Source organism: Lygodium microphyllum, chromosome 21 (genome assembly GCF_053477565.2).
Source record: "Lygodium microphyllum isolate KBCC chromosome 21, Lygodium_microphyllum_v1.1.10, whole genome shotgun sequence".
Lineage (NCBI taxonomy): Eukaryota > Viridiplantae > Streptophyta > Polypodiopsida > Schizaeales > Lygodiaceae > Lygodium > Lygodium microphyllum.
Genome location: NC_141155.1, coordinates 122,817,922 through 122,890,010, shown reverse-complemented (window position 1 = coordinate 122,890,010; position 72,089 = coordinate 122,817,922). Strand labels below are relative to the sequence as shown.

Genomic DNA, 72,089 nt, shown 5'->3' with positions numbered 1-72,089 from the left:
TGTGTTCAATAGCTGTACGTAATAGCATTGATTCCCAACAGCTGGAGATATTGTATTTTCATGCCCTCTGTTTGCCTAGCAGATACTTGGTCCTGTTGGAAAGGATGTGCTGTCTCCAATTTTTCCAAAATCCTCCTAAAAACTTTGTAGATGAATCCTTATCTATGGATCGCTTCCGACAACATCAATCTTTTAAGAGGGATCATCTTCATTGATGCCTTTCCAATGTATGGTGGAAGCTTTTAATGAACAACTCTCTTTTTTAAGAAGTCATTCAGATGGTTGTGTTGTGTATTAGTGTTTGTGTTGTGAGTTCATTTATGTCAAACGAACGTGGTGGTTTTCTATTGGATTTCGTGTACGAGCTATGTTTTGGAGATTTGTAGAGATGGGGTCGTGGATGGAGAGTTGAAGCTGATGCTGATGAAGAAGAAGCAAACTCTTATATCCTTTACAAATTTGTGGTGATTTTTAGTTTGATCAGAGGTGTTAATGTATAAAGAGTTTTCCTTTCTTTATATTTTTATATCCGAAACAGGTTATAAGTTGGGGTCGTGGTGGATGGATTCTTTTTGAGGAGATATTGAAGATCAAAGTAGAGCTTTTTCCTGAACTAGTTATAAGTTGGGGTCGTGGTGGATGGATTCTTGAAGATCAAAGTTGAGCTTTTCCCTGAACTTGTATTCCCTTTTTCCTGGGTCGCGAGGACGCTTCCTTATTAAGTGTGGGGATATGTTGAGTGTTGAAATGACTTGTTTTTTGGCTGATTTTTGTTGTTTTGGAGACCTGAATGGTTGATTTTATGAGATGATTGATTGATTTGGAGGTGGTTTGAGAGTGTTTTAGATGATAATGATTGTGTTTTGGAAGTTCATGATGTTTGTTGATGGTTCTATGATGTTCTGATAGGTTCTGATTGGTTCTGTATACCTTCTGTTTTGTTCTGTAAGGAGGGAAGGAGTATTGATTGATGAAGATTGAGAGCTTGAGAAAGCTTATTGAATGGTTTGTGAGAGTTTGAAATGGTTTGAGAGTGAGTTATGTGGTTTTGATAACCTTCTGTAACCTTCTGTAGATCTTCTGTAGAGCTTCTGCTTCTGTTCTGTTTCTGTTCTGTTCTGTACTGTAGCTGTTCTGGTACTGTTCTGTAGACTGTTCTGTATGCTTCTGTAAGTGTTCTGTGGAATGTATGTGTGACTTTGGGAAAGTTTTCTAGCCTTGGAAAGAGGTGAATACAAGTGCAAAAGAGCTGAAAGAAGTGGAAGAAGTAGCTGCTGAAGACTCAAGTGAAGACTAGAGTGAAGTGACAGTAGTGAGCTGTGAAGAGACACTGTAGTGGCTCTGGTGACTCTTCATATCAGACATACCTCTTGGGAGGGGTATCCACGACCTAAGAGTGATTATTGAGAGTAATTTTTGAGAGATTGTAGTGAGGATATGATGTATTATTGATGGAGTGAGAGAGAGAGAGTCAGAGATAGCCAATTCTACTCAAACAGAGTGATTGTATATGAGAGATTGAGAGAAAAGACTATGAAGATATTGAAGATGAATACTATGTGATGTATTTCCATTCCAAGATGGTGTATTCCTTTGCTTTCTTTGTTCTATTGATGGATTTTATGAAGATATTGAAGAATATGGTTGATTCTATTAAAAATCGTGGGAGATCTACATGATGCTGCATGAAGATTTGTTGTGCATGGTGTTCTTTTCTTCATTGTGATCATATGAAACATGATAAACAAGCTTGTTGATGTTAAAATATAGATTTTCTTGCAAGAGAATTCCCTTTTTCTTGGTGTTCCTCTTGGGGCTCCAATTCAAGAACCATCCTGTAGAGGAAGCACAATTGATGCACGCTAGAGACTTAAATGCTTTCCCCACTCTGTTAGCTCCACATTGAGCTAATAGCAATTGAGGTCAATTGCTATCCCATCCCGGGGGTATGATGCCAGGAGGCATATTCCACGGTGGATTTCGTGAGGTTTTACGGTGGATTCCGTAAACTTAGATGACCGGGGCTCATACACAAAGAGGATTCTTTGTGCGAGAAGTTGATGGGGACGCCTGTCCTTTTCGGGCGTTTCATTAATTTAGTGTGTACATGGGTGATTCCATAGCGGGTGATTCCGTAAAATGCATATTAAATTAATAAACATTTATGAGTTTAGAGTGCGCACTCGTAATAAATTAAGGTTAGGATTTATTTCTAACCAATTGATTTATTTATGTAGCTGAAGACTGCTAGGTATTCACTTTTGTTAGTTTAATTGTATTATTTTACTAACGATTGTGAATGCTTCAGTTGATGTGTAGAGATAGCAGCAGTGGCGGAGGAAAGCATTGGAGTCTAGCGAGTATTCGACCTTTGGATTATATTTTGATAGGCGCCACGCCTATATTTTGTTATGTCTATTGAGACATTGATTATTGATTATTATTTTGTATGCGCCTATGCGCACGGATATGTTATTTCTATTTTGGACATTGAGATTGGGCGTGCCAGACTCTATGGGCACCGTCCATTAGCTTTATTTCCTATTTTTGTAGAAAGCAAACTCAAAAGCTAAAAGCTTGTCATATTTTTGTAAATTGGGCTATTATTGAGCATGAAGATGGAAATATACATAAAATACATGCTTTGTGAAGCGCTCACACAAGGCATGGGGGGAGATTGAACCCAATTGGTCTCTTGCTTCTTGTCGTTCATGCTTTTACATTGTTTTTTGTGCAAAAAGGTAGAGTTCATTGTTCTTGGGGACCTTCCGGGATTCACTACGTGAGTATACTGCGACCGATCTGCGCACCAAAGAGAGAAAGACTGAAATCAGAATTCTTCATAGAGGCCACCATTTCTCAGACGAGAGGCGGCGATAGAGTCCACAGACAGAGGGGAATGAAGCCCCATAATCCATTGGGGGGGTTGTTTGCAGCAGCCATGATGCCTCTCATCCATTTATGGCGCATTTTTCAGGCGCCATCTTCTTTCACGTTTTTTCATCCCTCTTTATTCTCTCTCCACGTTTTTTGCTTCATAAGGTGCATAAAATTTTGGGGGGGGGGGGTCCAAACTCAAAAGGCATGCTCAAATTTGGCCTCCCAAGTGTCCACCTTTTCATATCTTGACCATTTTGTGGCCATTTCCCCGTCCGGGCTCGGAATTGAGCTCTGAAAAATCCTGGGCGTCCGACTTGGCATCCCGCATTGGCCAGTAGCTTGTGTCAACCCGCACGACTGTCTGAAAAATTATGAAAAATCAACAAGTGTCGCTCGGGCACCTTTAAAGCACTTTGGTGCTTAAAATCGTCCTAGATCGAGCCGCCGCCTTTGACATTGAATATTTTTTCCTTGATATTCATAATTTTTAGCTATTTTTAAGCAATTCTCGGCACCAAAATTCCGCTCTCATTGGCGACCACGGGATAGGGCGACTCAGCCCGTCGAATCCACGAACATATCTGCACATAAGCAACCAAAGAAGCATCAAGCTGATACAAAACAAATATATAATAAAACTCAGCACAAGGCTCCCCCTTCCCCTGGACAGAACCAAGGCATGACATCCACAAGGAGTAAGCCTAGCATCATCTAATATAAGATCCAAAGCGAGTCACTAACCAACTGCTCCAACACAGCCAAACTGAAAAACCTATCAAAGAGGTTGCCCTAAGTGGTAGTCTGAACTACCTACCAACTAAAGACAACACAACTAGGAGCTCCTACAAGGCGAGGACTCCTATAGCCTGATCAATAAGTATTTTCTTTTATTACATTGCTTCTTTTAGGGTTTTTATTTTATTAACATACTTGGGCATGTAAAAAGGAGGGAGCTGAGCGTAGTGACCTAAGGAGAACAGGGCATCAGCCTCAGGACCTGTCTCGGCACCCAAGAACCTACCAAGCCATCGCAAGGCGACACTTAATCCTTTTCTAATGCTCACTTTTATTTTCGCTCCAACCTTCCTTGTTTTGTTATTCATTTTTCAGCAAGAAGCCACCCCTAGGAAGACAAGGTATCGGCCCCGGGTCTGACTCGTCCCCAGTGACCTACCAGGCCTTCGCAAGGCGATGATCAACTGCCTACACATTTTCATTTCTTTTCTTTTCTTTGATAGGGGTTAGAACCCCTTTTTACACACCTTCATATTTATATTCATCTTTTGGGATGTTTAGGGTTTCTTGGCATCATTATTATTGTCTTCTGGCAGGCTTCTCTAACTGCCTCACTACTAACAAGAACTCCTAGAACGGTTGCCTAGCAAGCTAGCAGAACAGGGCCACTAGACTTCGTTCTAAAACAGGTCTTTCGATGCCTGACAATGTCTTTATAGGAGGCAATGACTACTCTGACCTCCCTCAAACATACTTAGCCTAAACCTGGGACTTCATGCCTTGGTCGCCGGTCCCCAACACAAATGTATCCCCTCGACAAGTACAAATACACATATAACAGGAAAGAAAGGTACTCGTAAAGGAGAGATATCACCTGGATTGGCCACAGGAAGCTTCCATCGCAGCAAAGGCTCTTCCGGGCTCCACCAAATTCCACGAATCACAAACCTGTCCAGCACAACACTTAAAACAAAACCCCGATTAAACGCACCCGCACTAGACAGGGAAATGGCCCTCTTGGCCTAATGAAATGAAACACTTCACTACAAAACTGAATTGGCCCTTTTGGCCTAATGAAATAAAACATAACTACACATAGCATCCTCCTGGAAATAACTATGATAGACATCAAAGCATACCATTCCCAGGGGAACAAGGCTCGTAGCCCTAAACTAGGTGCATTAAATTATGACCCATCCCTCCTGCATATATCCCAAGAGGTGTTCGCATCACATGTCGTCTAATCAGTCTATGGGTCCAAGATAATAAAGGCAGATGAGTCTCGCTTACCCTCTGCATCACCCAGATCAACCATCGTCTGCCAAAGAGGGCATGTTCAGAAAGCATACCCCACAAATGACCAGGTTCTGTCTCACCATCAATAGATATATCGGGACAAGGGCCACAATTAAAGAAGAGATCTTCTTCATACGCAAAATTAGCCAATGAATCGGCAAACTGATTCCAATTTCGTGGAATCAGCTGAAAAGACACTCTATCAAATTTGTCTAGCAGGGCTATGGCAGTATGATGGTACATGCAAAGGATGGGGTTTCGCACCATGTACGTCCCATTGAGTTGATTTAAAAACAATTGAGAGTCCCCTTTCACCAATAACTGGCGGATACCACCCTTCTTTGCAATGTTCAAACCCATAATCACGGCTTTGTATTCTGCCATATTATTGGTAAAATTCACCCCGAGATAAGCAGCTAACTTCATGACAATGCGTCGTCGGGGGTCTCGGATGACAACTCCTACACTTCCTTTTTTGCATGCACCCCTGGACGCCCCATCAAAGTACAAGGTGTACGTCCATAAAGGGTTTACATACCCCGCCATCTGGAACTCTACTCGTAATTATGGTAATCGAAATTCAGCATACTCAACGGGTGGACTGTAGACTAGGCTCCATCCCTCCATCATCATTGAATTCAACAGGGATGCTCGTCAAAATTTGTAGGCAGTGATGGCAGAAGACCTTGATCTCCCAAATAAATGTCCCGCCTTCTTGCTCAGTCACCTTATATCCTTTGCTCCATCAAATGAGCTTTCCCTGATGATACCTTTGTTCTAAATATGGGTGTTCTAAATAAGGGATCAGACGACCCATCAACCTCTACCACGATTTCCTAGCAGATGTTTGATCGATCTCACCTAGACCTGCAAGGCAGTCATAGTATTAGTGCAATCAGAAATAATAAGGTTTAATCTTATTAAGATTAACCTTATTTTTAAATTCTATCCCCTCAAGGTCAGCTAACAAAACTGTGGATTTATTCTTTCCTATTCTAATGATCCTATAGGGCCCATCCCATTTGGGCTCTAGCTTGCCTGGAAATAATTCACGTCGTGCGTCATAATATAGAACAAGCTGTCCTTTCTTGAAGGTGTATTTCTTGGCTTTGAGGTCGTGTAACTGCTTCATTCGGCGCTTCGCCACTTCTTGGTGCAATAAGCTCTGCAGCTTAAGCTCATCTAAATGTGCCAGTGTCGTCAAGCGCTCAAAAAGTGCGTCTTCATCACTCAAAGAATGATTGATGGCAAATCGAATAGTCGGCAGCTCAATCTCTAAAGGCAAGACACACTCCTCCCCATATACTAACTTGAACAGGGTATGGCGAGTGGCTCGTTTGAAGGTCGTATTATAGGCCCACACTGCCACGTATAACTTTTTATCCCAATCCCGTTTCTTTTCCGACACAATTTTGGACAGGATGCCCACAAGCTGCTTGTTGGTGCTTTCAACTTGCCCATTGGCTTGCGGGTTATATGGGGTTGTCTTGTTATGCTTGATTTGCCACATCTCTGTCAAACCTTTAATCACCTTATTCAGGAAATGGGTTCCGCGGTCCGACATTAATTCTTTCGGCGGACCAAAACGACATATTATCTACTCTAAAAGGAAACTAGCAGTTTCTTTAGCATCATCCTTCCTTGTTGCACGTGCTTTTGACCACTTTGTGAAGTAGTCAATTGCTACAATGATGTACCTCTTTTGCGTAGTCGACGCCGGAGTAATAGGACCCACAAAGTCTATTCCCCACTTCTCAAATGGAAGTATCGCCATAATAGGGGTGAGTGGTCGTTTCCTATTCTCTCAACTATCATGTCGTTGACAAATATCGCATCTCTTAACATATGCAAACGCATCCTGGAAGATGGCAGGCCACCAATAACCTGCTCTTAAAGCCTTTTGTGCTGTAAGCCGTCCAGCAAAATGGCCACCGCAAGCAGAATCATGGCACTCTTCCAAAATGAATGGCACCTCGTCAGGCATCACACATCGGCGATAGATGTCATCAACCCCTTGCCGATATAATGTACCTGCGATCAAAGCAAACTTTAACGCTTGCTGCTTAATTTTCCTTCTCTCAGCTTTAGATAATTCGGATCCTGCCTCTCCTGTCGATAAATAATGCGTTATTGCAGCATACCAGGAGGGAATAGATGCCGTATTTATTTTAAATAACAACTCCATGTCACTACCTTCAACCACAGATTCTTTCGGCTCCCCAAAGTCCACAAGACATTCCACAATGCCTTGCAACCTTGGTGGCTTACTCCTGATTTCATAATCAAATTCCTGCAAAGTGATCAACCACTTCGCTAGACGATCAGGTGGCTGTAACTTATTCATCAATAATCGAAGTCCCTCCGCCTTCGTATAAAGCACGACTTTCTCATAGAGAATATAATGCCTGAATTTCTTGGTCCCAAAGACCATCGCTAGACACAACTTCTCCATGTAGGTATAATTGATATCTGAAATGCCTAATTTCCGACTAGCAAAGGCTATCGGATGATACCACTTCTCTTCCCAAATTTGGGCTAAACAGCAGATGATCCTATACATGGTGGCTGCTGAAAATATATAAAACACCTCACCTCTTTTAGGTGCTTTTAAAACGGGCGCTCTTGCTAGCTCTTGTTTCACATCCTCGAATGCTACCTTACAAGGGTCACCCCATACAAACGAACAGCTAAAGGACAATAAATTTGTAAGCGGCAACGTTCTTTCTGCCAAGGCTTTGATGAATCTACGGTAGTAACCAACCGAAGACAGAAAGCTATGAACTTCCTTCGGAGTGCGTGGTGGACCCATGGCAACTATAACTTTGACTTTCTCGGGGTCTGTCGTAATTCCAACCGAACTGACCACATGACCCAGCAATAACCCATAAGGTACTCCAAAAACACACTTCCGTGGGTTTAGGGAGATGCAAAATTGTCTACAACGCTCAAAGCATTTTCTTAAAATGATCAACTGCCTTTCTCTCACGGTGGCGGCCCCTAAGTCATCAATAAACACCTTCAACTCTTCAGGGGATATGTCACCGAATGTCTTATCTGCTGTTCGTTGCCACGAACCAAGCGCATTGCATAAACCAAAGGTCATCACATGGTACGCAAAAGTACCAAATACAGTAATAAAAGTTGTTTTCAACTTGTCCTCTTCTGCAATTGCCATCTGGTTATATCCTGCAAAGCAATCCATAAACGAATATATCTCCCTACCCACTAACTGATCCAAAATCTTGTCAATAAATGGCAACGGGTAGTAGTCCTTAACTGTCTGCTTATTCAGCTCCCTAAAGTCTACACATAATCGAATTTGATTATTTTTCTTTTTTCTGATCACAACCGGCGAACACCATTCCGTGTGTTGCACAGAAAAAATCAAACCCGCTTTCCAAAGCTTCTGTAACTCTTCAAACAGCCCGTCCCTCAGTTCGAAAGGCATACGCCTTACTTTCTGTCGTACAGGATGACTGCCCTCTTTCAACGGGATTGTATGAACAGCAAGACTAGGAGGAATGCCTCTCAACTCATCATAACTCCAGGCAAAGATATCACGGAATTCCTGGATCAGGGCCACATAGTCCTCCCTTTCTGTTGTGCTGAGCATAGAACCTAATTTGATTGGCCGCGAATCATCAGGCGTACCAAGGTCTAGCTCGATAACATCTGCATCTCTTATACGATCTTGGCCCTCTATCAGCTCGTTCAAAGTAATCTGATAGATGTCTTCCATGGTGGATCCCTCTTTGGACTCATCACTCGATGATGTCTCACTGGCAGATAAATCTTCTAATGTCTCCAATTCTATAGAAGATAGAGGAGCTCTCTCACTCTGCGGGGACTCAGGATAAGCATCAACCACCACACGCTGGGCACCTCTGCCGAATATTAGTCGACCGACGGGTATATCTACTTGGCAGTCCGCTTGCAAGATCCAAGGTCGTCCGAGTAATACTTGGTAACTTGGATGCCCTGCAAAACGAATCACCCTAAAGTCCAACAGGCATTCTACATTTGCAACAGTGACATGGACCTTAGTAATGCAGCCTTCCGGCTGTCTCAAACTATCATCTGCCATTCTGAGAATTGTGGAGGTATCTTTCTGGATCGCAAGACCTAACCTTTCCATCAGTTCCGAACTCATAATATTAACAGATGATCCCGTGTCGACAATGGCATAATCTACTAATATCCCATCGACATAGGCTGCAACCCTTTAGCAATGCTTCTCAGCATGCTCGAACCAGTCATCACCAACTCACGCAATACCCAAAGGTTCTACGATATACCCGGTACACAGGATCTTTCTAAATTCCTTGCGTACTCCTGGGGAAAGCTTAATAAGCTGTAAGAGATTCACATCCGGCTTGACTTCACAAAGAGAGCTCGCCAAATCGAATTCACGATAGTTTGATAGAGCTCGCTTTTCACGCCAAACCATCTGCTCTTTAGGTCGCTGAACCGGTTTTATTGCCTCTTTCTTAACTTTCACCTTCTTCTTTGGTGGTTCGTTATCGGCTTTACTTTCCACGGGCTTCAAAGGTCCCCCTTCCATGGCAGGATCCAAAACTTGCGTTCCTTTGTCGCCTTGTTTAGGGTTTCCGTCGACAGGCTTATCCTTGTCGGCTTCTCTACCCTTTTGACCTCTTGTAAGAACAGCTCGCAGATGAGAGGTTTCAGCGTCATTAACGCGTACAGCCACAATCAAACTAACCCCACTACCACTGGGTAGCTCCTCCACTGTAGTCTTTGGTCATTGAAGTATTTGTTTAGGCCCATCTTCTCGCTGGGAATCATTTCCTTGCACACGATGATTAACAGGCCCTGGTTGCCGACTACCTCGCTGGAGGGAACTGATCTTACTCCAGCAAGTAGCTGCTAAATGGCCGGATTTTCCACAGATGTCGCACTTAACATTTGGGCAATTTCTTGGATAGTGTTGCCTACCACACCATTTGCAACTAAACCTCGAAGGTGCACCCTCCTCTGGGTATCTACTTCCTATCAAATTTTGTTGTTTTTTAAGGAAGTTGACATCAACGGCTATTTGCCGATACTGCTCCGTAATCATGTCGGTATAATGCTTCATCATGTCCTTAACCTCGCCAAGAACATTGCAAGCACTCGACTCATAGCCTTGGTCATTACCATGTTGTTCCATCGGCCTAACAATTTGATTAGGCACTAGTTGTTGGGTCACATGCATGGTGTTAGAATTGACTGCCTGGCCTCCACCATTCGGAGCCATTTGACTGCCTGTAGGCATCGACATGCTAGGGGAAGCTGGTAATAAAGGGACATTCTGCATCATGTTCCCTCTCCCATTAGGGTTAGCCATCGCTATTCCTTGGCCACTATTGCCATTGGCCATCGCCATATTCTTTCCCAATACTAAACCCATATTCGAATTGCCTCGAGAAGCATAGGCTGCTTGTAGTCGGGATTCCACCTCTTGTGCTCGTGTAATGGCAATATCTATATCCCCCAAGGGGACACTACTCAACTGCAATTGGATATTAAAGTCCAAACCATGTAGAAAATATTGCAATTGGGCAACTGCGGGGATGGGAATAGAGGTGTCCAACTTACGGAAAACCTCTTTTATCTTCTTCGCATAAGCCCGAATATCCTCGTGTGGTTCTTGGCGGGTCACGTTGAGTACATGCAACCAATATTTCCCACCCCTTTCAGGGGCAAACTCCCTTCGAAAAGCTCCATAAAATGAATCAATGTTCAATATGGTTCCGGCTTCTAAACCATGATACCAGATAGCAGCTCTTCCTTTGAGAGCCATATTGAAGAACATCATTAAATGTCCTTCTTGGATGCGACAATTAAATATCAGCTTTTGAAACTCCCTAATGTGGAGTTCCATATCTTCCTCAACTAGCCCATTAAAAATGGGTAGTGGGTAACCTAGAGCCGGCAAATCCGTCGTTCCTGCAAGAATTGCAATAGGCTGTGCCATGACGAGAATTGGATTTGCACTAGGAATAGGGGATGGTGGGGTTACACCTCCCGCACTTGATATAGGCTGACTTATGGAAGAAAGGGAAGCACTAGAGCTTCCACCTTCTCCTAACTTACTGCTTGTGGCCCCAAGACCACTAGATCCACTCCCTCGTAAAGGTTCAGTACCGCTACGCTTAGATGAATATCTCCTAAAAATTTCAACACGTCGCCTAGCTCTTTTGTCTCTCTCTTGCTTTTGGATTTCTGCTAGACGATGCTTATCGATAAATAACGGATCAATCTCAGTATCCTTTGGCATAAACTACTAATTGCTCCCCAGACAACCAAGATTCGAGGACCGCCACTTCTAAGCGGCTCCCGGCAGACGCACCACTGATGGAACCTAGAACGGGCCGGCACTGGCTCGTGCACTAGCCGGACCTCTATCACACGTGCTCAACAACCCCACGGCCTCGCGGCCAGGAGCGTTGATGACACATACATTGCCTTCCTAAACATCTTGCGTTTGTATTACGTCGTTTGTAGTCCACTTTTCTCTCACCCACTACTCCTCAAAGGGAGTCCCTTACACATTGCCTAATGGTACGAAGCACAGACATAGGGGGTCCTCCAACGGCTGAGTGCCGCCACCCCTCTGCGACTCTCCTACACCTTGGGGATTGGCCCCTCGATGCGTCGCTCAACATATAAACATTTCACACAAAATCCACTCAAGGTACCATTTAATCGTATACATGAATGTACCATTGTCCTTACTTCTCTTTCCCTTAGACCCCACGACTAGCCTATGGCTTAGGGTGTCCTGTCTCTCACTCAACGTGGGTCAAGGTCCTAATGAAAGCAATTGCTGTGCATCCAGGATTTCTGATACCTTTTAACATTTCCATGATTTATGCATATTGTGGATGCTAAGTGCTCAAAAAGTCATGAAATCAATATTGTGCACATGTAGAAAACATCCTTTCAATGATTTTCAACTACCGTGCTTATGCGGCGTTGCACGAACCTAGCACCAAGGAAACCCTCGTACTACTAGGCCCTTATTTTATAATTATTCACCGATCTATATGGCATGCAAACAAAAACAGCAATCTTTTCATCATTTTACTCCACATTTAGACACATTTTAACCACTCTACCCTCCCATCAGTCAAATGTTGCATTGTGGTATAGATTTATAGGGCATTTTGCCATCATTTTATGTGTAAAAAGCGGAAAAAGACGCACTAGAACAAGAAGGTGGAGTTGAACTAAGGCAAATCCTCATGCTTCAGTCCCCACAACCATTCACAAACATTGTTCTTAATTTTCATTAATTTTCCGCACCCAAAATGCATTTTTCCCCTATTTTTTGTGATTTTTCTCTATTTTCCTTGTATTTTCCCCTATTTTCTGCATTATTTAATTACTGAAAATTCAAAATAGGTTATGGGCTGTGGCCCTTAGTTCCTTCTTGTAGCAAAAATGAAAATTTAGTTGGTGTTCCTATTCATTTTCCCGTTTTTATGCTCAAAACCATCATTTTCCCTTGATTTTCCATATTTTACGTGTTTTAGTGTATTATTTTGACCCACAAGATGCATATTTTTCTGATTTTCTGATTATGATCAACAAGTACTCATGGAAAACAGCAACATAAACAATTTTTATCCCACATGAACAACATTTTATCAATCAAAAGCCATGAAATCTCAAATTTCCTTTGAAAAAATTGAATTACCGCTTATTTGCGTGTTTCGAGTTTCATGTCCATGGCTGCAAATCTGAAAATCAGCAGCACTTCATGTCCATGACGATCACAAATCACCATTTCCAGCCCATGGAGCAATCCGATCCATGCCGGACAAGCCTCCACCATTCTTTCTTCTTCCTTCTTCTTCCCACATGAACTTGCCTTTAGAGGAGAGAGAGGAAGAAGAGAGAAAGACTGAAATCAGAATTCTTCATAGAGACCACCATTTCTCGGGCGAGAGGCGGCGATAGAGTCCACAGACAGAGGGGAATGAAGCCCCATAATCCATTGGGGGGGTTGTTTGCAGCAGCCATGATGCCTCTCATCCATTCATGGCGCATTTTTCGGGCGCCATCTTCTTCCACGTTTTTTCATCCCTCTTTATTCTCTCTCCACGTTTTTTGCTTCATAAGGTGCATAAAATTTGGGGGGGGGGGGGGGTCCAAACTCAAAAGGCATGCTCAAATTTGGCCTCCCAAGTGTCCACATTTTCATATCTTGACCATTTTGTGGCTATTTCCCCGTCCAAACTCGGAATTGAGCTTTGAAAAATCTTGGGCGTGCGGCTTGGCATCCCGCATTGGCCACTAGCTCGTGTCAACCCGCACGACTGTCTGAAAATTTATGAAAAATCAACAAGTGTCGCTCGGGCACCTTTAAAGCACTTTGGTGCTTAAAATCGTCCTAGATCGAGCCGCCGCCTTTGACATTGAATATTTTTCCCTTGATATTCAAATTTTTAGCTATTTTTAAGCAATTCTCGGCACCAAAATTCCGCTCTCAGGGGGTGGAGTGTATAAAATGTGTTTAAATGCTGAATGAAATGATGAAAAGCTTGCTAGTTTTTATGCATACCATTTAGGTTGGTCGATAATTAAAGATTAAGAACCTAGTAGTACGAGGGTTTCTCGGTGCTAGGTTCATGCAACGCCGCATACGAGCGATAGTCAAAATCATTGAAAGAATGGTTTTGCACTAAGCACAATGCTAATTTTTCTTTATTTGAGCACATGGACATTCACAATTTGCATAAATCATAAAGAAATGATAAAAGGTATCAGACAATACCTCCTGGATGCATGGCATTTGCTTTCTAGAGGAACATGACCAACATTGAGTGAGAGACAGGATATCCTAAACTGTAGGCTAGGCATTGGATCTGAGGGGAAAGAAAGTGAGGAAAATGGTACATTCCTGGATACGATCAGTTGGAACCTTGAGAGAACTATGTGCGATGTTGTGTTATATATATTTAGCGAAGCATCAAGGGGCCAATCCCCAAGGTGTAGGAGAGTTGCAGTGAGGTAGCGGCAGTCAGCTGTGGGAGGACCTCCTATGTTTGTACTTCGTGCTATTTGGCAATGTGCTAGGGACTCCCTCTGAGGAGTGTTAATTGGGTTAGATTTGGACTAGGAGACGTGATACAAACGTAAGATGTTTAGGAAGATGATGTATGTGTCATCCACGCTCCTGGTCCACGAGGCCGTGGGGTTGTTGAGCGCATGATAGAGGTTCGGCTAGTGCATGAGCCAGTGCCGGCCCGTTTTAGGTCCCATCAGTGGTGCGTCTGCCAGGAGCTGCCAATAAGTGGCGGTCTTCGAATCTTGGTCTCATAAGGGACCTGTTAGTTTTATTCTATTGGTCGATAGCCGCCTTGAAGCGGTGGATATCAAGTTAGTCTGATAAAAACCTTGGTCATCAGTATGACGGTCAATCCAAGAAATCCCCAACACCCAAAGGATACTTTGTCTATCTTGAATAGTCTAGTGGGATCTTTGACACGTCGGGTGATTGACTATTTTACCCTTTGCCCTAAAAGTGATACCATGCTTGAGTTTGGGTCACTATGGGAAAACACCCATGAAGCTACCTCTAAGATTAATAGCCCATGGAGATTAGAGAAAAGGGAAAGTGAAAGTAGTGCTACGATGACACAGTAATCTATGATCATTCATGATGATAATGTCATAGAAAAGACTGTGACAACGATGGTTAATATGCACATAGGAGGACATGATGATTATGATCTAAAGATACATCCGATGCTAGTGCCCGACGTAGTTGGGTACCGTAGTGTGATTGCTAAGATCCATAAAGCATTGGATGATGTCCATGTGTGTGGAAAACCATTGTTAGTAAGGAAGACTTCATTAGGACCTATCCTAAGTTCTAGCAAAGTGGTGGCAGATGAGAATAGGCTTACTAGAACACCACTAGCGGATGATGGGATAGATTTCCTATTGCATAGTGTTGGACTCCCTAAACCACTTTGTGAGTTGGCGGAAAGGGAAGTTCATGGAATTAGTGACTCTTCCACACCAGTAAAGGTGGAAATGGAAGAGATTAAAGACCCTAACACACTGGTATTAGGTCAAGAGGAATACGAATATTTTAATGACCCAGTCTTGATCCCAAAAGGGAGGACTAAATGTCCTCCTCTTTATAGGGATCTCCCAGTGTTTTATGGGTTGCCAAATGAGGATCCGATGATTCATTTAAGAGAATATGACCTAACTTGCATTGCAAGTGGGTTCGACAATATACATCGAATGCTCGTATTCCCAAGTACCCTAAAGGGAGAGGCAAGGAAATGGTACTGGAGCCTCCCAAGAGGGTCGATCAAATCATTTGAGGAGTCTTGTGATAGATTTCTAGATGAGTATGAAAAGGAGCTCCCTATGATTCAGGTTTCAGGGTAGCTTATGCAATTTAGACAGGAGTCTTATCCTTTTGTTAAAGAGTATGCTAGAGCCTTTGATAGTATTCTTAGGCTATGGCCAAGAAGAGCCAGTGCACTACCAGATGATGTGCTATGTGAGCTCTTTCTGAATGGCTTAGATATTAATACGCAAATCCAAGTGGAACTGCGAAATCCTAAGTCGTAAGGGAAGCAAAAATGCATGCCATTGATTATGAGGGTCATATTCAGAGATGTTGCGAAAACTTTTGGAGTTTTCCCCGCTCAGTACAAGTGCATCCTAGCTTCCAATCATTTCTGCAAGAAGACAGCTCACTTGTTGATACCAAGACGTCCTATGAAGGGAACCTTGGTGGCCAAAATCTCAAAGCAGAAAATGGCCATCCTATGAGTAGTAATGACATGCCTCTCAGTGAACATGTGCCAAGCCATGTAAGTCCCATTAGGGCTTGCAACACTTCCATGAGAGGTAGTTGTGATGGCAACATGGATAGAACCAATGGGCCTGTGAGTGTTGATAAGCATTCTGTGTGTGGTTCTAATTTTGTTGCTAGTAAGGCTCTTGAGAGACCTTTGGTATTGGAATCATGCTTCCGGGTGGATGTTGTTCCCTTCAGTGAAAGCATGGTTCTTATGGAAGAAAATTTGCAGTATGGACGTAAACAAGTAAAGACATATTTTGTAAAGAGGATGCAAAATGCTAAAAGTCCACCTGTGCTTCACAAAGGTCATAAGGATGTGAGGCCATTTGGCCATAGGGATAAGTTTGCATTGAGTTCGTTAGACCAGTGAAGCAAATTGAGGGAATGCAAGAATATTAAGGGAAATGTGAGATGGGTTTGGAGACCCAAAATCTCCAAAAGTATGGCAGGAGTGTCGGATGCAAGGCCAAGGATCCCATCTGGATATATTTTGTAGAACCCCCAAGAGGATAAGATTGGATATACATCTGACCATATACACTGCCTTGGGATATACCCATGTGATGTGCCTAGGCTTGAAGCTCTACCTAGTTTGGGTCGCAGCACTGATTTATGTGAAAACCCAAATAGGGGAGGTTCGAATGAGTACAAAGCTATGATTATTTCTCCCAAAGGAGCCACTCAGCCGCTTGAACGACCAGTTTATTCAGATTACAATAAATGTGGGGCATACAAGCCCACTAAGGCTGTTCATTCAGCTCATAGTGCCCAAGAAGGGATCGGTCTTATTGATGAGTTATTTGTGGAAAGGCTTGGACTTATAGCTCTACAAAACGCGGATATTTTTTAAATTAAAAAAAAACCGTACAAGATCAAGCTTTTAGCTAACTCGCATGAGTAGCATGGGGCTAGTTGACCTACGATATGCTATCTTTGGCACCTTGGGTAGTCTGAGAGGGTGTGATGTATATGCCAAGGACATCAGTATTACATGGACTAAAATGACCTATCTAGTTTTAAGCTAGGAAGGCTAGCTGCTTTGGATATTACATCCAGATTTCATTAGGCCAAGAGGGCCAGTTGTCTGTTTAGTACATGTGCGGTTAATGGTTTCTTGTTTGAGTTTTGTGCTAGACAGATTCGAAAGAAGAGCTTGGAAGGAGCCTTTTGTTGCGCGAAAGCTTCTTGTGGCCTTATCCAGGTGATATCTCTCCTTTACGAGTACCGTGTTTTTATGCTATATGTGTCTGTGTACTTGTAGGGGATTTTCTTTTCTTGTTGGGGACCGGCAACCAAGGCCTGAAGTCCCAGGTTTAGGTTCAGTATGTTTGAGGGAGGCCTTAGTCCTTGCCTCCTGTAAAGACATTGTCAGGCATCAAAAGACCTGTTTTAGAGGGGACTTCTAGTGACCCTGTTCTGCTAGCTTGCTAGGCAGCCGTTCTAGGAGTCCTTGTTAGTTGTGAGGCAGTTAGAGAAGCCTGTCAGAAGAAAATAAAGATGATAAAGAGGAAAAAAACCTTGAATATCTTAAAGATAATAAAAATATACAGAGGTGTGTAAAAAGGGGTTCTAACCCCTATCGAAGAAAAGACAAGAAAAGAAAATCTATAAGCAGTTGATCATCGCCTTGCGAAGGCCTGGCAGGTTCCTGGGGACAAGTCAGACCTGGGGCCGATGCCTTGTCTTCCTAGGGGTGGCGTCTTGCTGGGAAAAAAAAAATTAAGGAAGGTTGGAGCGAAAATAAAAGTGAGCGTTAGAAAAGGCTTAAGTGTTGCCTTGCAAGGGCTTGGTAGGTTCTTGGGTACCGAGACAGGACATGAGGCCGATGCTCTGTTCTCCTTGGGTCACTACGCTCAGCTCCCTCCTTTTTACATGCTCGAGTATGGGAGTCCTCGCCTAGTAGAAGCTCCTAGTTGTGTTGTCCTTAGTTAGGTAGGTAGTTCAGACCACCACTTAGGGCAACCTCTTTGACAGTTCCTTTTAGTTTGGCCATGTTGGAGCAGTTGGTTAGTGACTAGCTTCAGACCTTTTATCAGATTATGCTAGGCCTATTCCTTGTGGATGTCATGCCTTGGTTCTGTCAGGGGGTAGGGTGAGCGTTGTGCTGTGTGTTTTAATATGTATCTATTTTGTATCAGCTTGAAGCTTCCTTTGGTTGTTTTGTGCAAATCTGGTGTGGGATTCGACGGGCTGAGTCGCCCTTTCCCGTGGTCGCCAATGAGAGTGGAATTTTGATGCCGAGAAGTGCTTAAAAATAGCCAAAAATTACGAATATCAAGGAAAAAATATTCAACGTCGAAGGCGGCGGCTCCAGCTAGGACGATTTTAAGCATCAAGTGAAATACGACTCTTAAAAGGCGCCCGAGCGACACTTGTTAATTTTTGATAATTTTTCAGATTGACGTGTAGGTTGTCAAGAGTTACCGGCCAATGTGGGATATCAAGCCGGACACACAGGATTTTTCAGAGCTCGAATCGGAGCCAAGACAGGGAAATGGCCACAAAATGGGCATGATATGAAAAGGTGGACACTTGGGAGGTCAAAATTGGGCATGCCTTTTGAGTTTGGACCCCCCCTAAAATTTTATGCACCTTATGAAGCAAAAAAACGTGGAGAGAGAATGAGGGATGAAGAAAAAACGTGGAGCAACATGGCAGCGGTTTTTTGCGCCCTCTCATGATGGAGATGGAGTATGCAGGCTGAAAGCAACCCATACAACCGATCATGGGGCTGATCTTCTCCTTTCTTGCTGGTCTTATCGCCTATCTTTGCCCATGAAATGGCTGTGGGAATGAAGAGATGGAAATCTAGTCTTTCTCTCTCCTCCCTCTCTCTCCTCTAAGGGCAGATTCATGCGGTGAAGAAGAAGAAGAAGAATGGATGACGGATGCTTATCCAACCGAGACCGAATTGCTCCGTGATGCAAGAGGAGGGAAGATTGCTGATTGTGGACTGCCATGGACATTAATGGCTGCTGGAAATCAATCCCGAGACATGGCAAATAAAAATTCGCAACCCACAAAGAACGGTAATTTCATTTTTACAAAGGAAATTGATGTTTTATGCAATTTGCTTCATGAATACTTGTTGCCATGGGATGATTATGCATTATGATGTTGTTTGCTATGAGTTTGATCAGTTTATGCTTAGAAAATCAGAAAATCATAAGTGTTGTGACTGAAATTAGTGGTGTAAAACCCGTAAAACACGTGAAATATGGAAAAATTGGGTGTTTTTTATATATAAATGGGAAATATAATAAGAAACACCAACTAAATTTGTGTTTTTGCTACAAATGAACCTAAGGGCCACAGCCCACAACTCATTTTGTATTTCCAGTCATTTAATATTGCGAAAAAATACAAGAAAAATAGAGAAAATTGGAAAAAATAAGGGAAAAATGGATTTTGAGTGCCGAAAATTAAGGAAAAATAAGATTCATGGTTGTGGATGTATAGGGGGTCTGAAGTATGAGGTTTAGCCTCAGTTCAGCCCTACCTTTATGTTTTAGTGAGTTTTTATTGCTTTTCATACAATAAAAACATGGAAATGAACCCTAAACCGATCAATAATGCACAACCTAAACGGGTGAGGGGGTGGAGTGTATAAAAGGTGTTTAAATGCTGAATGAAATGATGAAAATCTTGCTGGTTTTTATGCATACCATTTAGGTTGGTCGATAATTAAAGATTAAGAACCTAGTAGCACGAGGGTTTCTCGGTGCTAGATTCATGCAACGTCGCATACGAGCGATAGTCAAAATCATTGAAAGAATGGTTTTGCACTAAGCACAATGCTGATTTTTCTTTATTTGAGCACGTGGATATTCACAATTTGCATAAATCATAAAGAAATGATAAAAGGTATCAGGCAATACCTCCTGGATGCATGGCAATTGCTTTCTAGAGGAACATGACCAATGTTGAGTGAGAGACAAGATATCCTAAACTGTAGGCTAGGCGTTGGATCCGAGGGGAAAGAAAGTGAGGAAAATGGTACATTCCTGGATACGATCAGTTGGAACCTTGAGAGAACTATGTGCGATGTTGTGTTATATATGTTTAGCGACGCATCAAGGGGCCAATCCCCAAGGTGTAGGAGAGTCGCAGTGAGGTAGCGGCAGTCAACCGTGGGAGGACCTCCTATGTTTGCACTTCGTGCTATTTGGCAATGTGCTAGGGACTCCCTCTGAGGAGTGTTAATTGGGTTAGAGTTGGACTACGAGACGTGATACAAATGCAAGATGTTTAGGAAGATGATATATGTGTCATCCATGCTCCTGGTCCGCGAGGCCGTGGGGTTGTTGAGCGCATGATAGAGGTCTGGCTAGTGCATGAGCCAGTGCCGGCCCGTTTTAGGTCCCATCACAAATGGTTGAGTGTGGGAATTGACACTAACCAAAGCACATATCAAATGACTATCCGGAGAAGCAAGAACCTTCGTCAAGAAATTACTCAAACTAGAGATATAGCGAGTGTGGTATTACTTGTATGTATTGAGATTTCCCTAAAACACTAGCTATCCAACAATATGCAAAATGAGTCCACTAGATATAACATCTCAATTTGAATGGTCAAGGCTATAACCATTGATCTTGAAGAAAAGAGCCAATACTACCTACCTATCATAGGGTTAAGCTAATCACAAAACGAGAGCATGTAATCAAGGCTCTCATTGACAAATGATTATATCATAGTATCCTCACCTACAATGTATGGACCATAATTAGGCATACTAATGCAAAAATCAACCCCTAAAGAGGATTCCTATCTTTGCTCCTAGGAAAATGCAAAATCAACCTTAGAAACGAAAAGCTTGCCTATCATGTTTTATGTGCTTCCAAATCAAGAAGATGTAGGGAAACTGAAAGAGGAGATGTAAGGAAGGAAGTTCTACTCAGAGGACCTTTCAAATATGCAACCAAATGCAAAGTTGACTATGAAGCACACCAGATATAGTTGATCCTACCAAGCATTAAGATAATCACAACTTTCAACACATGTGACCTTACCAAGTCTCAAGGAAAGGAAAAGAGCCTTATCTCCAAGTTGAAAGGAAAACCTAAAGTGTACACGTATGTAGGGGTGCATGCCACCTATAGTGTACAGTGTGCAGTTATTGTCAGTGTACTAATACATGTACTAATACATGGGTGGCATACGTAAGATCATTTATCTCCAATAACCTCCCACTTAAAGGAAAATGTGTCCCTACTAAGGAGAGAATAAGGAAAAGTTGACAAAGTAAAAATTTGCATAAAGTACAACATGATCATAAAAGTCGTCATCTCATCTAGAACCCATCATCTTCCTAAGAAAGGCAAAACACTCTACTGCAAGACTTTTAGTGAGCATATCTACAGGATTTTGGTCAATTGAGATCTCAATAAGGTCAATGGACTTGTCGTCAATGATGTGGTAATGCACCTAAATGTGCTTTGTCTTTGCATGGAAGAACAAGGATTCTTGGCCAACTGAATAGCACTCATGGAATCTGAATGTAATGTAGAGACCACATCAGTACTACCAAGGTTTGTGAGTAGACGACTAACCAGAGAGCATTTTTGCAAGCTTTTGTGGCTGCAAGATACTTTGCCTCTGTTAGTAGTAGATAAAGCCATCTATTTGTACACCCTAGATATCCAAGAAATAGCACCTCCAACAAAGCTAAAGGCATAGCCGAAGGTGGACTTCTTACTACACCTGCATGTCCTACATAATTAGAGTTAGTGTACCCCATGAATCATATATTATAGCCACCATGAGATATGCACATATATGTAATTCCATTAAGGTACTCATGATACCCTTCATGGTATTCCAATGCTACCTACCAAATGTAGCCATATAGCATGTCACAACTCCTACTACAAATGATATGTCAAGACGAATGGTTATCATGACATAATTAAACTGCCGACTATGGATGCATAAGGAATCTTGGCCATCTCAACCTTCTACTCATTAGACTTTGGACAATCTCCCTAACTAACCTTCACATGAAAAGGTAGAGGACAGCCAATAGGCTTAACATCCTACATATGAAACTACTCAAGAACCTTCTAGATGTACTCCTTCTATGACAAGGAGCCTCTTAGAGTGATCGTGCATGATGCACATCCTAAGAATGTGTGAGGCCTATCCCATGTCCTTCGTCTCAAAGCTCTCCTTGAGTTGAATTTTCAAGGCATCCATTTCATCAAGAGTGCTCCTAGCAACATATAATCCAAGTATCAAAATCGTAAGGCTGCCATCATGAGCCTTCTTCATGTATAGACACAGATCCATATCACTGTGGGTATATCCCTATGAATGCATGAAATCATCAAACTTGTGATACCATTCCCTAATAAGTTCCTACTTAAGGCCATAAAGGCTCTTTGTCAACTTGTACAATAGGTGTTCTTTGTCTTTTTTCTCAAAGCCCCTAAGCTACTGCATATAAATCTCATCATGCAAGTCCCCATGTAAGAAAAGTGCCTTGACATCTATTTGATAAATACCTAGATTTAGTTGTGCAACCAAAGCCAAAACCAAGCATAGAATAGTCATCTTAACAATATGTGTCATCAAGTCAACACCATACTCCTACTTAAAACCCTTAGCAAGCACTTTGGCCTTATAGGCTGGCTTGGCACATCCAAGGGTACTCTTTAACTTGTTCACCCACTTACATGGCAAAGCACACTTTTCACTAGGAAAAGGAATCAAATATCACATATGATTTTTCTATAATGAGTCATACTCTAGCTACATGGCCCTCTCCCAAGAGTGACTATCATCTTTGTGCATGGCCTCATCATAGGCAAGAGGCTCACTAGCATCTATCACCATAACATAATCCATAGAGGGCACTAACCAATCGAGATAACATTTATCTCTAGTAGATCACCAAAAATAGGCTATGTGACATGTATGTCCTAAATAACATCAAAGTGCTAGGCCATTTAAGTATTAGTTGTTGCTACTAAAAGCTATCTTGTTGGTTGTACGGTTTCAAGCAACTTCTCCTAAAATATCACCCAATGTACCTCAATGACCTACAGAGGCTACTTATGAATTTTCTTCTCATGGAAAACAACATCATGGCTATGGATGACCTTCCAAGCTTACAACTCCCATTAGTGATAGCCCATCTTACTTGCATCTCTATAACCAAGAGAGATGCATTTCATGGACTTAGGATTTAGATTATTACTCTTATCCTTGGGAATATGGCAGAAATCCTCACAACCAAAGATAAGCGAATGAGCATACGGTGGAGACCTCCTCTACAACCTGATAATCAAGAGAAATGAGTGGGGATTAAGTAATCAAATGTAGTAAGTGCCTGAGTCCAAAAGTGTTGTGATAAGCCTGTCTAGCTAAGTGTATTATGGACTTGCTCCTAGATCATTCTATTCATATGCTTAGCTATACCATTTTGGCGTGGTGTGTACAGGGCGCTCAAGTAATGCTTAGTACCCATCTCATTACAAAACTACTCAAAGGTTTTAGATACATACTCACCCTCATTGTTAGATCATAGGCATTTTAGTTTATACCCAGATTGGTTCTCAACAAAAGTAAGCCAATGCTAAAATGTAGCTAGGACTTTTGCTTTTTGATTTATGGGGTATCCCGAGACCTTATGTCAGTAATCATTAATGAAAGTAATGAAATACTTTGTGCCACCTAACAACTTGTAGGGCATAGGTCCACAAACATTAGAATGAACAAGTCTGCCTACCATAAAGTTAATTATCATAAATATCAAAATACTTCTAGACAAGGGATGAAAGATACTGCAAAAGGGTAAGCATTTTCATTTCCTTGAGTGACATGTGTCCAAGGTGACAATGTCATAATGATGCATGTGGTACTCCAACCATTGTCAAAACATGGCCAATAGACCTAGATACAAGTAAGGGAGAAAGAGTGCTAGACTTGGCACCTTGTGCCGAGATAAGATTCCCACGGGTAATCTTCCATGAGGAATCACCAAAAGAGACAACATAACTTGCATCGTCCAACTGTTTAGTAGAAAGCAAGATTTTAGTCAAAGCCAAAACATTGCATACATCATGTAAAGTAAACATAATCCTCGAAGAAAATTACAATTGGATATCTCCAATACCAACAATATCTAATGCCAAGTCATTGCCCAATCCAATAGATCTCGTCATGCTATGATAGGAATGGAATCACTCTTGACGAGGACTAACATGTGATCATCAACCTTTTCATGTACTTTGTTATTTCCCTTTTTCTTGTGCTTGTCATCACACATTTTATGGCACTATGGCTGAATATTACCTTAATTCCCACAATAATGATAAGTCAATGTGGACTTAAGGTCACAAGACTTACTGCAAGACTATCCACATGAGTGAGAACAAGACTTCTAAATATCTCTCCTATGGGTCAATTTTGCTCTTACTATTATTTCCTTTGATTGTCAAAACATGAGAACTACGAGAAGCATCAATATTCTTTCTATTAACCTCTTCATTCAAGAGTACCTTGTAATTTTATCCCATCAATAGGCATATTTGGACACATAACAGTATGAAATATATTCCATGTCTCATGCAATGTAACCAACAAGAACAAGGGAGGAAGATTTTCCTTAAAGACAATCCCCTACTAAGACAAGTGGCTAAAAATAGAATGAAACTCATTCAAGTGGGCATACATGGAAGTCCCCTCCTTCATACAAAGGTCTACGAGTTGCTTTAGTCAATACATCTATGAAGCAGGACTCTGCTTGTCATAGATATCACAAATCTTCTCCCATAACTGCAAAGCAGTCTACCCTTCAAAGACAACATTATAGAAACTTGCTTGGAGAGTGACAAAATGATCAAAGATTTACACAAATCAACCAATTCAACCCAATCCTCTACATCACAGCATTTGGGATTTACATCCTCTGAATGTTTAAATTTCTTAATCTATAATTTTTACACTAAAACATGTCAAATTTGTGCCTTCCAATAGCTATAATTTTTGCCATCCAACTTATCAATCTTAAAGATAGCACTATCATTCAACCCACCATCCATAATGTAATGAATAAAAGCACAATCAATGATAAATAGGTTGTTGTAAATGATAGCAAAACAAGCCAAAATAGTGTTTAATAGAGAAAAATTTACAAAGAATAGGGCTCCACTAACTGCTAAAGAATGGTGGTCAGTCAAAGCATTTGCCCTCATAAATGATACATAAACCTGCAATTATAGCAAGCTGAAAATAATGGCAGCAATAAATCCAAAACCAAGTGTGAGCAATCAACTAATAGAATCCAATCTATAACCACCAAGTATATCCTGCAAGAAGTGGGGTATGAACAAACCACTAGTAGTCATTGATATGTAACCAATACTGGGAACTATCAAAATCAATCTATTATCCAATAGGTACAATTGTCATGTATATATTAGGTCTCAAGATAATGGAAGAAAACTACTAGATACACAATTGGCTAAGCAAGTGAAAAGAATCTAAATACATAGCCAAACAAGATGAATACATCATTGACAACAATCTGATAGAGATAAGTACCAGCTTAAAGCATGAATCAAATTCGCCCACTAGGCAACAACTACATCCAAATAGCATCCAAAGATCATAGACATAAATCAACCGGGTCCCATGGTCTCACTAAAGTAAGCTCAACTGCATAAACCCAAAGGTCCGCTCAAATGAAAAATAACTAAGTATTTTGAGTGACTCCCACTAGAATAAAACTAAATGCCAAATGCAAAATGCAAGGTCAAAACATCAAGTACATGGCCATTAAAAATACTAAATACATCAAACGTAGAGCCAAGAGCATAAAACCCAACAGAATCATCAAGCCAATAATATCAATGACCATTGTAGAACTGGCTAAAACTCCAATATATGTAATCAAGCTCAAATGCAAAGCTCAAGACATTCCATAAGCATATCTAGGTGCATACCATCAATGTCATACATCAATACATCCCACTGAAGTATCCAATACCATCAAATGGCAATAGGCATTGACTTTCACAATCAATTAGCTTGTTGTGATAGTATAGATCAAGTATGTCATCCTAAACATTAATAGCAAGTCTGTCTTGAACATAATAAATAGTAGGTTTATCCTCAATGTAGTGAACAATAGGTCTATTTGCAACACAATGAACATTAAGTCTGTCCTATAACATAGTGAATAGCAAGTTTATCTTGCAACACAATGAATAATAGGTCCTGTCTTGGACAAACTAAATAGCAGGTCTATCTTACATAGAGTAAACAATAGGTCTATCCTACACATATTAGACAACAAGTCTGTCCTACACAGAGTGAGCAACAAGTCAATAAAAGCAGTAGATTTTTCCTACACAAAGTAAATAGTTGGTCTATCTTGCACAAAGTAAGTAGCAATTCTATTCTAATTACTGTTATTTCTAGCCACATTGGAACACTTGTTGAACCTCAGTCAGGTCTACTTCATGCAGGAAAGGAGCCACACAAGCCAGAAGAGGCCTATGAAGCATAGGAATAATGCATACCTTCTTGAGGGGCAACCATTAAGCCTTGAGCTATAGGTTTCAAATCTGGGTTGAAGTACATTGAAGAGAAGCCCCTAGAACTAATACTCTAATACCAATTAAAGGGAGAAGGCCAAGAGCACAAGAAAGCGAAGGCAATGGAGTGAGCTATAGTGGATGGATCAAGAGAGCAAGAGCAAGACTCAAGATATGGGAACTCCAACAATCACTATGTGTGACCGGCCTTCCCTTATTCAAATATCACTAAAAGAATAATAATGAAGTGATAGTGATAAGAACATGCCACCTATTGTGTACAAGTGTGCAAGGGTGCTGCCACACCTGCATTGTACAGTTGTGTAGATATTGTCAATGTAGTAATACACAAGGGGCATAAGCACATGTGCATTTACCCCCATCCAACAGAATGGATTTGGTCAACTAAACCACCCTTACAATCACCTCCATTGGACCAGAATCCAAGTTTCATCCAAATCTAACAAGAAAAAGATTGAAATGTAGGTCACAGTCAATTATTTCATGATCTTGTTGAGGAAGTGAGTACCTCGAGCTTTAGAGGACTACCAAAATGGGTGATGATATTCTTGTATAGGAATAGGGCCAAGCTATTTCCATCCTCCTGCTATATAGCTTTAGCTTCACATCACTTGGTTATGTAGTCTGTAAAGACCAAGATGTATCTATTATGTTTCCTTATAGTTGGCGGATCAATAGGGCCCAAGAAATCAATTCCCCTCTTCTCAAACAACTTTAGGGAAAGGATAGGTTGCAGAGGCATGGTGCTAGAATTGGTAGGCTTTCCCATTTGCTGACATGCATCACAACATTTGCAATAGTCATAGGCATCCTTGTGGAGGGTTGGCCGCCAATATCCTATGAGTAAGGCCTTTCTGGCTATCGCTTCTCCAGTGAAGTATTCGCCACAAGGCTTGTCATGGCATGCTTTCAATACTATGCCAATCTCTTCTCCTGCAACACATCTTTGCAAGACTTCATCCTTGCCTTTCAACCTAGTAGGGTGTAGGGATGTGTAATATCTCCTTTTTCTTTTCTCCTCCCCCCCTAAATTTTTTAATTTTTTTTTCCCTTACCCCCCCCAACAGTAAGTCAGGGAGAGAGGGAGAGGGAGTGATGTGGAGAAAGGGGAGGGGCATGCAACCCAGGTGGTGGCATTCAAACTACGCCACCCCCTTAAAAAGGCCCCCCCTCCATCATTGCAGGGAGCTCTCCCCCCTACGACAGAACGGCAGAACGCCCTCCCCACTGGCGGCAGAAGCGACTGCGCCCACGGAAGCCTGGACAGGGAAACCCCCCCTTGTGAAACCCCCCACTTTGCCAGGCAATTGGCCATGAGCAAGGAGGTAGAAGATGAGGAGGGATAAGAGAGGAGAAGGGAAAGAAGGAGAAGGAGGAGGAGAAGAAGGAGAAGAAGAGAGAGAGAAGAGAAGAAGGGGAAGAAGAGGGGAGAGAGAGAAGAGGGAGAGAAGAGGGAGAGAAGAAGAGAAGGAGAAGAAAAGAAGGAGAAGAGAAGAAGGAAGAAGAGAGAGGAGAGAGAAGAGAGAAGAAGAAGAAGGGGAAGAAGAGGGGAGAGAGAGAAGAGGGAGAGAGGAAGAGAAGGTAAAGAAAAGAAGGAGAAGAGAAGAAGGAAGAAGAGGAGAGGAAGAGAAGGAAAGGGAAAAGGAGGAAAGGAAAAAGGAGAGGAGAGGAAGAGAAGGAAGGGGAAGAGGAGGAAAGGAAAAAGGCGAGGAGAGGGAGAGAAGAAGAGGAGGAGAGAGAAGGAAGGAGAAGAGCAGGAAAAGAAGAAGGAAGAAGAGAGGGAGAGAAGGAAAGAGAAGGAGAAAGAGAAGAGAGTAAGGGAAGAAGAGAAAGAGGTGTGAGAGAGAAGAGGGAAGGAAGAAGAGAAGAGGGAGAGAAGGGAGGAGAAGGAGAAGAAGGAAGAGGGAGAGAGAGGAGAAGAAGAAGAGTAAGCGAGAAAAAGAAGAGAGAGAAGTGGGAGAGAGAAGAGAGAGAAGAGGGAAGGAAGAAGAGAAGAGGGAGAGAAGGGAGGAGAAGGAGAAGAAGGAAGAGGGAGAGAGAGGAGAAGAAGAAGAGGTAGCAAGAGGAGAACAAGAGAAGGAGAGAGAGAGAGAGTAGGAGAATAAGAGAAAAGAAGAAGAAGAGAGAAAGAAATAGTAGAAAAGAAGGGGAAGAGAGAGGGAGAGGGAAAGAAGGAGAGGGAGTGGGAGCTGGTGGGCAGTTGCAAGGAACCACACCCAAACCACCCTCTCAGCGAAGGGCCCACCCAGTGGTCTTGCCCAACCAAACCTGTCAACCCGAAACCCGTCAAGGTCCGGACTGCCCAATCTCCACGAGGCGAGGCGAAGGGCCCACCCAGTGGTCTTGCCCTGGACTGCCCAATCTCCGTGAGGCGAATGGCTCCCAAGAAGAAAATCGTGGGAAGCATAGGCGTCCAGCCACCGGTAATGCTAGAGGGACGAGCGGAACGACCAACACAACACACACGAATCAAGCCCAGGTTTACACACATGAAATGATAGGTTTTTTTTCAATATCTCACATAAAATAATAGGCTTCCACCCAATCTAGTACATGAGCAGTTATCTAGGATTTATGGTTCGTGCCCGTGATTACAATAAACACATGAAATGATAGCTCCCGTTCGTAGCATGCAAATGTACAAATACATGGAAATTTAGGCTTTCATGCACTTAAGCCACACAAATACGTGCATATTAAGAATAAAAAAGTCATCGATTAAATGTAAAGGGAGTTAAGGATCGTAGATTGTGTCAGTTTATTAAACGACCCTTGTGCACAGAAGATGAGTTTGATGGAAAAATTTTGCATAGCATCGCACTAAGAGAGGATGGAAAGAATGTATGACAAGTCTTGCAAAATATTTAATGTGTTTTAAGATTACCAAGTATGTTAAAAGACATGCAAGAAATCGGGGATTCACAACTTGGAACCCTAGGATAAAGCCCAAGGGGAAGAGAGATTCAAAAGAAGTTAAGTGATTAAACACACATGCTTGTGAGTTCTTTTTAAGGATCTTGTCTTAGATTATTGGAAGTGGATATCCTCCAGGTTTAAGCTAGGCTAGTAAGCTTACTCTAAATGGAATGTTGATCAAGGCTTATGCTTGGTTGTTTTTAAAAGGATATTTCTAAGTGAATTGACTGGTTGCCTTGGAGAGGAGATCCTTCTAAGGACAAGTGGTTTATAAGCAAAGTGATTGCTTGATGTAGAAAATGATATTTTCTTGATTGGAAATGAAAGGGATGTTTTCCCTAGAAATTATTACTATGCTGGTTGCTTCAGATGTGGTTGATTTCCTAAAGGAATAATTAAGGAAGGATGGCACTAGCTACCCCCCACGAACCGTCAAACCCTAACCAAGGGGGTTGTGAATTCCGCACCGGGAATGTGGATCGAACTCGCTGCGAGAGGACTCTCCGTGGAAATCACTTAGCGTAGGAGGACGCTTGGGTGCCAGTGGGGGCTCTGGCCATAAATCCCAATGCCTCCAGGCCTACACAAGTGTTCTACGTGACTCGGGATGGGATCTCGAGGCCTTGATACTAATTACAAGGCGGAATCTTGGAAGGATAAACCTTCAGGTTTTATTTTCGAAAGACGGAATGATTTTTCTGCGGAGGCAAAAAGGAGCACTTAATTCTCCTGTATGGGTAGGAGACACACATTAATCCGAAGATAAGTTAAGGAAGTGTTTGATCTTGTTTTAACCTGTCTTCGTGTATATGGCCTAAATTACGTAAAGGAACCTGTGACTAACGGGTTAATTAAGGAAGCTGCTTTTATGTGTCAAGCATAATGTGGTAGGTAATTAGATAACTAAAACAACCCTCGAGGGAAGCGAGGTGGATGCGACCAATGGGTCTATCGTACGAAAGGGTGGTCTTGGTTAGCCAAGAGCTTTCCTCAAAGTAGATGTTAATAGGAAATGTTAGGAAAAAATCGGCCTATGACCTTAGACAATGTTGACTAGGAACTCGGACTTCAAGTCGATCCTAGTGGGAATGGCTGAATAAGTTCCGTTGCGGGGCAGACTCGAGAGACCCTAGTTGACAAACCCCGTGTAATTCCTTGGGAGTGCCGAGAGGCATCCTCTAGATTGATTTCTCAATGGGCTGCTAAGACGTGTCCCGCAATTTGAGGGGTGGGCACATTACAGTTGATATCAGAGCAAAACTTCTTAATGATGCATGATTGATTAATGTTCGGATCGTAGACATATCCTAAATAACCTAAGTGGTATGGCTTGATTGTCAGGAACCCTGTGCACCCATGAATGCTGACATGCAAGAGAAGAAGTTCCTTCTCAAGCAAATTAAGCCACCCGAGTTTGATGGCAACGGAAGGACTGTTCAAGCTGACGCCGAGATCTGGATTGAGTCCATAGAGGACTATTTTGAGGTAGCAGGAACTACCCCTACTAACCAAGCCATTCTCGCCAAACTTAAGCTTACAAGCGAAGCAAGACTTTGGTGGAAACAGTGGTGTAGAGACCAAGTGATCTCAGAGGGGACCGTCACCTGGATTAAGCTTAAGAAAGCTGTGCGAGGAAGGTATCTACCACCAGCCTACCGCACACAAAAGATGAATGAATTCTACAATTTGAAGTAGCTAGTACTATCCCTTGAAGCATATTATTCACAATTCGTTTCACTCCTAAAGTATGCACCCCCAATGGACACGACACAACAGGTGTCAAAGTTCTGTGCTGGGTTGAATCCACCCATAAACACTCGATTGGGATCAATGTGGCCAATGGTCTTGCAGGACGCATTACTCCGAGCAAACCCAATCGTCCAAGAACTTAAATCAAGCAACTATGATGAAGATGACTCACCGGATCAAGACAAGAGGTGCCACAAGTGCGGAGAGATAGGACACATCCGTAAGAGATGCCCTAACCGCCGATGTTTCCACTGTAATGAACTAGGACACATCCAAACAGGTTGTCCTGAGTTGGACCCTGAGAATCAGGAACATGTGGTCAAACGAAGCCATCTAAACTATACTTTTGGCTCATATTATGAACCCCATGATGATGAAGGCCTGGAGCCTGTTGTAACCTTTGAGGATGACTAGATATTCTAGGAAGATCCTCTCAAGATAATAAGTCCTGTACTTGGAATAAATCCTATTACTTTCTATGAGTTATGGCAAGTTGTTATTTTAAGATGAGAATTTGAGTAATCAGGGTTGCACAACGAAAGCGTGATGGGCCCTAACCCACAGGCTATAAGCCCCAATTACATTTGTCTTCCCCAGTTTCTCTCGAAATGAGGACATCTCGATTCCTCTAAGGGGGAGAGGATGTAATATCTCCTTTTTCTTTTCTCCCCCCTAATTTTTTTTAAAAAATTTTCCCTTTCCCCTCCCGACAATACGTCGGGGAGAGAGGGAGAGGGAGTGATGTGGAGAAAGGGGAGGGGCATGCCGCCCAGGTGGTGGCGTTCAAGCTGCACCCCCCTCCATCATTGCAGGGAGCTCTCCCCCCCTACTGCAGAACGGCAAAACACCCCCCCTGGTGGCGGTAGCATCGATTGCGCCCACGGAAGCCTGGGCAGGGAAACCCCCCCTAGTTACGCAATCATTTAATGCGTCTACTAGTAATGATGTTCTTATTGGATGAAACTTTGTTTGAGTGCTGGTTGCATCATGATCAATTGCTATGTATTAGAAAATTTTGATTTTGCAATGATTTACATGCACTATTTAATTCCTGAAAACCCAAAATGCGGTTTTTAAGCGGTAAAATGATAGTTTTTCCGTTTCAGGTGGGTAAAAGGTGTTCCCATGGGGGAAAAATAAAAGATAAATTGAATGTTAGTATGTTGAAGTGATTGGAATAATAAAAATAAAAAAATAGCATATTTTATTACCAAATAAATCAAGAAAATAGAGAAAATAAAGGGAAAAATAGAAATATGTCTTACAAAAATAAGGAAAAATATAATGATTGTTTGTGGATGTATGGTAGTGGAAAAGCATGAGGTTTAGCCTCAGTTTTCCCTATCTTCTTATTAAAGTTTGTGATTTATCGCTTTTCATACATCAAAACATGCTAAAATTAACCTCTACACCTATGCAATGAAAGCAATACCTAAACGTAGGGGGTTGGGATGTTTGAATGGTGCAATTTGTGTGCTGATTGTTGCTGATTTTATGATGCATATCATGACATAGAGTTCGTTGTATTTTAATTAAGAGGATAGTAGCACGAGTGTTGTCTCAGTGCTATCCTTACATCGCCATAACGGGTTAGTGAATGAGCATTGGAAAGCCTGGTTGTGCACAACACGTGTCTCATTGAAAATGATGTTTGAGCACTTTAGGATCATCCAATTTTGCATGTGCATGTCAACCATGGTATCAGAATAAAAAGGCCTGGATGCGTAGCACCTGTTTTCAATGACAATGACTCACGCTTGAGTGTGGAAAGGCAACCTAAGCCGTAGGATAGACGTTCGTTTCTTGGGGGATTATTTGGTAAGGACACATGGTATCTCCTAGAATACTTGCAAAATGAAAGAGTGGAGTTTGTTCGTTTGTTCTATATGTTGAGCAGTGCATCAAGGGGCTAATCCCTGTGATGTAGGAGAGCTGCAGTGGGGCCGCAGTGATTCCACCGAGAGGTTGCCTCCCATGTATGTGATTATCGTGGCATTTATTGCCAATGTGTATGGGTTCTCCCTCTGTGGAGTTTATAGAAAGGGAAAAGTTGGACTACAAAACTATAAATGCATAGATTAGACTTTAGGACAGTTCGTCCTTTAACATTAGATAGACGCTCCTGGCCCGTGAGGCCGTGAGGGTGTGTTTGTCTGTTATGAGCATGAGGTCCGGCTAGTGCCATAGCCAGTGCCGGCCCATTTGAGGTCCCATCAGTGGTGCGTTTGTCGGGAGTTGCCAACAAGTGGTTGTTCTCGAATCTAGGGTTTTTAGGGACCAAAAAGTTGGTTTATGTCCACTGACAAGGACCGTAAAGCCAAAATACAAAAAGCAAAACGTGTTGAGAGGGCTAGATGGCGGTTGGAGATTGTAAGTCGCTATTCTCCTCAAAGGAGGAGCCCAATACACATAAGAGGAAGTGGTCTTAGTAACCCAACTACTGCACATATGTTGAGATATCGAGCTTCACTCGTGATATGCCAGGGTGACCATTGTGCATTTATGTCACCGACTTGTCAGTTGCAGATGCGGTTGGTACACCGCCCATGAATAATAGCTACATGATAGCTATCCTTATCTACTCTAGTTCGTGGCTCAGTTAGTATGCCACCTTAGTTAGTTGAGTTTGGTTTGAGAAGAGGAGACCACTCCCTTGAAGGAGTTGGATCTCTACCCAAAAGTAGTCCGTGGGACATTCATTTGTGAAGGAAGGTGAAAAGCAACTAACATTTGTGGATGTTGAAAGGACTGAACGTCACCTAAAGGTGGGTATAAATCTTCTAGATGAAGAACTATTGGTCTTGCATGACCTACTAAAGGAGAACTTGGATGTGTTTACATGGTTGTAGAAAGATCTGAAGGGGATTGATCCCACAGTATGCCAACATCATATCAATCTAGAGCTTGATGCCAAACTTGTGAGGCAAAGACAGAGGCGTATGAATCCAAATTACTCTACCCTAGTGAAGGCCAAATTACTAAAGGTCCTTGAAGTTGAGTTTATCTATCCAGTGGCTAACAATGAGTGGGTTTCATCCATTGTGGTAGTACCCAAGAAGAATGGAAAGTTGTGAATATGTGTGGAATTTTGAAAGCTGAATTCCAAGATGAAGAAGGATCATTTCCCTATCCCTTTCACACACCAATTGTTAGATACATTGATAGGCCATGAGCTCTATTACCTTTTGGATGGATTCAGTAGATACAATCAAGTCCAAATCGCAGAAGAGGATCAATCTGAAATGACCTTCACAACAAAATGGAGAACCTATGGTTATAGAGTGATGCCATTTGGGCTCTATAATGCCCCTGCAACCTTCCAACGAAGTGATGATGGTTGCATTCCAAAACCATCTGCATGACTTCATTGAGGTGTACCTAGATGACTTCTGTGTCTATAGCCTAATCCTAAGAATTGGGGATAGCTAGAGTAGTGCTTTGATAGATATTGAGAGTATGGGATTTCTCTTAACCCCAAAAAATGCGTCTTTGGAGTCTCGTCGGGAGTTTTGCTAGGCCACATTGTCTTTGCAAAAGGGATAGCAATAGATCCTGCAGAGATTGAGAAGATTGCCACCATAACAGCCCTAACCAATCTTAAACAATTGAGGGGATTCCTTGGACTTGTGAGCTATTACAAAAATTCATTGCATACTTTGCGAGAAAGGTAGTCCCTTTGCATAAACTCTTGAGAAAAGATGCAGAGTTCACATGGACCACTGATTGTGAAGAGGCATTCAACACCCTGAAATAGTGCCTGATTGAAGCACCTAATCTACAGCCTCTTGATTGGATGAAAGAGTTCCATGTGCACAATGATGCATCAGTTCAAGGCCTAGGTGTAGTCTTATGTCAAAAGGGCCCCTCGAAGTTAGATCAACCTATCTATTATTCAAGCTGGGACAAAGAACAAAACTACATAGTGATGATGGAGTTTGAGTACCTAGCAATGGTGTTTGCCTTGGAGAAGTTCTGATACTACTTGTTGTTGACACAGTTCAACTTCCCTCTTTCTAGTTGAGACTACTACCCCATGGTACATAGACATAGCCAAGCTCCTGGAAACCCAACCGTATCCCCCTGGCATCTCGAGCCGTGAGAAGAAACTTCTGTTGGAATCAGCCTCCTACACCCTGTTAGGTGGTGCTCTATTGTATGAGAAAGGCAAGGATGAAATCTTGCAAATATGTGTTGTAGGACAAGAGATTAGCATAGTATTGAAAGCATGCCATGAGGAGCCCTGTGGTGGACACTTCAAAAGAGAAGCAATAGCCAAAAAGACCATGTTGCAGGATATTGGTGGCCGACCCTCCACGAGGATGCCTATGACTATTGCAAACATTGTGATGCATGTCACAACGAATGTGAAAGCCTACCAAATTCAGCACCATCCCCCTCCAACCTATCCTTCCCCTAAAGCCGTTCGAGAAGTGGGGAATTGATTTCATGGGCCTATTGATCTGCCAACCAAAAGGAAACAAAAATAGATACATCTTGGTCTGTACAGACTAGGTAACCAAGTTGTGTGAAGCTAAAGCTCTAAAGTGGGATGATGGCAGCAGTGTGGCCATGATTCTGTACGAGAACATCATCACCCATTTTGGCAGTCCTCTAGAGCTTGTCAGTGATGACCAAGGTACTCACTTCCTCAACAAGATCATGGAAGAATTGATATAACTTTGTACAAGATTCTCCATCTTAAGTCCACACCCTATTATCCTAGAGCCAATGGCCAAGTTGAAGTTACCAATCACATCCTTTGCTTGATTCTTCTGACAAGAACAATAGCCGTATATTGTGATTGGGATGATCGACTTAGAGTGGTCCTCTAGGCATACAAAACCTCCCATAAGGCTACTATAGGACAAACCCCTTTCCAACTGGTGTGTGGAACAAAAGTTGTCTTTTCTATTGAACTTAAGCTACCCTCTCTACCCGTGGCCATCAAAGAATTCTTGGGAGATCATGAGTCACTAAAAGGATGTCTCTTGCATTTTGAATGTCTTGATGAGACTCGCAAGATGGCCCCACAGTGCATGGAAGCCACGCAAGCTCGTAGAAAGGCCTATCATAATAGCTTCATCAAGCAGAAGGAGTGCATGAAAAGGCCACTTAGTCCTAGCCTATGATTCTTGATTTGGCAATTTTTTTCCAGGCAAGATTCAACAATGATGGATGGTCCCTTATATGGTACTTTTCCTCAATCCTAATAGCTTGGTCCAAATCCATAGTTTTGATGCTTTGGATGATCCCGTGCTGATTAATGGCTATCGCCTCAAGAAGTATTACCCTCCCTGGGGATCTTAACAATCACCCTCTTGATAGCATCCTCATTCCTTACACGATGGTTGATACAGTTTTACCCAATACTCCTGATAGCCTTCTTGCTAATCCTGATGATGTGGCTTCATTCTGTTAATCCCTTACAGCCACCTTCCCCACCTCCTTGGCTTCCTTTTCGTATGATGCATTAGAGGTGGCGAGGATGGTTCTGATACATGGCGTTCTTGCCATTCTCCTCTGTCAAAAAAAAGAGAAAAAAGAAAGAAAATAATAATAATAAATATATATATATCGATCATGAGAGAAAATGACTTAGGTCCCTATCATACCGACCTATTCTTTGAGAAAAGGTGAAAAAACCCTTGAGAGTAGGGCAAAAGAAAAGAAAAGAAAAGAAAAAAAACATAAAATTTTTAAAAAATAGAAACAAAGCTGTTATGGGAGAAAATGAAGAAATTCCCTGTCATCATAATAGGCCTCGTTCCAAGAAAAAGTAGCACACACCCTTAGACGGGAAGCTGGCTGTGGAAAAGGTGGTAATACCATGTAGTCCAAGACAACTGAATCTCTAGTAGAACTCTTGCACCAAAAGTTTCTAAGCTACCTCCCTTGGTGCGCTAAATCTTGTAACCCCATCAGTGCTTTTGATTCCTCCAACAGACAATATTTTCAATATGCAATCCAAGCACCCGACGTGTTGTGGCTACCTACCTGCTATGCCTCTTTATCAACCAATCTACATTGACATCATCAACTAGACAAAGCCAATCTTCATCAACAAACCTAGAGCAATGTGAGCTTGCATCCTAACTAGATGGGGATATGAGTATGGGTTTTCCTTTGTACTTATCAACACAATGTGAGACAGAGGGTGGGGTGAGTGACTAGTCCTTGCCCTTTATATCCAACTTAGAGGTGAGGTGTGTGAATGGAGTGTTGCATGCACTGGATGGGCCTCTCAATGCACACATCACAAAATTGTTCCTGTGCATGGCACTATAAGTGTAATGAAAGTTGCCTCTTCAATGGAAATGATATGAAATTACACAAAGACTAATAAGAAATGCTAAACAATAAGAAATGTTGAGAATCATATCTTGCAATTTCTTAATTCAAGATTTCTTACAACCAAGAATTACAAGAGATGTTGAAGCCATGGTAGCTTGAGAATCAATTGATGACAACTGCTACAAGGGAATCACCCCTTACAATGGTGGGGAAGGAATTACCTTTAAGGTCTAATAAGTGGAGATGTGAAGAATAATTAAAAGATGATTTACATCAGCACCTTCTTGCCTTTTATACTGCAGTTTAAAATAGGCTAATTTCCTAACTAAGGTAGCATGAAAATTACTATATTACAATCCATCTCTGCCCAAAACACTTTAGATTTTCCAGATTTCTCCTTCTGCACCTTGCTTTGACGGTTAACACTCCTCTTGATGAAGATGGCTTGAATTTGGATTATTGGCAAGAGAGAGAAGGTTCTAAGGAACGGTATTGTTATGGAATATCTTGTCAAGTGGAAGGGATTGCAAATAGGTCATGATATTTTGAATAGAAAATTCGTATGGCTTCTTCAAATAGATTAGTTCATTTCATAGTGATAGTTTGAAGATTTACAAATTTATGTTATTGAAATAATTGACTTATCCACATCATCAAAATCCAATTTTGATGTCGATAAGTCAATTATTTCAATGACATAAAATTATAATACCAAGCTGTCCACTATGCAATGAACTAATTATCTTCTTGAAGAAGCCATGGAAACTTATCTAAATATGAAGCATGTTGCCAAGATGATTCTTCCATAGGCAATCCCTTCCACTTGACAAGATATTCCATAACAATACCGTTCCTTAGAACCTTCTCTCTCTTGCCAATAATCCTTTCAGGCTCATAGATGATTAAGCCATCTTCATCAAGAGGAGTGTTAACCGTCAAAAAAACAAGGTGGAAAATCTGGAAAATCTAAAGTGGAGGACAAAGGCCAATGCAAAAGTGAACAAGGAAAAGCGCAAGTCAATACTTTTATAAAAGAGCATAAGCGCATCACGATTTAATTTAAGGAGTGCCAGGCTCTCACCCGTGCAATTTGTAAATGTAGACGGGCGGTGGAAAGGAAGCTAGGAAGATAGAAGGATAATGGGGAAAAGGGCCTAGGCCACGGCTGGCCATGTAAAAAAGGGGATAAGGGCCTAGGCCACGGCTGGCTATGTAAAAAAGGGGATAAGGGGATGACCGCCCAAAAGGGATTTAGGGTTTTGTATATAAAGTTGAAAAGTGAATGAGAAGCTCATTCTTGTGTGTGGCCAAAAGTGGCTCTCCTCTTCTTCTTCTTCTTCTTGTTCTTACTTGCTTGAGCTTGTGCTTGAGAGAGGGAGTGTGAGAGTGTGAGGGAGTGAGTGTGTGAAGGTGAGGGACCGGGGAGGAGAAGCTCTCCATCTTCTCCTCTCTTCTTCTCTTCTCTTCTCTTGCTCGTGGTGATGGAGCTTGGAGCGTGGAGCTTAAGGATGGAGCTTTCTTGAAGCCTGCACTTGAATCGTGGAGCTACCGAATGGAGTGCACGGGAGAGGAGGTAACTGGATCGGCATGGAGGTAAGCTCACTATACCCATAGATATGGATGGCGCGTCGGCTATGTGAGAGGTAGCCATTAGTGCTCGGCTTGGAACACTTGAAACAATAAGCGGTCCCTGGGTCTTGGCGGTTGAGCGAAAGCTCCCACATTTTGGTTCCATTGCCGGGACAAATGGAATCGAGCCTTGAGTGCCACACGCATCGAATTGAGCATAGCAGTAGGGTTTGTAGCCTGAACCCGTGCTCGAGATAGTTAGGAGATTTAGGAGGTCTTAATCCCTGGAGCAAGTATTTTGATTTTTTGTTGATGAATATTAGAATAGGACTATCCATCTCTATCTCTGTTTTCTATTTATGTTGCATTAGGTTAAGTTTAGGATAGGAAAAAGAAGAAAACAGAAGGGTTTTGCTGCCTACTGGAGACAGGGAAGTGGGGGCACAGATTCAGACATTTGGTTGGAAGAGTGTGCGAGATTAATTTTTGAGTCTACAGCAGGCTAGGGTTAGGTAATAAGGGGCCTAGGGAACCAGGGAATGCCACATTTGACATTCTGCCTTCTGAAAAGAGAGTGAGCTTGAGAGCCAAGGAGAGAGCAAGAGAGAGAGTGCTGTGGGAAAATTGCAAAGTGCTAATCGATTCGAATGCCACATCGCTTTGAGGTATGCCAGGTAGTTCCCTCTGTTACTTTGCATCTATTTGGAAGGCACGGTACAATTCGGTAGAGTAGACGTTGACCTAGAGACATCACGCGCAACTCGTGGGCCGTCGTCCGCGCCGTCGGATCAGTGTGTCCGAGTCCCAGAATAGGACTGCCCGTGATAGGACCTAAAATGGGCCGGCACTAGCTATGGCACTAGCCGAGCCTCACGCTCATGACAGACAAACACACCCTCATGGCCTCGCGGACCAGGAGCGTCAATCTAATGCTAAAGGACAAACTATCCTAAAGCCTAATCTATGCGTTTATAGTTTTATAGTTTTGTAGTCCAACATTTCCCTTCTCATAAACTCCTCAAAGGGAGAACCCATACACATTGGCAATGCCACGATCACACACATGGAGGCAACCTCTCGGTAGAAACACCGCGGCCCCACTGCATCTCTCCTACATCGCAGGGATTAGCCCCTTGATGCACTGCTCAACATATAACACAAATGAACACAAACTCCTCTCTTTTATATTTCAAATCCAGGAGATATACCATGTGTCCTTACTTAACAGTCCCTTAGGAAACTGCCCCTGCATCCTACGGCAAGGGATAACCTTACACTCTCAATCATGGGTCAAATTCCTAAGAAAACAATTGCTATGCAGTCCAGGAGCTTTTCCGTTGATAGCATGAACTATGCATAGTGCATAATGTGAATGGTTTAGTGCACAAACAGAAGAAAATCAGCATTGTGCATCGTGCGAAACCAATTCTTTTCATAATTTCCATGCTAGCGTTTATGTAGTGCAAAGAGGAAAGACACCGAGCCTTACGCTCATGCTGCCTTTCCCTTTATTTTAAAACAACGTCCTATAGGCATGATGCAATACATAAACCACATTTTAGTTTATATTTTGACGCTCAACCTCCCCTCTCACCCTATCATTAAATGTTTTGCATTCGTTGATAGGTGAAAAGGTCATTTTATGTGTATTTCTTCACAAAGAAAGCAATAAACACGAACAAAAAGATAGAAACGAGGGTAAACCGAGGCCAACCTCATGCTCTACCTTCACTATACGTTGCACAAACACACATGTAATTTTTTGGAATTTTCCTTTTACCATTTCCTAATTTTCTCCCATTTAAAATTCATTTTTCACCATTTTTTGGTATTTTTCCTCTGTTTTCTTCAATAAAAAATGACTAAAAATTAAGATTGATTGTGGGATGTGGCTCTTAGGTTCCTTGATAGCAAAATTTTAGGTTTTGTAGGTATTATATCTCATATTTCCCATTTATTTTGCAAAAAAAACTCCATTTTTATCCCTTAAACGCGTGTTTTTCGGGTTTTATGACATTAATTTCAGCCATATCACTTATGATTTTCTGATTTTCTGATCATAAACTGTTGAAACTCATAGAAAACAACATCATAAACAGTTTATGATTTTCTGATCATAAACTGTTGAAACTCATAGAAAACAACATCATAATGAATATTCAGCCCATGGGAACAATGTTTCATCAATCAAATAGCATAAAAACTCATTTTTCCTTCATAAAAATTGAATTACCGCTTAGGCTCCGTGTCTCGGGATCTCGGTTTTGGTGCGGGACTGCGGGTCAGCCCACATTCAATGTTCATTATCTTCACAATCAGCATTCTTCATGTCTACATCAATCCGGAAGAAATCCGGTCCCAACCGGACAAGCTTTCCTTCACCATTCTTCAGCCTCTTGCACACAAGAACAGCCCCTTAGGGGAGAGAGAGGGAGGAGAGAGAAAGACTAGAATCAGATTTCTTCATTCAGGCCATCATTGCTCAGGCAAAGGGTGGTGATATGACCAGCAAGGAAGGAGTCATCAAGCCCCATGATCAATTAGGTAGGTTGTTTACAGGCAGGCATCTCCATCTCCATCATCCATGGCACATTTTTCGGGCGTGAAGATGGCACCATATTCATGCCTCTTCTCTCTCCACGATTGCATGCAAAATGTCATGTGGTATAAAATGTCCAAACTCCCCAAAGGTCACTATCCCTTTTGGCCAAACTTTGGTCCACCTTTTCAAATCTTGCCCATCTTGTGGCATAAAATGTCCAAACTCCCCTAAGGTCACTACCCCTTTTGGCCAAACTTTGGTCCACCTTTTCAAATCTTACCCATCTTGTGGCCATTTCCTCGTTCGACATCCAAATCGAGCTCTGAAAAATCCTGGGCGTCCGGCTTGACATCCCGCATTGAATGGAAACTCCTGACAACCCGTACGACAGCCTGTAAAATTATCAAAAATCAACAAGTGTCTCTCGAGTGCCTTTTAAGAGTCGTATTTCACTTGGTGCTTAAAATCGTCCTAGCTAGAGCCGCTGCCTTCGATGTTAAATATTTTTCCCCTAAATTTTGGATTTTTTGGCAAATTTTAGGCACATCCCGGGTTCAAAACTCTGCTCTCATTGGCGACCACGGGATAGGGTGACTCAGCCCGTCGAATCCAACAACAGATCTGCACAAAACAACCAAAGGAAGCATCAAGCTGATACAAAATAGATACATATTAAAACACAGCACAATGCTCACCCTACCCCTTGACAAAACCAAGGCATGAAATCCACAACGAGTAGGCCTAGCATAATCTGATAAAAGGTTCGAAGCTAGTCACTAACCGACTACTCCAACACGGCCAAACTAGAAAGAATTATCAAAGAGGTCGCCCTAAGTGGTGGTCTGGACTGCGTACCTAACGAAGGACAACATAACCAGGAGCTCCTATGAGGCGAGGACTCCTATAGCTTGATCAAGGAGTATTTTCTTTTAACACATTTCTTCTTTTAGGGTTTGTATTTCTCCATACTCGGGCATGTAAAAAGGAGGGAGCTGAGCGTAGTGACCCAAGGAGAATAGGGCATCGGCCTCAGGTCCTGTCTCGGTACCCAAGAATCTACGAAGCCCTCGCAAGGCGGCACTTAATCCTTTTCTAATGCTCACTTTTATTTTTGCTTCAACCTTCCTTACTTTCTTCTTTTCCAGCAAGACGCCACCCCTAGGAAAATAAGGCATCGGCCCGGGGTCTAACTCGTCCCCAGGAACCTATCAGGCCTTCACAAGGTGATGAGCAACTGCTTATAAATTTTCTTTTCTTTTCTTTTCTATTTTTATAGGGGTTAGAATCCCTTTTTACACACCTTTGTATATATCTATTTTCTTTAAGATATTCAGGGTTTGTTTTCTCTTATATCATCATTTGTTTTTTCCTTCCGACAGGCTTCTCTAACTGCCTCACAACTAACAAGAGCTCCTAGAACGGCTGCCTAGCAGGCTAGCAGAATAGGGTCACTAGAACTACTGTCTAAAACATGTCTTTTGATGCCTGGCAATGTCTTTACAGGAGGCAACGACTACTTAGACCTCCCTCAGACATACCTAACCTAAACCTGGGACTCCATGCCTTGGATGCTGGTCCCCAACAAGAAAAGAAAATCCCCTTACAAGTACTCAGACACATATAACATAAAAACACGGTACTAAAAAAGGAGAGATATCACCTGGATAGGGCCACGAGAAGCTTCCACACAACAAAGGCTCCTTCCAAGCTTTTCTTTAAACCTGTCTAGCACAAGACTAAAACAAGAAACTATTAACCATACCTGTACTAAACAGACGACTAGCCCTCTTGGACTAACAAAATAAAACACTCCACTACAAAAAAATGATCAGCCCTCTTGGCCTAATGAAATAAAACACTTAAAACCTCACAAAAGTGGCCCCCTTGGCCTAACGAGATCAAACAGAATAGCACCTACACATCCCTCCCTGAAATAGTACAGATATACAATAATATACTCCTTTCTAAGGAAGAAAAATAGGACTTACAGCCATAAGCAAAATGCATAAGGTTATGACCCATCCCTCCTGCATATATAGCAAGAGGCGTACACATAACATGTTGTCTAATCAACCTATGGGTCCAGGATAACAACGGTAGATTGGTCTCGGCTACTCTTTGCATCACCCATATCAACCATCGCCTGCCATATATTGCATGCTCTGATAACATTCCCCACAAGCGACCGGGTCCTGTCTCATTATTAAGAGCAATATCTAAACTAGGACCACAGTTAAAGAAAATGTCTTCTTCATAAGCAAGATTTGCCAATGAATCCACAAATTGATTCCAGTAACGTGGAATCAGCTGAAAAGACACTCTCTCAAAATCCTCAAATAGGGTCATCATAGTTCGATGATACATACAAAGAATGGGATTCCGCACTGTGTATGTCCCATCTAGCTGATTCAGGATCAACTGGGAATTCCCTTTTACTAACAACCGCCGAATACCACCTTGTTGGGCAATATGCAATCCCATAATCAAGGCTTTATACTCCACCATATTGTTAGTGAATCCTACCCCGAGATAAGCAGATAACTTCATCATAACTCTACGTCGGAGATCTTGGATTACTACTCCAACACTCTCTTTTTTATTAGGCCCCTGGACGCTCCGTCAAAATATAATGTGTACATCCACAATGGGTTTACACAGCCTGCCATCACGAACTCCTCTATTCGTAATTATGATAGTCAAAATTTAGCATGTTGAGAGGATGAATTGATGGCTCCATCCCACCTTCTTTATTGAACTCAACAGGGATACTTGTCAACATTCGTAAGGAGTGCTGGCAAAAGATTTTGATCTCCCACACAAAGGTTCCGTCTTCTTGCTCAATCACTTTGTATCCTTTGCTCCACCAGATAAGTTTCCCCTGATGGTATCTCTCCTCCAGATATGGGTGCTCCAAATAAGGAATTAACTGCCCCATCAACCAGCTTTAAGCTCTTTTGCAGGTGTCAAATCTTCCCCGAGCATGGACCTACAATGTGTTTCTCTTGTATTAGCATACTTAGAAATAATAAGGTTTAATCTTATTAAGATTAACCTTATTTTTAAACTCTACTCCTTGCAGATCAGCTAGTAGAGCCGTAGACCTATTTTTCCCTATCCTGACAATCTTGTAGGGGCCATCCCATCTAGGTCCCAACTTCCTTAGAAACAACTTCCTACGTGCATCATAGTGCAGAACTAATTGCTCTTTTTTAAAGGTATACTTCTTTGCTTTAAGGTCGTGCAACTGCTTCATCCAATGTGTAGCTACCTCTTGGTGTAATAAGCTCTGCAACTTCAGCTCATCCAAGTGGGCTATGGTCGTGAAACGTTCAAAGAGTGAATCCTCATCTCCCAAAGAGTGGTTAATTGCAAACCGTATGGTTGGCAACTCGAATACGGTTTGCAATTCGATTTCGAGGGGTAACACACACTCTTCCCCATAAACTAATTTAAATGGAGTATGGTCGATAGCTCGCTTGAACATTGTATTGTACGCCCATATTGCCACATACAACTTCCTATCCCAGTCTTGTTTCTTCTCCGAGACTATTTTAGACAAGATACCCACAAGCTGCTTATTAGTACTTTTGACTTGACCATTGGCTTGCAGATTATAGGGGGTCATTTTATTGTGCTTGATTTGCCAAGCCTCATTCAAGCTTTTAATCGCCTCATTCAAAAAGTGGGTTCCACGGTTCGACACTAGTTCCCTCGGTAGACCGAAACAGCAGATAATCTGCTCTAAAAGAAAACTGGCAGTCTCTTTTGCATTGTCCTGCCTCATCACCCGCGCTTCTGACCATTTTGTAAAATAATCAGTTGCTACTATAATGTACTTCTTCTGGGTAGTAGACGACAGGGTGATAGGACCCACAAAGTCAATGCCCCACTTCTCAAATGGAAGGATAGCCATGATAGGCGTAAGTGGGTGTTTCCTATTCTCTCTGCTGTCATGTCTTTGACAGGTATCACATCTCTTAACATACTCAAAGAAATCTTGGAAGATGGATGGCCACCAGTATCCAGCTCTTAAAGCTTTCTGTGCCGTCAACTGTCCAGGGAAGTGCCCTCCACATGCAGAGTCATGGCACTCTTCCAAGATGAAAGGAACCTCGTCAAGCATCACACATCGGCGGTAGATATCATCAACACCCTGCCGATATAGTGTCCTTGCGATCAAGGAAAACTTTAAAGCCTATTGTTTTATTTTCCTCTTTTCCAAATTTGATAAACTAGCTCCAGTCTCTCCTGTTGATAGATAATGCATGATAGCAACATACCAAGATGGGATAGAAGCTGTATCAATTTTAAATAGTTCTTCAATATCACTTCCTTCAGCCAAAGTCTCTTTCGGCTCCGCGAAATCCACAAGGCATTCCACAATCCCCTGCAACCTCGGTGGCTTACTCTTAATCTCATAATCGAACTCCTACAAAGTGATTAACCACTTTGCCAAACAATCAGGTGGTTGCAGCTTGTTCATAAGCAATCTAAGCCCTTCTGCCTTCGTATAGAAAACTAGCTTCTCATAGAGGATGTATGCCTGAATTTTTTAGTCGCAAAGACCATCGCAAGGCACAACTTCTCCATGTAGGTGTAGTTAATTTCTGATATGCCCAATTTTCGACTAGCAAAAGTTATCGGATGATACCACTTTTCCTCCCAGATTTGGGCTAAACAGCAGCTTATACTATGCATGGTGGCTGCTGAAAATATGTAAAATACCTCACCTCTTTTAGGTGCTTTTAAAACTGGTCCTTTTACTAGCTCCTATTTCACATCCTCGAAAGCTACCTTACAAGGGTCGCTCCATTCAAATAGACAACTAAAGGATAATAAATTCGTTAATGGCAACGTTCTTTCTGCCAAGGCATTTATAAACCTTCGATAGTATCCTATCGATGACAGAAAGCTATGTACCTCTTTCAGAGTGCATGGTGGACTCATAACAACTATAATCTTGATCTTTTCGGGGTCAGTTTCGATCCCTACTAAACTGACCACATGGCCTAGCAATAGCCCATAAGGCACTCCAAAAACACACTTTCGTGGGTTAAGAGCGATACAAAATTGTTTGCAGCGCTCAAAGCACTTTCTTAAAATAATCAACATCCTTTCCCTTACAGTGGCTGCCCCCAGGTCATCAATAAATACTTTCAACTCATCTGGGGAGATGTCACCAAAGGTCTTGTCTACTGTTCGTTGCCATGATCCAGGTGCATTGCACAAACCAAAGGCCATCACATGGTACGAAAAAGTACCAAAGACAGTAATGAAAGTCATTTTCAACTTGTCCTCTTCTGCAATTGCTATCTGATTGTATCCTGCAAAGCAATCCATAAACGAATATATTTCCCTACCCACTAATTGATCCAAAATCTGGTCAATAAATGGCAACGGGTAGTAATCCTTAACCGTCTGCTTATTCAGCTCTCTAAAATCTACACATAGTCGGATCTAGTTGTTTTTCTTCTTCCTGATAATAACCACTGGTGAACACCATTTTGTGTGCTGCACAAGGAAGATTAAACCAGCTTTCTGTAACTTCTATAACTCCTCAAATAGCCCGTCGCTTAATTCAAAAGGCATACGCCTTACTTTTTGACACACAGAATGACTGCCTTCTTTTACAGGAATAGTATGAACAGCCAGGCTGGGAGGAATGCCTCTCAGCTCATCATAACTCCAAGCAAAGATATCACATAATTCTTGAATCAAGGACACATAGTCCTCCCTTTCTGCTGAACTGAGCATGGAACCTAATTTAATTGGCCGCAAATCATTCGGCGTGCCAAGGTCCAACTCAATCACATCCGCATCTCTTATCCTATCTTGCGGCTCTATCAGCTCATTTAGAGCTATCTGATAAATATCCTCTGTAGTGGACCCCTCTTTAGATTTAATACTGGATGATGTCTCACTGCCAGATGGATCATCTGTTGTTTCTAATTCAGTAGAGGATAAAGGAGCTCTCTCACTCTGAGGAGACTCAGGGTAAGCATCGACTATTACTCGATTAGCACCTCTACCTAGAACCACTCGGACGGCAGGTATATCAACTTGACAGTCTGTTCGTAAGATCTAAGGCCTACCTAGCAAAACTCGATAGCTAGGACGTCCTGCAAATCTTATCACCCTAAAGTCCAAGAAGCATTCTACACTTGCAACTGTAACATGGACCTTAGTAACCCAACCTTCTGGTTGTCTTAGACTATCATCAGCCATTCTAAGAAGGGTGGAGCTATCTTTTTGGATGCCTAGACCCAACCTCTCCATCAACTCTGAACTCATGATATTGACGGAGGACCCAGTGTCTATGATGGCATGCTCTACTAATATTCCATACACGTATGCTGGAACCCTAGGGTAATTCTTTTCAGCATGATCAAACCAATCTTCCCCTACTCGTGCTATGCCCAAAGGTTCTAAAATATACCCAATATGCAGGATCTTTTTGAATTCCTTGCGTACGCCTGGAGATAATTTAATCAACTGTAAGAGGTTTACATCTGGTTTGACTTCACTAATCTTGTCAAAAACTCCCACTGCAAATTACTGGCCTCAGGATTGGGCCGGCAAACATACATGCCATCCTGGTTATCTGCAGTTCTGGCCCCTCCAATTAGTAACAGCTGCTCACCGAGAGATTTGAATGCTACACCCCATCCACTCACCAAATCTGTCCTTACGGGAACTTCTCCCAGAGCTTTCCATGAATTTGTCAACTTAATGTAGACTTTCAGCTGGTTGGAATCAGCCTCCAAGATGTATAACTCATTCTGGACAACTGCAATCAGCGGCGGGGCACCAGGAAATCTGCGTGAATCTGCCCAAGGAAGCATCCTGGGTATCAGCGTCCAGGTGCCAAAAGCAGGGTCATATACCTCACCACAACTAAGAGGAACCTTAGCATCACTTTCACCCCCAAGGACATAAAATTTGCCATCCATGAAGCAACCAGCACAGAGTCTTCGGCACTCATGCATATCTGGAAGTTTTTCCCACTGTTCTGTCTCTAGAGAATACCTCTCTGCAGAACGCAGAACTTCTCCTTGAATCGTAATAGTCTCGGGACCGGCTTTGGTACTTCTTTTTTAGCTCTTGCCTTCTTTCTTGGCACTTCCTCATCCTTCTTAGGATCGACTTTCTTGTCAACAGGCCTTAGAGGTCCACCTTCCACGCTAGGATTCAGGACTTGCGTCCCCTTATCCCCTTGCTTAGGGTTTCCCTCAACCGGTTTTGCATTATCTTTGTCAACCTCTTTAGCCTTTTGGCCTCTTGTCACGGCTCTTAGGTTAGAGGTTTTAGCGTCATTGATGCGTACAGTCTCAATAAGGCTGACACCATTGCCTTGTGGCAACTCTTCTATAGTGGTTTTTCCCCTTTGCAGTATTTGTCTTGGTCCATCATTTTGCTACAAGTTGTTACCTTGCGCTCTATGATTAACTAGACCAGGCTGTTTACTCCCTTGTTGGAGGAAACTAATCTTACTCCAACAGGTAGCGGCTAAGTGGCCCGACTTCCCACAAATATCACATTTAACATTTGGGCATTTTCTAGGGAAATGTTTTCTGCCACACCACTTACAACTGAATCTTGAGGGTCCACCCTCTTCAGGGCGTCGACTCCCTCTCAGATTCTGCTGCTTCTTTAAGAAATTGACGTCAACAGCTATTTGCCAATATTGTTCAAAAATCATGTCGATATAATGCTTCATCATATCCTTAACTTCGCCGAGGACATTAGAGGCATTCGACTCATAGCCTTGATCGTTTATCCGTCGTTCCATTGGCCTAACAATCTTATTGGGCATCGGTTGTTGACTCACAAGAACAACATTAGGGTTCAAAACTTGGCCTCCAACATTCGGTGGAGCCAACTGACTTGCTATAGGCATAGTCACACTGGGAGGAGCTGGCAGCAAAGGTACATTTTGAACCATACTTCCTCTCCCATTAGGGTTATTCATAGGCATCCCTTGACTTCCATTCGCCAATGGTAAATTTCCTCCAGGTACTAAACCTGCATTAAGGTTTATTCGAGAGGAGTAGGCCATTTGTAATCGTGCTTCTACTCCTTCTGCCCGCGCGATGGCGGTGACTATATCAGCCAAAGCCACACTGCTCAATTGTACCTGAATATTGAAATCCAATCCATACAAGAAGTATTGCAATTGGGCAGTCGGAGGAATGGAAATGTAAGTTTGTAACTTATGAAACACTTCATTAAGCTTCTTGGCATAGGCTTTCACATTCTCATGGGGGTCTTGACGTGTTACATTCAGAACACGCAACCAATATTGGCCACCTCTTTTAGGGGCGTATTCTCCTCGAAAAGCTACATAAAATTGATAGATTGTAGTTATGGTTCCAGACTCTATGCTATGATACCATGCCGCAACCCTTCCTTTTAATGTCATGTTAAAGAACATCATAAGATGTCCCTCATCTTGGATGCGGTAATTAAACATTAGTCTCTGGAATTCACAAATGTGAAACTCCACATCTTCTTCAGCTAACCCATTAAAAATGGGCAAAGGAACTCCTAAAGCTGGCAAATCCGGTGTCTCTGCAGGAATTGCAATGGGTTGTGCCATAGCGACAATTGGATTGACAATAGGAGTTTGAATTGATGGGATTACACCCCCACTTGAAGTGGGTTGACTTGGTGGAAGAGAGGAAGAACTTACGCTTCCTCCTGTACCTAAAGGACTATGTGCAGCAGTTGGGTTACTAAGACCACTACCTCTTATACGTATCGGACTACTCCTTTGAGGAGAATATTGACTTACGATCTCCAACCGCCGTCTAGCCCTCTCAGCACGTTCTGCTTTTTGTATTTCAGCTTCATGATCCTTTTCAGAGGACATAAACCAACTTTATTGGTCCCTAAAAACCCTAGATTCGAGAACCACCACTTGTTGGTAGCTCCCGACAGACGCACCACTGATGGGACCTGAAATGGGCTAGCACTGGCTATGGCACTAGCCGGGCCTCATGCTCATGATAGACAAACACACCCTCATGGCCTCGCGGACCAGGAGCGTCAATCTAATGCTAAAGGACAAACTGTTCTAAAGCCTAATCTATGCGTTTATAGTTTTATAGTTTTGTAGTCCAACATTTCTCTTTCTCATAAACTCCTCAAAGGGGGAACCCATACACATTGGCAATGCCATGATCACACACATGGAGGAAACCTCTCGATAGAAACACCGCGGCCCCACTGCATCTCTTCTACATCACAGGGATTAGCCCCTTGATGTGCTGCTCAACATATAACACAAACGAACACAAACTCCTCTCTGTTATATTTCGAATCCAGGAGATATACCATGTGTCCTTACTTAACAGTCCCTTAGGAAACCGCCCCTCTATCCTACGTCAAGGGATAACCTTACGCTCTCAATCATAAGTCAAATTCCTAAGAAAACAATTGCTATGCAGTCCAGGAGCTTTTCTGTTGATACCATGAACTATGCATAATGCATAATGTGAATGGTTTAGTGCACAAACAGAAGAAAATTAGCATTGTGTATCGTGCGAAACCAATTCTTTTCATAATTTCCATGCTAGCGTTTATGTAGTGCAAAGAGGAAAGACACCGAGCCTTACGCTTATGCTGCCTTTCCCTTTATTTTAAAACAACATCCTATAGGCATGATGCAACACATAAACCACATTTTAGTTTATATTTTGACGCTCAACCTCCCTTCTCACCCTACCGTTAAATATTTTGCATTCATTGATAGGTGAAAAGGTCATTTTATGTGTATTTCTTCACAAAGAAAGCAATAAACACGAACGGAAACATAGAAGCGAGGGTAAACCGAGGCCAACCTCATGCTCTACCTTCATTATATGCTGCACAAACACACATGTAATTTTTTGGAATTTTTCTTTTACCGTTTCCTAATTTTCTCCCATTTAAAACCCATTTTTCACTATTTTTTGTATTTTTTCTCTATTTTCTTCAATAAAAAATGACTAGAAATTAAGATTGATTGTGGGTTGTGGCCCTTAGGTTTCTTGACAGCAAAATTTCAGGTTTTAGGTATTATGTCTCATATTTCCCATTTATTTTGCAAAAAAACTCCATTTTTACCCCTTAAACGCGTGTTTTTCGGGTTTTATGACATTAATTTCAGCCATATCACTTATGATTTTCTGATTTTCTGATCATAAATTGTTGAAACTCATAGAAAACAACATCATAAACAGTTTATGATTTTCAGATTTTCAGATTATAAACTGTTGAAACTCATAGAAAACAACATCATAATGAATATTCAGCCCACGGGAACAATGTTTCATCAATCAAATAGCATAAAAACTCATTTTTCCTTAATAAAAATTGAATTACCGCTTAGGCTCCGTGTCTCGGGATCTCAGTTTTGGTGCAGGACTGCGGGTCAACCCACATTCAATGTCCATCATCTTCACAATCAGCATTCTTCATGTCTACATCAATCCGAAAGAAATCCGGTCCCAATCGGACAAGCTTTCCTTCACCATTCTTCATTTTCCTCTTGCACACAAGAATAGCCCCTTAGGGGAGAGAGAGGGAGGAGAGAGAAATACTAGAATTAGATTTCTTCATTCAGGCCATCATTGCTCGGGCGAAGGGTGGCGATATGACCAGCAAGGAAGGAGTAGTCAAGCCCCATGATCAATTGGGTAGGTTGTTTGCAGGCAGGCATCTCCATCTCCATCATCCATGGCGCATTTTTTGGGCATTAAGATGGCCCCATATTCATGCCTCTTCTCTCTCCATGATTGCATGCAAAATGTCATGTGGCATAAAATGTCCAAACTCCCCAAAGGTCACTACCCCTTTTGGCCAAACTTTGGTCCACCTTTTCAAATCTTGCCCATCTTGTGGCCATTTCCTCGTCCGGCATCCAAATCAAGCTCTGAAAAATCCTGGGCGTACAGCTTGACATCCCCTATTGAATGGAAACTCCTAACAACCCGTACGGTAGTCTGAAAAATTATCAAAAATCAACAAGTGTCGCTTGGGCGCCTTTTAAGAGTCGTATTTCACTTGGTGCTTAAAATCGTCCTAGTTGGAGCCACCGCCTTCGATGTTAAATATTTTTTCCCTAAATTCCAGATTTTTTGGCAAATTTTAGGCACATACTGGGTTCAAAACTCTGCTCTCAGCCTGATTTCTGGAGTCGAACCGTCCGACTCCAAAAATTGGACCACTTTTCCGAACCGATCTCCAGAATCGGACCACTTTTCCGATCCGATCTTCAGAATTGAACCAGCCTGAAAATCGAACACACTGAAAATCGGACTTCAAAATCGGACACTCGAACCTTGGAAATCGGACACAAGGAATCGGACGGTTTAGAATCGGCCGGACGCCTGTCAAAATTGGTCGCCCAATTCCAGAAATCGGACATGGCCAAGATCGGACCATTGGACCGATCGAACCAACCCAAAATCGGACGCCTGATTCTGATAATCGGACTCCTGATAATCGGACAAAAAACTGTTAAAATCCGACAGGTATCTAGAACACAAATTTTGACGCATCTAAACCCCGAAATTGACCCCAAAGGCTACGTAGAGCTAAAGGCACATCACATATCCATCATTGGGCTGAAACTTAGAGCAAGTAGTTCAAAATTTGGCTATAAACGGTCCTCCAAATTGCACATGGCATTTACCATAATGGCCCTGCGGGCCGGGGGGACTGCCCCCCTTAGACCCCCCTCTGCACCTCCCCCAAGTAGATTGGAGAGAAAACGTACATCGTGATAGGTCCTTCGGATTAGGCCCTAGTGTAGTAATGGCTCTATACAAGCATAGATATTCACTTACAAAGCAGCAAATAGAAGCCCACACCCAAACAAAGACAAAAAGAGACCCTAGAACCTCAACAGGCCAATCTAGCCATCAAGGGCAAAAAGGCCACACCAGGAGAACACAAAGACATTGTGTTCAGACCGTGTCTAGTCAGAGCAAAATGCAACATCATCAAGCTACAACAACGATAATGACTAGATATGACAGTCCTGAAGATAGATGCTCATTGAATAGCACTGCATTGACAATCCAAGACATCAATGGAGAATCCACATCTGATCGTGTAGTTGGGGACTCAAGGGCATTTGTCAGAAGGCTTAAATTTACAAGCCAAGACCCAGGAGACGAAAACATAGTACCACCTGCTTATCTTAGGGTCAAACTCACCGCGGAAAGAAAGCATACTATCGATGCTCTGATTGATGAAGGAGCTGATTTTAATATTTTGACCTATGAATCATGGACCCTACTAGGCCAACCAGAGCTCACACCAACTAATGCAACTCTTAGCCCTTACGGGGGACACCCACAAGCACTCATAGGGAAGTGCAAAATCCTTGCGACAATTGAAACTGAAAGCTTGCCTATCCTATTTCATGTTCCTCCAAATAGTGCTAATTACGGGAAGGAAACCCTCCCAGGAAGACCCTTCAAAAGGGCAACCAAGTGTGAGGCCGACTATGTAGCACAGAGGATACACCTGATATTACCGGGTGTGAGGATAGTCACAACCTTTAGCAAGGGTGACCTCATCGAACCTCAAGGAAAAGGCAAGGAAGGTGCTGGCATAACAATCAAGCCTACTAACGAGGGCAAGAACTTGTTTGAAGAGTTCATACAAGCACAGGTCGAACAATGAGAACCAGTGAAGAGTGAGGCCATGTCTGAAACAAGAAGGTCAGGAGACAATGCTAAGGATGGGCTTTGGACTTACAAATATCGTAGAAGACCCCAAAAGAAGCCCAAGCCTTATAGACAAAGGCATCGATGGAGGGTCAGCACAACACCCTGATGGATATCCAAAGTGTTGCTACGTGCTCAAGGGTATTATGCAGATAACCAATGGATTTGGGTACCAAAACCCCTTGCTAAACCACCTCTATCAGCTGAAGACCAGATTGCATCAAAAGCAATGAAGCACAAGAGAAAATCTAAGAGAAACTCCAGGTCTCGAGGAAAGAAACCAAACATGAGTGTTTGAAAGAAAGAGCCTCAGCCTAGCATGCTTAATAAGTAGATGTCATATGCCAACCATTGAGCGTGCACAAAGACCACTAGTGCTCAAGGAGCTTTTGACTTTCCAAGAGGATAATGAGCACCAGAGGCACAACGCTGCATAGGAAGGCTGATTGCTCAACAAAGAAAATGGCACAATCGTTTAATAGCCTCGAGCAAATCATTCACCCCCAGTGCCAAGTACACCTAAGAGTCCTAGATCTCCTACAACCTCTTTTCCCAAACGGACATAGGAAGCACAACAGCAATCGTCAATCCCAATCTTTATATCCATCTAAGCTTCCAAATGTCCAAGAGGTGGGACATGACACCATCCATAGCTCTCGGCCCAAGAACATGCCTGTGCAACCTAATGTGACTAGATCAACTCATGCTCGATCTACACAAGTGAATGCTCAAAGGGCAACAAAAGACATGGTCACTTCCGATCACCCTAGGGACTTGACATCGCAATCCACCAGATTAGCCAGCCCACTGGACTAGCCACTACCACTTCCAATCAGGGATCATAGCAATCACAGCCCTTGGCCGTGACAACGACCCTTGCGAAACGTGTCCTTAGCAGTTCACCTATGGAGGAGGCTCCGCAACCAGCATCCTTGACAACTCCAGTACTTCCAAAGTGCTTAAAGCCTAAGCTAGAGGAGTTAAACAGAAGGGAATTGACTGAAGAGATAGACTCTCCAAAAAGAGAGGTAGTTGTACCCTCACAACCTAGCGAGGCTATTCAGAAGGCCACGGCTATGCCCCATGAGGACACATTAGAGAAAGAGAATGCTGAGGCCCAGCCAAGCACATCAACGACTGACCTAGTGCAAGGTCCCGAGTCTTCAAGGGATACACCTCGCTTGCCTAATAAAAAGAAGAGAAAAGAAAGAAAACAATAATGGGAGTTACAGGTGGTTGTGGACCCCAAGAAGATTGAAACCAAGAGTGCCAAAGAGCTAAGGAATAAAGTATCAAGACCATCCACCAATGAACCCATTGATGTCTCTCCTAATAGCGGTGAAACCTCAGACACATCCGTGTGCTCTGAAAAATCAAAGCAACCATTACTATCAACGGTTGCTTGCAACACTCAAACCACTGACCAACAGAACTCGCATTGACCAATCAAGAGTGGATACAACACTGCCATAACAGGGTGACAAATTTATACCTGTCACATCCAAGGAGAACCATGACGCAATAATAAAGCCTCAGGAGAAACATGGAAACCCCAAGAGCATAAGAAATCCTAGCATTGACTAATCTTGCTCATCTAGGCCTGAACCCCCAGCTATGCTAAAGCCTAGGCAAACTCCTAGAACCTTGCATGAGATAGCAATCGAGCAAGCCCTCGTTGAACATATAAGTGTTGCAGAATGCTTAACCGAGTTGGATGCTAAGCTCAAAGTGTTCGCACGTGTCTATGTCTTGGTAGACATGGGCACATTCCCTAAAGAGTAGCTTGAAGAATACTTTCCATTTTCCTTATCCTGGGAAGAGCAAGAACATCTTGCCGAGCACTATAACAGGCTCATGTATGAACACATGCGACTCATCTCTGACGAGGAAGCCAACGAACTACGCTTAACTATAACATTCAATGATGTGCTCTACCAACCAAACCTCTTAGAGATAGAGCAACTAAAGCGACAATCAGAGGGTCGAAGTCAATTTGAACAACGTTGGTGTGAAATGTAAAAGATGCAGGATCTAGAGCATGGCAAAGGCGAAAGCTATGGAGGATGGAAGATAAAGACACAACTCATGTTGACGTGACAATGTAGACAACTGTTACACAAGTGAATTAGGTTTCAAGATTGAGACTTGAACTCATAAAACACAATCTTGTGTATGGACAACAATGACATAGACACTTAATAGAAGAGACAAGTACTATTGCATTATCATCATATGAAAGTACATCATCATATAGAGTTCTTTGGTAGCACTTAACATCCACTGTGCATATGGGATTTTGTCTCTCGTCATATGGGATATCGTTCAATTACATCATTATATAGAGTTCTTTGGTAGCACTTAGCATCCACTGTGCATATGGGATTTTGTCTCTCATCATAGATTGGACTGCATCTTCCTAGCCTAGTTGTCCTATACAAAGGGACTAAAGTAGGTGTGATTGCAAATATCTCAACACCCCTCCTCAATCATAACCAAAAGTACAAAGTGTGTAGAGGCTTTAGTAAAAGAAACACCTGCAAAGTGTGGGCACACCATAAACATGGCAAAACACCATAGGCTGTCGCAGGAAAGGCTAAGTGTGGGTACCACAAACATGATGGACATCCAGAGGCTATAGCAGGGGCCTTACAAAGTGTACAGAGGCTGTAGTACAAGGATAAATGAGGAGTTTTACAAGTTTATGTTTGAGACATTAGGGCTAGGAAACACAAAACTAAAAAAGTCTATTCTTCTTGGACTGCAACTAGATAGGCCTTTTGGGACCTCTTTCTTGCTTGGTAGAACTTCTCGGTGTGTCCGGTCCTTTTGTAGAATGGTGGATTTTAGGGTTTCATGACAGGGGCCTGGTTTTTTGCTGATTGTAGGAGCTATGGTTGATCATTTTCAAAAAAAAATTAATGGAAATGTAGCTCTTTTCAAGGCCTATCAAAGCCCTATAATCCTCGTCCAGATCGCGGCCTGTAGTGATGGCGGCAGTAGCTCGATCGTCAATAGGTGCAGTTCAGCCAAGTCCTCTCAATTTCGTGAATGCTGGAGCAGAGGGTGATCAATGTCATGCTGTATTGTGCCAGATGAAGCATCCTGATGTAAGGAATGATTCCTCAAAAGGAAGTAAGAGGAGATATGCTTTGTGTTGGGACATCGAAGGACTCCAATCAAGGTATGTCCTGCAGGTCACAGATTTAGGCTACGGCAGTGATTGACAATTTGAGCAATTCTGAGCTATGGAGTGGCCAATGTCAAGCTCTTAAGTGATACAGAGAAGCCTTGGGATTCAAGGAACAAATGTCTAAAAGAGAGCAGGTTCAGATATGACCTATGGAGAGAGATCCAGGAGCTTCAAGTTGACAGGGTGGTGCTGGCTATGGCTACCACAAGGTCAAATGGAGAAGAAGGAGTTGAAGATGAGCTCCTAGACTTAGCCTCTGATTGAGCTGAAGCTGAGCTAGATGAGAGTACAATGGAGCTGGAGGAGCAGTGCCATGCCTGACTGTGCTCTGATACCATGTAAAAGATGCGGGATCTAGAGCATGGCAAAGGCAGAAGCTATGGAGGATGGAAGATAAAGACACAACTCATGTTGACATGACAATGTAGACAACTATTACACAAGTGAATTAGGTTTCAAGATTGAGACTTCAACTCATAAACACAATCTTGTGTAAGGACAACAATGACACAGACACTTGACAGAAGAGACAAACACTGTTGCATTATCATCATATGAAAGTGACAGTTCAAGTACATCATTATATAGAGTTCTTTGGTAGCACTTAACATCCACTGTCCATATGGGATTTTGTCTCTCTTCATAGAATGGACTGCATCTTCCTAGCCTAGCTGTCCTATACAAAGGGACTAAAGTAGGTGTGATTGCAAATATCTCAACATGAAAACCGCGTTGCAATGGTCGAGCTAGGAGTCCAGATCATGACAGTCTCAGAGGAGCGATTGGCCAAATGGCGGTCTCAAAGAGACCCAACATATCTGGCACCAACTTCCTTTCGAGTGACTGCCATTCGGGGTACGGACTTAGCTGAAACTAGCCAAGAGAACTCTCTGTTTGATAAGGTTCTCACTGAGGAGGAGTTACATGTTGCCAGTAGACTTGGACAAGGTGCCATGCTACTCGATGTTGCAAAATATCTATCGGTATTTAGTAAGCTGCCACGAGTACTGGATGCATGTGCCACACTCCAGTACAATCCGGAGTTCTACAATTGGCTTTTATCCTCGAGAAGTGACATGGATTCATAAATATGTACATAAATAAACAATGAATTTTGTGACCCTGTATAGACAATGTCAACACACACAAGCAATGATAGTCAAGCGCAAGGAGAAGAGTTGGGTTCAACAGGCTAAGCTCCTCAGGTCCTCCTCTCACCACACATTTTAGAAGTTGTGTGACCATTCCTGCCTCCAAGGGGACGGCATGCAACCCTCATTACCAACATAGGAAGCCTTTACCAACATCTCTTATGGTATAGACAGGATACCATCCCTTTCTATACACCTTTCCCCCTTTCTGGACTATCCTTTCGAGGATGAGCCCTACCCCACTCCATGACAACCAGTCCACGCAACTTAGCATGAGCCAATATCTGCTAATGGCTGGAGGCCAAATGAACATCATCATGGGGGCCATCCCTCTACAACAAACTCTACATGCCTCACCTCTCCCCTTCTTGTCATGTGCACTTGATAACCCACTGTATAATCCCTTCCATGCGAACAGCTTTATTCTGCCTCATGGCCTAATCCTCGGTTCGCATATTGTAGGTCCCCCTACGGTAGCCGACATGGAGCACCCAATGTAGCTGGCTTGCAAGGATTCTATTTGCTGTCGAAGGGAGCATGCAACACAAGCACCCCCACCAAAATGCTACGTGCCTACTCTAAAGAGGTACGCACCGAAAAGAGACCCTAAACGACACCGCCCAAGACGCCAAGAGGACGAGGGCTCAAGGGAGCACACATGGTGTGGCAGCACCAGCCGTGCAGACTCCCACTAGACGCTCAGGCATCACCAGGTGCTCGAAAGAGGAGAGGGCAGCTCGGGACAAGCAGAAATTTGATGCATTGTTTAAAAGCATCTTGGAAACAGTTGTGGCCAGGGACTATACCATCCGGGTCCCAGCCAACATTTTCCCCGCCCAGCCTCACAGGAGCCCCTCACCAGCCCAGCCTCAGTCGCCCGACCACCCAGACTCGCCCCAACTTGTACAAATAGAGTAGCCCCATGTTGTATAAAGGGCTTATCAAAGGCTACCTGGCCATAACTTTTTGTCTTTAAATGGTTAAGTGCTAGCATGTTCCTCGATTGTACAAACTTTTTATGTTTACGTTTAATATATTTCACGTCTTTAGCAAAAGAAAAAAAGCTAATCAAGCACAGGTGATAAGTATCTAAGCCAACACCATGGAATTCAGATAAGTGATGTCTCCTTGTGTTGCACTAGTTTATTCTAGTTGCGGCATATGCCATGCATGTACTCTCATGAAGTGACAAGTGGATGCAGGATGGCATAGGTCTTTTGTGCGAAAGTATTCAATGCCCAAGTCATCGCAAGACCACTGACCCCACAAAGAGCCGCGACAAAGCCACGCTGCTGAAAGGAAAAAATCACCTGTGTGAGTGCCCACGTCGCATGGGCCAAAGCATGATCTTAACCAGTTCCTCTTTCTGTGTTACACTCTATGCTGGGCACTCATGGCAGCTGTTACCCCAATTGTACCAACATTGCACGTTCCAAAGAGGGTTGCAATATCTCAAGTGTATCTCCCCATCTCAACGATTTCTTCTCTAACAACGAGGCTAGGGCACAATCATCACTGTAATATCCATATCTTGAGCCTTCGAAGCTTGACATTTCCCAACCCATTGAAAGGCTGATAGCCTCAACATATTGCAATAGTTGTACTCAGGCAAGTCCAAAAAGAAAAAAGAGAGAAAAAAGAAAGAAAGAAAGAAAGAAAGAAAAAAAAGAAAGCACAAGAAAAAGAAAATGGAAAAGGAAAAAAAAAAGAGAAAAGAAAAGAAGAAAAATATATGAAGCACCCACAATCAAGCACAACACCTAGGGGTCCTAAATTAGGTACGACCAATGACCTTGGTCAGTTGGCTCCGTCCCTAGTCCCCTAGCCCTTTAGCATCACCCACAATTGTTCAGGGCACATCAAGGGCAGGACATACATAGGGAGCTTGTCTCGCCTATGGTTAGACCTGTCACCTTGACCCATTTGCACAATTCCCTCTTTCACTCTGCCTTAATACCATTGCAATCAATTGTGGTAAGCACCGCATGAATGGCCTACACCATCCTCATCAAGCAAGTCCAATAGCTTCCAACTACCGAAAGTGCGGTGTTCTTGTGTTCAATTAGGCTATGTCGTGCAGACACAATGCAAAGGATGTCTCATACACCTTCACGTGTACTTCTTCTCAACATGGACAACTTTACTTCATCCACACATTGTTACGAGAAACCAGCCCACGGTCTTCTAACTACGTAATATCTAAGTATGCACGAGCACTCACATAATATCTACACCGAATTATATACACAGTTTGGGTCCTCAAGTGTAGGACAATACTCGTAGCTTGCTTAGAGTTCGACCTGTCTCCCAAACAAATTGAACTATATCTTGTGCACGATAGAGAAGACTAGCACTACCCCTAGTGAGAGACCACCTATGAGAAGTTTTCAATTGCAAGTATTGAAGACTCCAACGAAAGTGTCGTTCGCTCTTCATCGACACTCAACTCTGAATTCCTATCCTTTATCATCCTGCAAGCCCGCCAAGAATCATCATGTGCAGAATCCCCAACAAATCGCCACTTGTACTCCATCAGTGCAATCCCCACAAAGAACAACCCTACCACCAACTCCAATAGCCCTACCACCAGCCACCTAGGCCACCAACAACCTTCCTCCCCACCGCTACCAACACTCCTCCATGGCAACTATAGACGTACTTGCCACCCATGTCTTCGGTGCATGCTAAAGCTTGCTACCTACGATGGTGAGTGCCATGGGACTGGCACTCGTCTAGGAGGGGGGTAATGTTAACCGTCAAACAAATAAGGTGGAAAATTTGGAAAATCTAAAGCAGAGGACAACGGCCAATGTAAAAGTGAAACGGAAGATGAAGGTGTGCCAAGAAAAATATGGAAGCACAAGAAATGTAGAAAATTCCTAAATAAAGGAAAAATGTGCACAAGGAAAATCGCAAGTCAATACTTTTGTAAATGAGCGCAAGCGCATCATGATTTAATTTAAGGAGCGCTAGGCTCTCACCCATGCAATTTGTAAATGTAGACGGGTGGTGGAAAGGAAGCTAGGAAGATAGAAGGACAATGGGGAAAAGGGCCTAGGCCACAGTTGGGCCATGTATAAAAGGGGATAAGGGGATGACCGCCCAAAAGGGATTTAGGGTTTTGTATATAAAGTTGAAAAGTGAATGAGAAGCTCATTCTTGTGTGTGGCCAAAAGTGGCTCTCCTCTTCTTCTTCTTCTTCTTATTCTTGCTTGCTTGAGCTTGTGCTTGAGAGAGGGAGTGTGAGAGTGTGAGGGAGTGAGTGTGTGAGGGTAGGGATCCGGGAGGAGAAGCTCTCCATCTTCTCCTCTCTTCTTCTCTTCTCTTCTCTTCTCTTGTCATGCTCGCGGTGATGGAGCTTGGAGCATGGAGCTTGCTTGAAACTTGCACTTCAATCGTGGAGCTACCGGAGTGCGCAGGAGAGGAGATAACTCGATCGGCATGGAGGTAAGCTCACTACACATGTAGATATGGATGGCGCGTTGGCTATGTGAGAGGTAGCCATTAGTGCTCGGCTTGGAACGCTTGAAACAATAAGCGGTCTATGGGTCTTGGCGGTTGAGCGAAAGCTCCCACAAGGAGGAAGTTCTTCAAGAACTTGTGCGTTAGAGCCAATGTATTTTTTGAGTTGAGACACATGAAAAACATTGAAAATGCATGTGGTTGAAGGCAAATCAAGTTGGTAAGAAAGGTCTCAAACTTTCCTTGTGATTTGATTGGACCATAATAGCGATGAGCAAGCTTATTATGTGCACCCTTGAGAGAAGCATAACGAGACTTAGGTACTTTCAAAAATACCCATTCTCCTTCTTCAAAAACCACATGCCTTCTTTTATCATCCACATATAATTTCATTGTCTCTTGTGCCTTCGTGATATTTTCTTTGCATTGCTTCATTAAGGCCTCCATCTTTTCCAAATCTTCTCGAGCAAGAGGATTCACTTCGTCACGAAACAATGCTAAAGGTACTTGGACTTTATATCCATATAATGCCTCAAATGGTGACATACCAATACTTATGTGATGAGTATTATTGTAATAGAACTCTGCAAGATGAATCCCATGCATTCTATGTATCATGGCAAAAAGTGTTTAAGGTAGATGTCTAACCATTTTTTGACCCTTTCAGTTTGGCCATCTATTTGTGAATGGTAGGCAGTACTTGGAGTTAGTTTGGTACCCATGGAAGTAAAAAGGCTTTTCCAAAAATTCCCCATAAATTTGGAATCCTTGTCAGAAAAAATCTTCATAGGTAATCCATGAAGTTTGAAAATTTCTTCCACATTGAACTAATATGCCACCTATTTGGTTGAATATTGGACTTTGGTAGGAAAGAAGTGGGCTGATTTTGTAAGACGATCAACCATAACAAAAATGCTATTTCCACCCTGCTTAGTGGTAGGAAGTCCTACAATAAAATCGATGCTGATATCAATCCATTTACCATGTGGGATAGGCAAAGGCTGACATAGACCACTAAGGCAATGAATTTGAATCTTTATTCTGTTGGCATGGTAAGCACTGCATCACATACTCCTTGACATCTTTCCAAAGTCCCTTCCAATATAAACATTTATGAATCTTGTCAAAGGTTTTAAACAATCTAATATGTCCTACGCCAAAGGAGAATAATGCATCTCCTGTAAAATTCGAGACCTAAAGGATGGCTAAGGGGTCAAGTATACTCTCCCTTTAAACCAAAGAAGTCCATTTTACCATTTCAAATTGGGAAATTCAGATCCATCATCTTGATGTAATTTTTTCATAATATTGGCAGTGTGCTCATCTAAAAGATATTCTTCTTGAATGTCCTAGATCCAATCCTTATGTATGGTAGAGATGATAGAAACAGAACATGCCTACATCTTGGATAAGGCATATGCCACTACATTATCCTTACTTGCCATATAAGAAATCTCAAAATCATATCCTTGAAGTGTAGCTAACCATCGTCTTTGTTTGGGAGAGAGATTTGGCTAAGAGAGGAAATACTTCAGCACATGATGGTCGCTCTTCACTTTAAAATGGCTACCATAGATGTAGTGGTGCCACTTCTTGATTGCATGAAGAATAGCTAACATTTCTTGCTCATAGACGTGGAGTTGTCTTTCTTTATCATCCAACTTCCTACTTTCATAAGCAATAACACCATGGTTTTGGCATGAAATAGCCCCAATACCTTTGCCACTAGCATCAGTAAATATAGTGAACTCCTTGGAAAAGTCTCGGCACACTAAGATAGATGCTGAGATAAGAAGACTTTTCAGCTCATTGAAACTCATAATGGCTATAGCATCCCAAAAGAAGGCTTTCTTTTTCAATCTGTCTGTGACAGGAGCTGCTACATGGTCATAATTCTTGACGAGTCCAAGAAATCCTTGCATGAAGTAGAATTCTATGGTATGGGCCAATCCTTGATGTTGCAGGTGCATTTGAAAGTCCAAATGGCATAACTAGAAAGTGGTAGAGACCTTTTTTAATTCTAAAAGTTTTCTTATACTCATCCCCTGCTTTCATCTTGATTTGGTGATATCCTGACCTTAATTCAATCTTAGTGAAAGCTCTTGCATCCTTGAGTTCATCCAACAAATCATCAATGCGGGGGATTGGATACCTGTTCTTTATGGTGCTCTAGTTTAAGTCTCTATAGTCAACACACATCCTAAATGACCCATCTTTCTTCTTGACAAGTAGTATGGGAGAAGCAAAAGGTGATTGACTAGGTTGAATAAACCCCATTTCCAGCAAGTTTTTAACCTGTTTCTCTACTTCTTCTCTCTCATTCTTGATAACCTATAAGGAGGTTTCTTGATGGGTATAGTGTGAGGCATTAAATCAATAGGATGATCCACTTCTCACTGAGGAGGCAATGATGTAGGTGGTTGGAATATGTCCTTAAACTCTTCCAAAATTTTACATAGACATGGATCTTGCTCCTTAGGTGAAGTAGATTGTTGATTTTCATCTACCTTTGATAGAAGAAGTGTGAAAATGCAAGACATAGCATTAATTTCCTTCTTCGTCTTCTTCTTGTTGATTATTTCCACTTGTTTTCTCTCTATGCCATTAAGTTTTACTTGTTTTCCATTCCAATAAACTCCATGAACATCTGATTTAGATCCAAAGAAAATTTTCCAAGGTGTTTAAGCCAATCGCAGCCAACGATGATGTCAATAGAACCCATATCTAGGACAATCAAGTCCATCATAATAGTGCAAGACTGTGATAATTCAATAGGAGTATGCTGGCATATCTCTTTGGTCAATTCTTGAGCACCAATTAGCCACTTGTACCTTTAGTGGGGCATCTATTTCTTGAGGTAGTAACTTCAGCTGATACAATGATTTGGCATTGACAAAACTATGTGTAATGTCCGTAGTATCAATGAGAATATGAGCAACCTTTGAATTCATCGTACCCTTGAGCCAAAGTGTATTTTCACCTTTACAACCCATCCATGCATCCTAAGATACGGAACATAACATGGGCTGACCAGAAACCATAGAAGGATCATCAATCTCTAATCCACCAGGATCAAATGGACCACCTAGATATAAGGGAAACTACTAACCGGCTCTAATCCTCCTGTGTGTCTTGATCATCATGCTCATGCATCTCATCACAAGTAGGAATTGCCTCTACTTGCAAAAGATTTCCTTCTTGTGTCTTCTCTTCATCAGAGTCTTCTATATTCAACATATTAGACTTTGCCATATATCCTTTGCACTTTTGCTTGTGCTCAAGAGACCATTTCTCCCCACATTTATAGCATAGACCCTTGGATTTATCATTGGGAAGTGCCTTGTTGCTATTGTTATTGGGATATTTCTTAATTGCACCTTCAGCCCTCTTGAATTCTCCTTTTGGATCAGCATTATATCTGAAATTATAGCCGTGTTTTGAAGCATATGCTATAGGGTAAGTTGGAACCTTGCTAAATTATTTTGAAACCCTATTTTCAGCTCTAAATCCCTCTCTTTGTTGGCTGAATTATTGTCCAAATCTCATGGGCTGATTTGATTGACAATTCATTCCTGTTTTGGGTTGAAATGAAGGCAAATCTCTTCTATATTTCTAGTTGTACCTTTTAACATATTGAATGGATGCATGGACACTTGTAGGCTTGGTTGCCTCAACTTCTGATGAAAGGTTTGCATCAAGACCAAAAATGTATTTATTTAGTTTGGCTGAATCAGAAATGCGTGGATTGAGAGTGAAATACATTTCCAATTTGTTGATCCATTCCTCAAGTTCAGTTGGTGAAGGATTATCTCCTTTGAAATTGGATATGTTGATCTTGTCCTTGCATTCCTTGTCATAATGATAGTGCTGCCCATCATGATTAGTATATCCAAAAGATTACTGCCTATTAAAATGATCACTCATTTCTTGTTGTCCATGATTAGGAGTAAATAAATGCTATCCATTTCAATTATTTCCAAAATATTGATGACCAAATAATGAGTTCCCATGAGATTTTTAGTTATGAGTGGATATCCCATGTGGCAACCCATCATCATGATCTTCAACAGGTTGTAAACTGTCTCCATTCCTTGCTTTATCATGTGCATACTACCCTTGATCATCTCTTACATTATGAACTTTGAGTATGTTGAGAACTGAACTCTTTATGGAAGGGATGACATCCATGTACAAATTCATTTCTGTCATCATGTAAGGAATAGTCTTGCTATCCCTTATCTCTTGACCCTTATCTCTTGAATTAGTGAAGTTTGGTCTATTTCTATTCCAAGAGTTGGTATGAGGCTGAACTATTTCATTTACCTTAGAAGGTCCTCCATGTTCAAAAGTTGATTGTATATGCTAGTGGGCTGCTGTGAACCTCACATTGCCATGAGTAATAGGTACATCTTTAGCATGGGAAGGTGGATTGCTTTGCAATTTGTTACCCAAGTTGCTGAATATTGTAACCAACTATTCAAATTTGGCATCCAACCTATGGTTTTGCTGCTCCATATGTATAATCATCTTGTCAAATTTGTCATCCATTGAATGGGTAAGTTGGATTAGACCTTCATTCATATTACCAATTTTCTTTGATAGGTCTACTAGAAATCATTGGAGTCATGAGAAACATTTACTTTAATTCTAGGATCATTGTCATGAGGAACCCTTGGCCATTGGATCTCTTCATTAGTTGTACTATTGCCCATAAATTCCTATCCCTGATTTGTGGCCCTTATGGTAGGATTTGCTTCAGCATTGTAATCTTCTAATCCCTCATTAATGTGCTCCAATACCTGCTCCTTCTTATTCCTTGCCATCATGGAAAGTGTAGTAACTCAGGACTGCCTGTTAAAGAATGGTCAATAACTAGAGCCATACTCCTCCAATCTAAGTGCTTGATAGCTCCAAATGAGAGTAAACTTAGATATACGAGATTTATTGAGGTTACAAGTTTGGAAGAGGTATATGGTTGCTTCAGATCAAAATAGCGTACCCTGTCAACTTGTCCAGGTACTGTCTACAATGACCTGTCACTAAAATGACAAAAAAATTTGAACTGTAGGTCCAAATGTGGTGCTACATAGCTAGGGTTGAAGCTAGTCCTCTATGCATAGAATATAAGAATCATTTTTTAAGAATGAAATACCCCACTTCTATAATTGATTATTTATGACTATCTAGGATAAGACAAGTCTTTATCCACTCTTTCCCAAGTGGTCTTCTGTGGTCCACCACTTGTGGTGAGGGATAAAATAGTGGACAAGAACCTAAATGGGATTTGAAACTCTGGAAGGTGTGCAAATTTTCTTCCGGGCCAGGTTGTGCACCCCTACGGAGTCATAAATAGCAAGGGAGGGTCACCTCACTATCATCTTGCTATCTCATTCAGCTTCGACCTTTTTCCTTGGTCAGAATATATATGGCAGTCCTAATGTTCTAAAAATTAGGGTGGCATGATATGCATGGCTGAATCAAGATTTTGATATTTCCATGATATGCAGGAATTGGAAGGTAAAATGTATGTAAATGAGGATAAGAAAGGTTTACCTATAGTAAACTAATTTGCTATACTCACATTTTACAAATTTCTTGGGTAATCTCAATAGATTGAATTAACAAAAGACCCAAAAGTTAAAGGTTGAGTAATCCATTAGCAAAATCAAAGGGAAATTGTATGGTTAATGCTATGGAGTAATCAATCAAACAATGCAAAGAGTAATGATACCCTCAATTTCAATGGCTGATTTATCAATCAATTCATGCTTGGGATTCAAGATTCAATGCCTCAATACTTGAGTATTATGGTTCATTCAATCAATGCTAAGATTGAAGCTTAATGCAAGAGCACTCTACTTAATCTCTCCTTCAACAATAAGAAATGCAACAACAATTGAATGAGGAATTGGAGAGATTAAAGAAAAGTAATAGAATTACCTCTTTCAATGATTGAAGAAGAAGATGTTGCTTGAGTCAAACTTCAGCTATAAAGGTTGATAGACCGTCTTCTTGAATCCAACAAATGATCAAGAGAAGAGTAAACTCCATAATCTCACACATTAGATCCAAATATGATCCAATAATTATGTCTAGATCAAGTCTTCAGCTCCAATGAGTAGTATAGATGAAAATCCCTTGAATTTGAAGCCTCTTTGATGGAGATTTCAAAGAAATTCTTCAATCTCTATCATACTTGTAGTTCAAGAGAAGATTGGCCTTCTATCTTGAATGCATTGCTTGGATTCTTCAAAATCTTGAATACTTGAAGTAGAAGAGAGGTCCCTGCAGTGATTTAGAGAAAAATCCCCATGAAATGGAAGAGAATAATCCAATAATTTGATACCTAAAGCTTGCTGCCTTGTTTTGACTCCATGGCCAACTATCCTTTAAGCTTCAAGTTTAAGAATGGTTCAATGTCGGTCCCTTGAGTGTTGAGGAAGCTCTAGGAAGCTTGATAGAGTAAAAGCCCTTTGATCTCTTCAAGAAATTTCAAGAAATTTCACTACTGTCATACAATCTGCCATAGCCAGGGTTTGGGAGATCAAGAATGATCATGAGAATGAGAAATAGCTCTATGTGCTTGCTAGGAAGCTTGAAGAATCCCTGTAGAAGCTTGCTAAAGCCATAGCCAAGGCTTATGTGGCTGAAATTTTTCGTGAGGTAAGGGGGTGTGTTTTCAGTGCAAACAGCCCAAACACATACTCCCCTACTTCAAAATGAGGAGTAGGCAAGGCAAGCTCAAAGATACTCTATAGAGAGCTTAAACTACAAATAATTCAACCCTAGGAGTTTCTTGAGCCATTGAAAGGCCTGGAAGAAAGGAGAAGCCAAGATCCACCATGAAAGCTTGAGGAAAGCTTGAGAGAAAGAAGAGAGAGAAGCTGGCTCCAAAAGGTAACCAAGGTTTAACTCTTGTAATCCCTATTTAGACTCCAGTTAGAGTCAAGAACCTTCAAAATCAGCCTCCATTTAATCACAAATTGCTATTTTGGCCAAGAACCTCCATCTTCCTCAAGGTCTCCTTCAAGAAACCTCCAAAATTAATCTCAACTTGTTGTAGAGAACTCTAACTAGTCACAACAAACCCTGTGACTAAATCTTGGTACTCCAGTTACTTGCTACCTATCCCTGTGACTAAATTCTCCATGAAAGTGACTCTTCCCATGGATCAAAGTCCATGCTCTGATACCAATGTAATGAAAGTTTCCTCTTCAATGGAAATTACATGAATACTAATAAGAAATGCTAAAAAATAAGAAATGTTGAGAGCCATAGCTTGCCATTTCTTAATTCAAAATGTCTTACAATCAAGAATTACAAGAGATGTTGAAGCCATGGTAGCATGAGAATCAATTGATGACATAGCTACTACAAGGAACTTACCCCTTAGAATAGTGGGGAAGGAATTAATTTCAAGCTCCAAGAAGTGGAAATGTGAAAAATGATTAAAAGATGATTTACATTGGCATCCTCTTACCTTTTATACTCCAATTTAAAATAGGCTAATTTCCTAACTAAGATAGCATGAAACTTGCTTTATTACAATAGGGTTCCCTAGCCTTCCTTCTCGCACCGTATGCCGGCATATGGCCAGATGCACAGTTGCACCATCAATTATGCACATGGCATACACCCTTTGCACAAGTGATAGTGAGAATAACATCAATGAGTTTCAGGAATGGATTGCCTTCTTGTATCTATTAGCAGAGCTTGAGATAGAGGGGGGTTGAGCATTATTGATTTCCCTTTCATCAACTAAGAGGTGAGGATTGAGGAACGTCTCGACACTTGGAGATAGATACGTTCTTGCTCCCCTATGTACACACGGGATGGATCTCTGCCATCACCATAGGACATGTCACCTTGTTTTGTACACTACACTACAAGGCTTTCTGGCCTTCCTGCTTGCACCTATGCCAGATGGGGTTGGACGCACTAATGCACTATCAACTGTGCACATTGTTATACTCCCTTTGAACCATCTCCCTTATTGATTTCTAAGCTGAGTGTGAGATTGGGTTTCTATCATTATTCAAACGAGTGTTTTTTGTTGTGGGGTGAGTAACTGCTCTTTCATTCCAATTTGAGTGACTGTGAGCTAAGTGCTACATCCTTCGCCATTGATGATTTTTCATGACTTCATCAACAATGCTGTCTCCTTGGGTCCTTATTACTACATGGTTCTTGCCACACTTGACACTGTGATATGATGACAATTTGGTACCTCCTACAAAGCCGATTGTGCCACAGCACGCATCATCGAATGGGCCAAGTTTTTCTAACCCTACACTTTTTGTTTATCAGTGACGATTATGTTTTAAGTATGGTGATGTCAGAGTATGGTCTATCCTAGGTCCCTATTCAAACCTACCGATTTTATTTTATCAAATTTTTGGTGAATTTTTGTGCTTGTTTTTCTTCTTTTTCCCATGTGAAGTCCCCCCTAATGCCATCGAAACTATGTTTTAACCTGATACCCCTGTCCCCTTAGCTTCCTCTGATGTTTTTCCTTTTTGTTGCTTTCGTTCCAATACACAGATTTCTCTGTATTAATTTTTGACTTTTTTTTGTTGATATTTTTATCGTTTGTCCCATGTGAACATGCCTTACCATCCCTGGAACCGAGTTTGACTTTACCTATCTTGTTTGACCTATGCATGTGGAAAGATGCCTTTATGGTTTTTATATACTCATTTTTTTTCAAAAAAGAAAAAAAAAGAAAACAAAATGCACAATATATTAAATAAAATAAAAATTTTAATATTAAAAAAACCAACCTCCCCTCTCACATCCCGATTCTAACTTTTCCCCACCTTTTCCTCCTCTCTCCTCTCTCTTCTTCTTTCTTCTCTCTCTTTCTTTCTCCTTTCTCTCTCCCAATCCTTCACCCACCTCTCCCTACCTCCCTCTATGCTCCTCCCCTCTCCCTGCATATCCCCTCCTCCTTCCCCACTTTCCCCTATTTTCTCCTTCTTCTTCCCCACCCTCTATCCTCCTCCCCTCTCCCTGCATATCACCTCCTCCTTCCCCTCCTTTCTCCTTCTTCTTTCCCACCCACCCACCCACCCTCCTCCTCCTCCTCCAAGCCGCTTCTCCCTCCCTGCCTCCCCCAGGCCGCTGCCTCGCCACACGTCCTCCTCTCACCCCACCCTATATCCCTCGCCACCGCCCGTGCTACCTAGACCGCCGCTGTATCACTCATCGCCTTTCCTTTTCCCACCTGCCTACGGTGCTGTTGTAGGCCACTGACTTGTAGCCCTCCTCACCGCCCTATGGCCCACGCTGCCGCCCTGCAGACTACCGCCCTGTTGTGCACCTCCTCCACCTCCAACTTCTACCTCTCCCACCCCACCCCACCCCACCCCACCCCCACCTCCTCCACCTCCACCTCCACCTCCACCTCCACCTCCACCTCCACCTCACCCTCCCACAACTCCACAACCCTTCTTTCCCCACCCCCCACAGAAACACCCCTACCCCTTCTCAAGCCCCCCTTCCCACACCCCTCGAACAAGGTGGAAAATATGGAAAATCTAAAGCAGAAGACAAGGCCAATGAAAAAGTGAAACAGAAAATCGAAGGCACACCAAGAAGCATCTAGAAACACAAGAAGTGCAAAAAGTCCTAAATCAAGGAGAGAGGCACACAAGAAAAAGGGCAAGTCAATACTTTTGTAAAAGAGTGCAAGGTGCACTATGATTCATTCTAAGAGTATCGGGCTCTCACTCATGCAAATTGTAAAGGTAGATGGGCGGTAGGAAGGAAGCTAGGAAGATAGAAGGACAATGGGAAAAAAGGCCTAGCCATGTAAAAAAGGGGAGAAGGGGATGACCGCCCAAAAGGGATTTAGGGTTTTGTATATAAAGTTGAAAAGTGAATGAGAAGCTCATTCTTGTGTGTGGCCAAAAGTAGCTCTCCTCTTCTTCTGATTTTTCTTCTTCTTGTTCTTGCTTGCTTGAGCTTGTTCTTGAGAGAGGGAGTGTGAGAGTGTGAGGGAGTGAGTATGTGAGGGTGAGGGACTGTGGTGGAGAAGCTCTCCATCTCCTCCACCATTATTCTCTTCTCTTCTCTTCTTGTCTTGCTTGTGGCAATGGAGCTTGGAGTGTGGAGCTTGCACTTGGATTGCAAAGCTACTGGAGTGCTCGAGAGAGGAGGCAACTTAATTGAGCATGGAGGTAAGCTCACTACACTTGTAG

General features: G+C 42.2%; 1 protein-coding gene across 1 annotated transcript; it reads right to left on the bottom strand.

Moving 5' to 3' along the window:
- Positions 1-47,874: 47,874 nt before the first annotated feature.
- Positions 47,875-63,812, bottom strand: LOC148018507 (F-box/kelch-repeat protein At3g27150-like). The gene is made up of 3 exons (XM_087661578.1): positions 63,608-63,812; positions 52,511-52,641; positions 47,875-48,438 (listed from the first exon to the last, which is right to left on the bottom strand). The coding sequence occupies exons 1-3, from the start codon at positions 63,810-63,812 to the stop codon at positions 47,875-47,877; spliced, it is 900 nt and encodes a 299-aa protein (XP_087517704.1).
- Between the last annotated feature and the right edge of the window lie 8,277 nt (positions 63,813-72,089).

Coding starts and splice junctions, on each gene's coding strand:
- LOC148018507 (XM_087661578.1), bottom strand. CDS start 63,812: ATGCAAGGATTTCTTGGACTCGTCAAGAATTATGACCATGTAGCAGCT. Junction 52,642..63,607: donor TACTGATGCTAGTGGCAAAG/GTATTGGGGCTA, acceptor TTCGATTTTCAG/GCTGGTTCAATTCTGAAGAT. Junction 48,439..52,510: donor AGAGCAGAGTTTTGAACCCA/GTATGTGCCTAA, acceptor GCCGGTCCCGAG/ACTATTACGATTCAAGGAGA.